General features: G+C 35.3%; 3 protein-coding genes and 1 non-coding gene across 9 annotated transcripts; all 4 read right to left on the reverse strand.

The window, feature by feature from the left end:
- Positions 1 to 7,941: 7,941 nt before the first annotated feature.
- Positions 7,942 to 8,048, reverse strand: LOC141710318 (small nucleolar RNA R71). The gene has a single exon (XR_012570844.1). It is a non-coding gene; the product is annotated as a small nucleolar RNA R71 (small nucleolar RNA).
- A 9,531-nt stretch (positions 8,049 to 17,579) lies between these two features.
- Positions 17,580 to 17,858, reverse strand: LOC141702209 (rapid alkalinization factor-like). Its single transcript, XM_074505900.1, has one exon. It carries the CDS (start codon positions 17,856 to 17,858, stop codon positions 17,580 to 17,582), a length of 279 nt encoding a protein of 92 aa, XP_074362001.1.
- LOC141708618 (protein LOW PSII ACCUMULATION 1, chloroplastic) lies at positions 17,729 to 26,927 on the reverse strand. 5 transcript variants are annotated; one of them, XM_074512331.1, is made up of 10 exons: positions 26,589 to 26,923; positions 23,684 to 23,787; positions 23,194 to 23,329; positions 22,501 to 22,732; positions 22,239 to 22,396; positions 20,806 to 20,991; positions 20,456 to 20,556; positions 20,231 to 20,327; positions 19,610 to 19,733; positions 17,729 to 17,961 (listed from the first exon to the last, which is right to left on the reverse strand). In XM_074512331.1, the coding sequence occupies exons 1-9, from the start codon at positions 26,835 to 26,837 to the stop codon at positions 19,659 to 19,661; spliced, it is 1,338 nt and encodes a 445-aa protein (XP_074368432.1). In that variant the 5' UTR covers positions 26,838 to 26,923; the 3' UTR covers positions 17,729 to 17,961; positions 19,610 to 19,658. The 5 variants fall into 5 exon arrangements, 4 of the variants coding, with proteins under 4 accessions (XP_074368432.1, XP_074368434.1, XP_074368433.1 ...); XM_074512333.1 differs by lacking the exon at positions 17,729 to 17,961 and adding an exon at positions 18,385 to 18,653 and having other exon boundaries at positions 26,589 to 26,924; XM_074512332.1 differs by lacking the exon at positions 17,729 to 17,961 and adding an exon at positions 18,385 to 18,656 and having other exon boundaries at positions 26,589 to 26,924.
- A 315-nt stretch (positions 26,928 to 27,242) lies between these two features.
- LOC141708617 (gamma-tubulin complex component 4 homolog) lies at positions 27,243 to 39,245 on the reverse strand. 2 transcript variants are annotated; one of them, XM_074512327.1, is made up of 15 exons: positions 38,960 to 39,245; positions 38,091 to 38,382; positions 37,221 to 37,357; positions 36,029 to 36,127; positions 35,058 to 35,178; positions 34,484 to 34,726; positions 34,283 to 34,363; positions 34,093 to 34,176; positions 33,708 to 33,794; positions 29,924 to 29,979; positions 29,585 to 29,779; positions 29,138 to 29,468; positions 28,611 to 28,699; positions 27,785 to 28,061; positions 27,243 to 27,620 (listed from the first exon to the last, which is right to left on the reverse strand). In XM_074512327.1, exons 1-15 carry the CDS (start codon positions 39,133 to 39,135, stop codon positions 27,561 to 27,563), a joined length of 2,328 nt encoding a protein of 775 aa, XP_074368428.1. In that variant the 5' UTR covers positions 39,136 to 39,245; the 3' UTR covers positions 27,243 to 27,560. The 2 variants fall into 2 exon arrangements, with proteins under 2 accessions (XP_074368428.1, XP_074368429.1); XM_074512328.1 differs by having other exon boundaries at positions 29,138 to 29,363; positions 38,960 to 39,243.
- Between the last annotated feature and the right edge of the window lie 32,844 nt (positions 39,246 to 72,089).

Here is a 72,089-nt window from a genome sequence, read left to right on the forward strand (position 1 = left end):
TGAAAATAATACATTTAAGTAAATATTTTTAGAAAATTAACAAGAATCGATATAACACTTAATAATTAGCATATTATCATTTAATAACACAAATTCGTCAAACAAGAATAAAATATTCACCATTTTATTCCTTCTAAATTAAAAAAAATCACATAAACATATTAAAATAATAAGAATAATAATTCTGATAAATACGGAATATTATAATTTAGATATCTCCCCCTCAGGAGTACTACCCTCAGAACTTACAGTCTGTGAAGACTGATTTGCACATGAAGGTGTATTTAGTATCTTCATGGGGTCTGCAGTAAATACTGATGAATCCCCCATGGTTTTGATGGTGTTATCAAGGTCTACCCCAGCTAATAACCACTCACCATCTAATTGAAGTGCTAGGGTGGTGAGCAAGGTTTCTTGAACCAAGTCACTTGAGTAGCTTGCACTTGAGAATTGGATTCAAGTGCTGTTGGTAGAGAAAAAATTTAAGATATGAGAAATTGTTGTTCAGATGTGAGTGTTGGCAGCTCCCCCAAAATGGATGAGGGAGTTTCAAAAGATGTGCCTTCACCATGTGTGCCATCCTTATTCCTCCTACCATACACTTGAATTGCTTCAGGTGCAGGCTGTGCAGACTCTGTACAATGTGCATTGGGGTGAAAGCTCTTTTCAATAGACACACCCTGTTGAGAGGATGTATTTAGAGTCTGTTTAGTCCCTATTTTTATAACTGCATCCTGCTGGGAGGATACAGAGGTGGCTTAAGTGGTCAGCTCAGATTTCTTACTCTTCTTTGATCTCTTGACCAAGGGTGACTCAACTTCAGTTTGATCCTCACCACTCTCAGTTATAACTGCTAAGGTTACCCCCTTTCTCTTCTTTTTACTCACCTCATCCTTTTCAGAAGATAAGGTGGTTGGTTTCCTAGCTTCAACAGATTTTAAAAAAATGGTTTCAACTTGGGAAGATCCCTGTGGGTGTTCCTGTGTTTGTACTTCCATAGATTCAGGGATCATAGCTGTGCTAGATTGTACATTTGACCTCATATCAGGCATTGGGTAATGGTAAGTCATAAACCTCTCCAACATGAATTGAGTGATTTTCAGACTTACATTTACCTTATTCTTTATATTAAGTGAACCAAATATTATTTTGGACACTTGCTTACAATTGCCTATTTTTGTGCTATCTATACCACTTAATAAATGTATGTCTTCTACTTTATGATTTAAAGTGGACATAATAAATCTATGAAAGAAAATTTTCTTACCTCTAGCTGACAGGGGCATTGTTAGCCTGGTTGCAAGTTCTTCCAGGATCAATAGACCAACATTCAAGTGTCTGTTGTGGGCTATTGAGTACACCAGCTTCTACACCACACTTGAAATATTGTCATATTCTTTCTTCCTGCATGTGAAGTCCCTCACCACAGAATCAAAGACAAAAGACCGCTCCTTCCTTAGATTGGTCCTGTTCAAGCATGACAAGTTGATTCTTCCACTATAATTGATGAAGTCCAGAAACTCAGTCAGCTCATCAGAAGTTGGCATCTCTACCAGATTTGCAGTTGGCAACCCCAAAGCTCTATTCATATCTTGTTCATTAAACTCAATTTGTTGGCCTCCAACTAAGCAAGTTACCACTAGAGACACAGAGTTGTCATTCATAACAGTCCTTACCACAGTTGTAGTCCAAAACTCATGCAGCACATCCAAGTACAACACTGGTTAGCAGTCAAGGCTCCTGCAAGATTAGATTCAGACAAAAATTTTACAAACCCCTTGAAACTATCAGGGGCTTGGTTAGCATCAGTAAAATCCAGGTAGTTTGTTCCTTTATCTGGAATAGAGGCTCTTGCAACATTGAGTGCCATTGGTGATTGATGAGAGTGAATGAGTAAGAAACTTTTTTGAGAAAGGAGTGAAAACGAGAGAGAAATCGGTTTTTGCTTGAAAGGCTAGATCACTTGAGATCTCAAAAATTGTAAGTATGTATATGTGTCGATATGTTTGGGTATTTATAGTTAAAGCAAATGACTTGTCGAGAACTCAAAAATAGACGTTTGGAATTAGTCTATCGAGAAGTCATTTTAAGAAATGAAAAATATATCGAGAAGTCATTTTAAATTACTCTTATAGAGAACTAAAAATTGACTTATCGAAATGTTATATAAATACCCAATTTGTCCAAAAATGGACTAAATTAATTCCAACTTTTATTTGAATAAATTCAAAATAAAATTATAATAAATTTGCCAAAAGTATATTACCAAAATAATTTATTAAGTAAATTATTTCAGTTCTGAGTTATTGAGAAGTCTAAAAAATTATACTTGTAGAGAACTGTGTAAATTAATAATACTAGAGAACTCTACAAGGACTTATCGATAAGTCATAATAAAGCTTATCGAGAAGTCACTCAAGAAGTCAGTGAATTGACTTGTCGAGAACTCACTCGAAAATCTTAAAATGACTTATCGACAAGTCGGTTAGACTTATCGATAACTCAGTTCTCTATATACTTTTGAACAACTTAATTATGCCTTGTGTTAATTTTACATATTAAGGATGTGAATTAACAACTGAGCGGTTTACTTAGAATTTGAAAAATTCCAAGCTAAAATTTTGGTTTTGAAAAAAAATATGCAGAGATTTCTGAAATATTTATAATTCATATTTCAGATAATTTCCAGTTAAATCAAATTAATTTTGTTTTAATAGAAATTAATCTGCTGCAAAACATTAGTTGAGTTCTTGCCTTATGATGAAGAATTAAGCATTCCAATTTCACCTACAAGTCTAGTGAAAGTTGCTTCATCCAAAGGTTTAGTAAAAATATCAGCTAATTGTTTTTCTGTTGGAACAAAAATGAGCTCAATGGTACCATTTGTAGCATGTTCTCTAATAAAATGGTACCTTACATCAATGTGCTTTGTCCTAAAATGATTAACTGGATTAGCCACTATAGATATAGCACTAGTATTGTCACACATGATAGGAATTTTGTGTAATACTAGGCCATAATCCATTAGCTGATTTCTAATCCAAAGCACTTGAGCACAACAACTTCCTGCAGCTATGTATTCAGCCTCTGCTGTAGAAGTTGATACAGATTGTTGTTTCTTGCTATACCAGGATATAAGTCATTGACCAAGAAATTGATAGCTCCCACTAGTACTCTTTCTGTCAACCCTGCATCCAGCAAAATCTGCATATGTGTAGCCAACAGCTTCAAAACCAGTTCCCCTTGGATATGATAATCCCAAGTTTGGAGTCCCCTTCAAATATTTGAAAATCTTCTTTACAGCCATCAAATGTGATTCTTTTGGATTGGCTTAAAATCTTGCACATAGACATGTTGCAAACATTATGTCCGATCTATTTGTAGTTAAGTAAAGCAATGATCCAATCATTCCTCTATAGCTTGAAATATCTAAACTCTTGCTTTTTCTATCTTCATCCAACTTTGTTGCTGTGGACATAGGTGTAGAAGCAGGTGAACAATCAACCATACCAAAGTTTTTCAATAAGTCCTTGACATACTTAGTTTGGATGATGAAGATCCCGTCACTTCTTTGACTGACTTGTAGTCCAAGAAAGTAACTTAATTCCCCCATCATACTCATTTCATATTCACTCTGCATAAGCTTAGAAAATCTTTGGCAAAGCTTTTTATTAGTAGAACCAAAGATGATATCATCCACATAGATCTGAACTAGGATCATATCTTCACCATGTTTCTTGTAGAAGAGAGTCTTGTCTATAATACCTCTAGTAAAACCATATTTCAGTAGGAATTCTGACAATGTATCATACCAGAATCTAGGTGCCTGCTTTAGTCCATATAGAACCTTGAGTAATTTATACACAAAATTTGGAAATTTTGGATCTTCAAAGTCAGGTGGATATTGCACATAAACTTCTTCTTCTAACTCACCATTTAGGAAGGCAATATTGACATCCATTTGATACACTTTAAAATTTGAATGTGTAGCAAATGCTAGAAAAATCCTTATTGCTTCAAGTCTTGCAACTGGAACAAAAGTTTCATCATAATCAATTCCTTCTTCTTGTGAGTAGCCTTTTGCAACCAACCTTGCTTTGTTTCTGGTAACTATACCATTTTCATCCATCTTCTTCCTGAACACCCATTTTGTTCCAATACTGCTTCTATTCTTTGTTGCAGGAACTAACTCCCAAACTTTGTTCCTTTCAAACTGATTTAGCTCTTCTTGCATTGCAGATATCCAATCAGGATCCATTAGAGCTTCTTTAGTTTTTTTGGGTTCTATTTGAGACCAAAAGCATGCATGTAGGCACTCATTAGCAGTTTCATTTCTAGTCCTCACACCAACAGTAGGATCACCAATAATTGCTTCTCTAGTGTGACTCCTATCCCACTTCCTTGTATGAGTTTGTTGACTTGTGCCTTCATCATTTTCTTCATTATTGGTATGACTGCTAGATCCTTCTTCTCTTTCTCCCCTTGAGTTTATGCTATCATCTGTTGTGCATCAACTTCCTCTTCTTCATCAGAATCACTATCAATATTGAGGTTTTCAAATGCAAGGGCTTCAGCTTCATTTTCATTAAGGCATTCCAATCCTGGACACTTGTCATCATCAAAAGTCACATATGCGCTTTCCATAATCTTCTTTTGATCTATCACATAGACCTTGTAGGCAGTTCTCTCCAATGAATATCCCAGAAAAATTACTTCAAAAACTTTTGAGTCAAATTTTCCCATATATTCAGAGTTATCTTTCAAAATATAGCACTTTCTTCCAAACACATGAAGATGTTTTACAGTAGGCTTTCTCTTAGACATGATTGAGTATGGTGATTTGCCATGTGCCTTGTTAATGAGATATCTTTTTTGAGTGTAACATGCAGTGTTAACAGCCTCTTCCTAGAAACTTGGTAATAACTTGGAATCTTGCAGCATTGTCCTAGTAGCTTCAACTAATGTTTTGTTCTTCCTTTCAACTACTTCATTTTGTTGAGGTGTTCTAGCTGCTGAAAATTCTTGAACAATGCCTTTGGTTTTGCAGAATTCATCTAATGTTGCATTTCTGAATTCTGTTCCATTGTCACTTCTCAATCTTTTTACACAATTATGATCTTCAGCCTGTTTTTCTATTTTCTTGATGTGCTCAATTATAATGTGTGGAGTCTCATCCTTAGAGTTCATGAACTCTACCCAAGTGTATCTTGAGAAATCGTCCACCATCATAAGTGCATATTTGTTCTTGAAATAGATAAGACATTTACTGGTCCAAACAAGTCCATGTGAATAAGTTGCAGTGGTGCACTTATGGAATTCACAGTTTTTGACTTGTGACTTGATCTTTTCATTTTTCCTTTCTGACAAGCTTCACAAACTTCAACTTGAGAAAACTTCAGTCAAGGCATGTCTCTTACTAACTCCTTTTTAACCAAGGTGTTAATTGCCTTGAAATTCAAGTGAGACAACTTCTTATGCCATAGCTTGCTTTGTTCTTCTGATGCCTTGGTGTAGAAGCAAAAAATTCCATCCTTATTTGTTGAGTCCAAGTCTGCAACAAACAAGTTTCCTTTCCTTGCTCCTTTCAGAGCAATTTTACCGGTTTTCTTGCTGATAAAAGTGCATTCTTCTTTGTTAAATAAGACTTCAAAACCTTTGTCTGTAAATTGGCTAACACTGAGAAGATTCACGTCAAGACCAGGTACCAGTGCTACATCATTAATGATAATATTTTCAGAAATAATCTTGCCATATCCCATTGTGAATCATTTGCTGTTGTCTCCAAAGGTCACCAAAGGGTCAGCCTTCTCCTCAAACTGTGATAGCAGGGCCTTATCATCTTTCATATGTCTGGAACACCCACTATCAATGATCCATATGACCTTCTTCACTTTGCCCTGCACACAATGAGTTTTACGTGTGTTTAGCAACCCAAGCAGTGTTCTTCTTGTTAACTGATTTATGTTGAGTAGCATTTATGACACTTTATAACGCTCAATTAAGCTTTGAATTGGTGTGTTTGTACTCAAGTTGTTGGTGTTTTAATGTGTTTTGTAATGTTTTTACATTTCAGGCATTAATCCTGAATTCAGGTGAATTAGCATTGATTTGATGCTAATATGATGTTAGGATGGTGTCCAAGAAATAAAGGCTCGTGAAGACCAACTCATTGCAGCAAGAAAAGAAGACAAGAGAAGTTATTCCTGAAGACCGGCGCGCCCGCACTGTGATAGCACGCGGCCGCGCCCGAGGAACAGAAACACAGCGCGCCCGCGCTAGTTTAGTGTGCGGCCGTGCCAGGACGGGAATTAAAATCCTGATTCTTGTGGACTTTTGATTGGATGGACTTCTACTATGCATGGGCTGCTATATATACATAAATAAAGGCGTTTTTCGTAAGGAGAATTACCAGAGCTAAGGAGAAGGCGTAAGAAGACCGTAGAGCACAATTCAACTAAGGCGAAGAAGATCTAGTTTATTCTTGTGATTTTTTGTTTTAAGTTGTAATTTTGGATGCTAGTTTTCTTATTCTTGAACCTTTACTTTTGTTTCGTACTTGGTTTTATTATTTATTAAGTATAAAGACTACGTTTATTCTACCATGCTTTTATCGAAACCTACGTTGATGATGAGTCCGATTATAGGCTAATCGTTATCGTGGGGTTCGAACAGATTTATTTATGGATTTCTTTAGTTAAATTTTTTCGATGCCTTAGTGTGTGGTGATTGTATGATACCCTAGTTTTGGTTGCGCATATTCGTCTTGTGAGTGTCACGAACTCATAAGATAATGTGTTAATCTTTAATGAAGCGAAAGTGAATTTAAGGGTTTAGAACTGGCCATGCTAGCATAGGTTCATGTATTTGATATGCATGATCTATAGGTAACTTTAACCACCTTACTTGCCCTATGTAATCATGATATATAACTTGTACATTAAACCGGTATGTTGTCAAATTCTATAGATATATAGGGTCTCAATATAATTGGTGTCTATTCAGCTTCTATCTCTTTTTTTGATGTTTGGTAGTATGGTATTCGTACAACGAAAGTTGGCGTTTATTAGTTTCGTGTTATCTGATTAGTGTCATCACCATTAAACTAAGGTTAAGAATGAAAAGGCTATTGAATGAAGTATTTAATGAAGTTAGAATCCCATGTTTGTGTCATATATCATTCAAATCTCTTTAATCTCTTAATTTATGTTCTTTAGTATAATCTCTTAGTCAATCTTAGTATAAAAATATAAATTTGTTAATCGTCTTAGCATTGAATAATAACCATACTAGTGTTGCATAAATACATTGATTGAAATTAACCTAAACCTATTCTTGTGGGAATGAACTAGAATTTATTCTATATTACTTGCGATCGCGTATATTTGCGTGAATTTTAGCGCGTGTTTCCGCCCTAACAAGTTTTTGGCGCCGCTGTCGAGGATTTCGGTGTTAAATTTTTAGTTTATGTGTTTGTCATCATTAGTCGTTAAAGTTCAGTGACTCGGACATAGTTACTTACTTAATTCCTTGTCGTGTTTCAGGTACTCTAGCGAGCGTGTATGCATACGCGTTCTCAATCTCGTAAGAAGACACTGGATCAAGCCGAGGAATGATATTCAGTCTAGCATTGTTCGGCCAGCGATCTCGGCTAATACCTTTGAGATCAAGTCGAGCACGATTCAGATGATATAGAACTCAGTTCAGTTTGGGGGTTCTCTGACAGAAGACTCCAACATGCACATCAGAGATTTCATCGAGATTTCCAACACTTTCAAGTTCAATGGAGTTTCTAAAGATGCTATTAAGTTGAGGCTTTTCCCATTCTCTCTGCGGGATAAAGCTAAGTGTTGGTTACATTCTCTACCACCAGGGTCTATCACCAAATGGGAGGATCTTGCTCAGAAGTTCTTAACCAAATTCTTTCCTATGGCGAAGACTACTGCAGTCAGAAACACACTTACTCAATTTGCTCAGCAATCTGGAGAATCTTTATGCGAGGCTTGGGATCGATATAAGGAGATGCTTAAGAAGTGTCCTCATCATGGGATGCCTGACTGGATGATCATTAAATGTTTCTATAATGGTTTGGGTGCTACTTCTCGACCCATGCTTGATGCAGCATCAGGAGGAGCCTTATGGGCTAAAATCTACGATGAAGCTTATGAATTGATTGAACTGATGGCTACTAATGAATACCAGAATCCTACTCAGCGACTATCTCAGGGTAAGGTAGCAGAAATTCTGGAGTTGGATGCAGCTACTGTTATAGCTGCTCAACTTAAGGCTTTGACGATGAAGGTGGATTCTCTGTCTAATTATGAAGTTAATCATATCACTGGTGTCTGTGAGCTTTGTGTTGGTGCCCATGAGACTGATCAGTATGCCATTTCTAGTAAATAGGCTCAGTTTATGAACAACTTTCAGAGGTCACAGAAACCTGTACCAGCCACCTATCTAACTAACAACCGTAATCATCCTAACTTTAGTTGGAGCAATACTCAGAATGCGGTTCAGCAGCCTTATCAGCAGTATCCAGAAAAGCTGTACAACCCCCCTAGTTTTCAGTAACCGCAATATGCACCAAGGCAATAACTCCAGCTGCAACAGCCGAATGAAATATCTGAATTGGAGTAGTTGAGGCTCATGTGCAAGAGCCAAGCGGTTTCTATCAAGACCTTGGAAAATCAAATTGGGAAAATTGCCAATCATTGTTAAATCGTCAATATGGTACACTTCCTAGTGACATCGAAGTACCTGGAAAGAGGGAAGCAAAGGAGCAGGTAAAGAAAATTACATTGAGGTCTGGGAAGGTTGTAAGCCCCGAACATTCTCATGGTTCGGATGAAGAAGTTATGGCTGAGGAAGAAGTATAGAAGGAAGCTGAAGTGGAACCAAGCCAGACTACTGTTGAACACACTCCTCCTGAGGATAATACAGGGGAGAAACAGATCTATCCTCCACCTCCCTTTTCTAAGAGGCTGCAGAAGAAAATACTGGATAAGCAGTTTGAGAAATTTCTGAAGGTGTTCAAGAAACTTCACATCAACATACCTTTCGCTGAAGCTCTTGAACAAATGCCTAGTTATTCGAAGTTTATGAAATGTATTCTCTCTAGAAAGGTGAAGCTTGATGACTTAGAGACAGTTGCTCTCATGGAGGAATGCAGTGTTGTGCTACAATAGAAGTTTCCTCCGAAGCTTAAAGATCCTGGAAGCTTCACTATTCCTTGCACCATTGGAAAAGTGTCATTTGACAAATGCTTATGTGACTTGGGAGCTAGCATCAATCTGATGCCTTTGTCAATCTTCAAGAAGTTGGACTTACCAGATCCGAAGCCTACTTATATGACTTTGCAGTTGGCCGATCGTTCTATTACTTATCCATGAGGCATTGTGGATGATATTTTGGTCAAGGTGGACAAACTCATCTTTCCTGCTGATTTTGTAATTCTTGATTTCGAGGAGGATAAGAAGATTCCCATAATCTTGGGAAGACCTTTCTTGGCGACTGGCCGAACCTTGATAGATGTGCAGAAAGGTGAGCTCACCATACGAGTGTTGGATCAGGATGTTACTTTTAATGTGTTCAATACTATGAAGTTCCCTACGGAAAATGAGGAGTGCTTAAAGGTGGAGTTGATCGATTTTGTGGTTACTTCAGAACTTAATCAATTGCTAAGGTCTGATGTCTTGACAAAGGCCTTATTGGGGAATTCTGATAGTGAAGATGATGAGCAGTTACAATATTTGAATGCTTCTCCCTGGAAGAGGAAGATGGATATGCCTTTTTAATCTCTTGGAATGGAGGAGCTGAACAAATTTCCTAAGCGCCTCAAGCCATCTATTGAGGAATGCATCTATGTTGCATGTTATTATTGCATCTGACCTTTCAGGTAGTGATGAGGAAAAACTCTTGAGAATTCTGAGAATCGGCGATTGGATGGACGATAGCAGATATTAAGGGAATCAGCCCTTCTTATTATATGCATAAAATTTTGCTAGAAGAAGGTAGCAAGCCTACTGTTGAGCAACAAAGAAGGCTTAACCCTATTATGAAGGAAGGTATGAAGAAGGAAATTCTTAAGTGGCTGGATGCAGGGATCATCTATCCCATTTCCGACAGTTCATGGGTGAATCTAGTTCAGTGTGTACCAAAGAAAGTAGGTATCACAGTTGTTGCTAATGATAAGAATGACCTCATTCCTACTTGAACAGTCACGGGGTGGATAGTTTGCATGGATTACAGGAAGCTAAACAAGGCCACGAGAAAAGATCACTTCCCTATGTCATTTATTTATCAGATGCTTGACAGATTGGTTGGGCATGAGTATTACTGTCTTCAGGATAGCTATTCGGGCTATAATCAAATCTACATTGCTCTGAAAGATCAGGAGAAGACTACTTTCACTTGTCCATTTGGTACTTTCGCCTTTAGAAGGATTTCTTTTGGTTTATGTGGGGCACCTGCCACATTTCAGAGATGTATGATGGCCATCTTCTCTGACATGATTGGTCAGAATATGGAGGTGTTCATCGATGATTTCTCTGTGTTTGGTGATTCATTTGATGAGTGCTTGCAAAATCTTGGTGACGTTCTTAAAAGGTGTGTTGAGACCAATCTGGTTCTCAACTGGGAGAAATGTCACTTTATGGTGCGACAGGGCATTATTCTTGGTCACAAGGTCTCTAGTAAGGGTCTTGAGGTGGATAAAGCCAAGGTGAGGGTCATTGAAAATCTTCCTCCACCAATTTCTGTTAAGGGAGTTCGCAGCTTTTTTGGTCATGCGGGTTTCTATAGGCGGTTCATCAAGGACTTCTCAAAAAATTCTAAGCCTTTGTGGAATATTCTGGAGAAGGATGTCCCGTTCAAGTTTGATGATGAGTGCCTAGCTGCTTTTGAGTTCTTGAAGAAGAGTTTAATCACGGCACCTGTCATAACTGCACCTGATTGGAATGAACTTTTTGAGATGATGTGCGATGCAAGTGACTATGCAGTTGGAGCAGCTCTTGGGCAGAGAAAGAACAACATATTTCATGTGGTCTACGATTGCTAGTAAGACCCTAAATGGTGCTCAACTGAATTATAATACTACTTAGAAAGAACTTTTGGCCATTGTCTACGATTTTGAAAAGTTTTGATCTTATCTACTTAGGACGAAGGTGACAGTTTTCACTAATCACACTATGATTTGATATCTCGTCTCGAAGAAGGACTCGAAGCCTAGATTGATCAGATGGGTTCCTTTGCTTCAGGAATTTGAGTTGGAGATCAAGGACAGAAAGGGTACTGAGAATCAAGTTGTTGATCATCTCTCTCTTTTGGAAGATCCAAGTGCAACTTCACTGGATAAGACATTGATAAATGAGTCTTTTCCCAATGAGCAGTTGTTTGGAGTGCAAGAGGAAGAACTATGGTTTGCAGACATTGTGAACTACCTTGTGAGTAATATCATGCCTCTCGACTTATCGTATGCTCAAAGGAAGAAGTTTCTTCATGAGGTGAAATGGTATATGTGGGATGAACCATATATGTTTAGACAAGGATCTGACCAAATCATCAGGAGATGTATTCCGTACAGCGAAACGTGGGGGATCTTGCAAGGCTGTCATTTAACTGTTTATGGAGGCCACTATGGTGGAGAGAAGACAACAGCTTGTGTCCTTCAATCGGGATTCTTTTGGCCTACATTGTTTAAGGATGCGCATCACTTTATTTTGAAGTGTGATCGATGCCAGCATTTAGGTAATATGTCCAAGAGGGATGAGATGCCTCTTAATGTGCTTCTCGAAGTTGAAGTCTTTGATGTGTGGGGAATAGACTTTATGGGGCCATTTTTCTCGTCTTGCAATAATCAGTATATCTTGTTGGTGGTCTATTATGTGTCGAAATGGGTGGAAGTCAAGGCTTCGCCGATAAATGATGCAAAGGTGGTGCTTAATTTTTTTCATAAGCAGATATTCACGAGATTTGGGACTCCGAGAGTCATAATCGGTGATGAGGGGTCGCATTTTTACAATCGCAAATTCACTGCTATGACGCAAAGGTATAATGTGAATCATTGCATTACTACAGCTTATCATCCTCAGACGAATGGTCAAGCTGAGGTATCTAACAGAGAGATCAAGCGCATTTTAGAGAAATTTGTGTGTCCATCGAGAAAAGATTACTCTTTGAAGCTTGATGAAACTGTCTGGGCGTATAAAATAACATACAAGACTCCATTGGGTATGTCACCATATCAGTTGGTTTATGGTAAGGGGTGTCATTTATTAGTGGAACTAGAGCATAAAGTGTATTGGGCTTTGAAGAAGGTGAACCTTGATTTGGATACAGCTGGTAAGAAGAGGATGCTTCAATTGAATGAACTCGGCGAGTTTCGACTTCAAGCATATGAAAACAACAAAATATATAAGGAGAAAGTCAAGAGGTGGCATGATAGGGTTCTAGTGCTCAAATCATTTGTGCCAGGGCAACAATTTCTTTTGTTTAACTCTCGTCTCCGTCTTTTTCCTGAAAAGTTGAAGTCGAGGTGGTCAGGGCCGTGTGTTGTCAAAACTGTGTTTCCACATGGAGCGGTGGAGATTTTTGAGAATGATCTGAGCCAAGCATTCAAGGTAAATGGTCAGAGGTTGAAGCATTACCATGGTGACACGGCAAACCGCGAGGTGGTTAGTGCCGTTTTATTGTCCGTTTGATCTCGTATTTCTACGTCAAGCTAACGACGTAAAGCAAGCGCTTCTTGGGAGACAACCCAAGTTTGTTTTACATTAATAAATAGATGAAGAAGAAAGAAAGGAGAGAAGCACAAAAAAATCAAAAAAATAAAAATTTTTAGGGCCAACTACAGTATCACGGCGCGCCTGCGCTGAGGAAGCGGGGAGGCCGCACCACTTTTCCAGAAACAGAGTGCGGCCGTACTGAGAAGGTAGAAGCACGGCGCGCCCGCGCTGAGGTAGCGCGCGCCCGCGCTGCCCCCTGAATCCAAAAAAATAAAAATAGCAGAAAAAGAAGAGAAAATCGGGGACTTTACTACAAAATCAATTTCTACCCGATTTTTACTCTTCCACATCCCAAATTTGTTAGGGTTTATACTGAAATATTCGTTTGAAGTATATACTTTAATAATAAATTATATGAGAATCTTGAATGCATGTTTTCACATAGTCTGTATATTAGATATTGTAGACAATCTAGTATCAAATGGGATAGCAAAAGATTAGATTGTCAAACTCCTTATATAATATAATAAAGGTTCACAGTCTAAGTGGTATTAGACAAACCACTGGAACGGCTGAAGTATTATTTAGAAATAGTTTATCTTGACTATTAAATAATACTTGTATACTTTGTGTATATTGAACGGGATCAAAATAGTAGAATAATTGTTTCTTTTATTCTGACAATAAAGAAGAACTAAGATTCTACGATATTATTATTGCTTAGGTTCTTAATCCGGATGTAATAATTGACATTTGTATTTAATGCACATGCCTTAATTCATACATTAAATAATTTATTTTAAATTACGAATTTATGTATTGGGCAATGACATTATATATAGAGTGGGATATTAACTATAAAAGGAAACTGTGTCCGAAAAATATATTCGGGTGATGATGTCCTCTTGAAAGCTCATAAAGATAATTATGCTTTTGTCCTGCAGGCAGATTTGTTTTTGCATCATTATAAGGTTGAGTTGATGATCAAGGATAAAAGATATTGATTAAATTAATTATCAGAAATTAATTTAATTAATGGACATGCGATATCTTAAACATGGGGAATTTATAAGCAATTAAAATGGGAGCCGAATTAAATAATTACATACGGAATTAGGAAAGGTAGTGCAAATATTAATTCTTTAGTGGATTGAACTAATATTTAATGACATTGGGCTTGGCACGGAATGTCATTAGAAGGTCTGGCCTAATGGTCCATGATCCCTACTGTAGCCTATAAATATTCTCATTCTCCTAAAGCTAGGGTTAACACACAAAAAAAAAAGAAATCACATCCTAGGGTTTGAGAGAGGCAGCCGTTTTTCTCAAGGAGCCAGCTAGGGTTTTGGAATTTCGGAGCTTTGGGAGAGGTACACCTTGGGAGATCGAAGCCCACACTTCATCCAAGGAGAATCAGGGAATACAGTAGAAGGCGTGGATTTGAATCGTTTGCGCCGTAGCGATTAAGGTTAATGTTCTATTCGTACTCTTTTAATTAATATCATAAAACGCAGGGCCAAGATTCGATAGATCCAACAACTGATATCAAGAGCCTGGTTCTAGGTTCTGCGTTTTATGATATGTTGTCCATGTCATGATTATATATGCATGTATATAGTGGTATGCTTGTATTGATTCTGTGATGCAGGTTATTATTCACTATTATGGCCATGTTTTAATTATGTGTTTGGATCCCATATGGTTTAATCATGGTTATTTTGTTATGATTGGATTCCACGTGGTTTATCACGGTGTTGTTGTAAATCACGAGGGTTGATCGTGAAAGTTTTGTTTTTTCCTATTCTAATCTTGTAATCTTGTAAATCAATTTGTAATTGTTTTAGATTATGATCTGATGTAATAGAATAGGCTAGTTCATCTATATTATTTTGTATGTAATTGTTTGATCAACGGAGCTGCAACGAAAGACATTTGACCTATTATTTCAAGGCGTTTTGAGGCTGTTTAGGCCTCCAATCGGGCTCTCAAAGATTTCCAGAATTTTTTGAAGGATGAATTCGAAGCTTATTTTCTAGGGCCATAATAGTGGATGTGTTTTATTATATTTTACATAATTTCTACTTCTCTTGATTATTTCTACTATGTGTTTCTTGTCTGTGTTGTTATTCCATGTGATACTAACCCTTAACATGCTAGAATAACATGGACATAGGGATGTTTTTATTAATGCTTTAATCATGATAGTATGCTGCTATGTTATGTGTTCTTTGTGTTGTTATAATACTTGTGGACTTCGAAGAAATAACATAGGACGATGCATCTGGATTAAAATCCTCAAAGTAAATACTAAGTGGGAGAGAGAATTAATATGAAATTAAATCTCATGGTCTCCAATATTGTTTGTATGTAATTTAACATAAAGACAAATATAAATTTTATATACGTCACCCATCGTGTCATGTAATTTTTTGGTGTCTAGAATGTTATAGAAATTACAAGAACAGACTTCTTAAATTAATAAGTTTTAAAAACAAGGAATAAATATGAATTTTCTTTATTTCTAATATGGGGCGATTTTGTCAAAAACGGGTTCATCGAACTTGTAAGGCTGTGGGTATTAAGTGAGACCGATGTGACTCCTCCACTACCTGGAAATCAAACCATTGATGAATATTGAATTGAAGTATTCTATTCAAAGAAAAATTACGAATATTGGAAGGTATACACGCCACCCATCGTGGCGTACCAAGTTCCATAGATTTCGAATAATTTAAGATTTGATGATAGTATACACTTAGCTATGAAAAATAATATAGACCACCCCCAACGTGGCATATTGTTTAGTAATAGGACCGAAGTAACATTTAAACAAATTTAGGTGGTATACATGTCACACATCGTGGCATACCAGAAACTTATGGTGTTTAGATGTTAGTGCATTTAATTTTAATAATTGTTAGAGGAATCAATAGGTCTGCTCTTTTACATTTTTACTGACTTTAAATGTTATAAGTACAAATATATACTAAGATTACAATACAACTTACTTAGGGTTGTCAATTTGACTTAGTCTTGTTAAAGTACAGGCATGTTTTGCACAACAATAGGGGATCTTACCTCAATAGGTAGCATAGCTTTTGTTCCTTAAATTTCATTATAATTTTGATACAGTTGACTTCCGAGATAAAAGTAAAATGTAACAATTAAAAAAGAGTATAATTGTAACAATTAAAAAGGAGGGGTATACAAGTTTAAGACAAACTTTTCAAAGTTTAGCGTAAAAAAGAATCTATTAGAATATTTAATTTAAGATAAAAAGATTGTCTTATTAATTTAATATTTAATGATAAAAAGATGGGAAAAAATGACCAAAATACCTCTTTTTACATGTCATTTTCCCCAAAATACTCATTCCAAAATAAGGTACCCTAAATACCCACCAGATACTCCATTAGTGGAGTATCAAGATGATACACCGCTTTTAGTGGAGTGGAGTATCATGATGATACGCCACTTTTAGTGGAGTATCAGGGTGATACAGTGGAGTATCAGTCCTAATACTCCTTTCCAGGTGGAGTATCAGGCATCCATCGTCATTGGAGCATTGTATTTTTTTTGAAAAAATTAAATATTTATTCAATATTTTATTATTTAAAGATGTACCATATTTTAAATTTTTAATATTTTATGGTTTAGCAATTTCCCATCTGGGGTTTAGAAATATTTAAAAAATGAATAAAGGTAAAATTTAATAATTTTAAAACTTTAGATGATACTCCACTGACAAAAGAGTAAGTCACATATTACTCCAGTGACAAAGAAGTATATGGGTCGATACTCCATTGACAAAGGAGGAGTACCGAGAAAGGAGTATCATCCTGATACACCTATGTTAGTGGAGTATCAAGCAATTACTCCACTGAAAATGGAATATCTGATAGGTATTTTAGACAATTTAAAATTTTGATGGGTACTTTAAATGGGGCGTGGGCCCCAAATGTCACTTTTTTTATTCAAATGGCCTTCATTGTCACTTTCTGAATAATTGGCCCCAAATGTCACTCCAAAACGGAGTTTCGGGTGGAGTTTTTGTTACTAATGAAAAACGCGATTTCGTGTTCTGTTTTGATTTTTTTTTTCAAAAAAAAAATAACTTCAATTCGTGTTTATGGGGGCAAAACGCAATCTCAGGATGAGTTTTTCATATTAACTCATTTTGGATCTGCGTTTTGATTTATTTTTTTTTTGCATCCTGAGAAAAACTCGGTTTGAAACTGTGTTTTTACGAAAAACTCATTTTGAAACGCCGTTTTTATATCCATAAACTCAAGACGAGACTGCGTTTTTTACCGAAACAATTTCTGAAATTGCGTTTTCAGTAAAAACTCGGTTTGAAACCACATTTTTCAAGAAAAACACGAAACGAAACTGCGTTTTCCTTTTATTTGAAAAAAAATTGTTATGGAAAAACTCAACACAAGACTGCGTTTTTCGTCTATTTTTAAAAACTTCACCCGAAACGCCGTTTTCAAGTGACATTTGCGGCCAAAAATTCAAAAAGTGAGCCTTTTGACTCAAGAAAGTAACATTTGGGGCCTTAATTCCTTTAAATGATTGTTATTTAAAAATTGTTATTTAGGTATTTCACCCGGGTCTATTGGGAAAGAAAAATCATCCATCAATTTCCATAATTGATACAGTGATCGACATCATACTAAAAGATAATTAATCAAGTAAGGCATACACAAGCTCAATCACAGACCAGCAAAACAAGGTGTTTGCTAATCATCCAAAATAAACATGACCAACAGGACAGCAAATAAGATAATAATTATTACAAAATTCTTGAATTTGTTAATCATACATGCAATAATTATAAACTAGAAAAACAGTGAAAATTTAACTCCGACAACGTGTAATAGCGCTGCAGCCACGGTTGTAAGGGTTAGCTTCAGCACCTTGTTTGCAGTTATAGTATGATGCACCTCTCTTTGAACAAGGAACATTGTTCTTCTGCAGAGCTGAATAGCTTATGTAGTTGCTGGTGGCTAGTATTCGCCTGTTGCTTTCAGAATCCATTTCGAATTCTTCTCCCACGCCCATGCACTCAGCTATGGAGCCTTTGCACCCCTGTTTCAAGTCCATCCAGTCGTAGCCATTAGCGGAGGATGAAACCATTGTCGAGACACATAGAGTACATAGGATGATCAGAAGTAAGCTGGAAGAATTTGCCATTTTTTTGTTCAAGAACGAGATGTCTTTCTGTTTGCCTTCTCTAGCTCTGAAAATCAAATGCTTTGTTATTTAATATTTGACACCATAAATTGATAACTTGCTGGCACAAGGCCTTTTAAAGTAGTAGTAGTAGTCAGAAAATTTTGGTAGGGGTCTTGTGGGGGTTATATTTACCAAATTGCCACGCCAACTAGACATTATTTTTTCGCACAATATGTGGTCTGTTATTTTTAGGTGTATGATAAATGGAGTCAATGAACCTTTAATCATTTTTTTGGTATGAATAAACTCTAATCATTAGGCATGTCTGATGGCGGATATTCGAATTATACAAAATTTAAACTTTTTATATGTTCATAGTTCCGATTTCTTTTCCTGTCAAGAATGAGATAAATCAAGGTTAGGTTCCTGTATGTTATAGCTTTATAAATTAGTAATGTCGGTACCAGGATTCTATAGACAGTTAAAGTTAAATATAAATTTATCATATTTATTAGAATTTGATGTGAAAGTAAACGAAATAATCATCCAATAATATATCAAAAAAAATAAAAAAGAAGAAAAGAGGACAAATAGAAATGATAACAACACCTAACACAGAGACTAAATAAAAAAAGAAATACAAGTGCGTTAAGCAGGCAGCATTATATTCAAAGAAGGTTCTTATTGTTCTACTGAATTTTGTGAGTTCTCATTTCCCAATTCCACATAATTTGGTTGCAGCGACTCTTTCAAAACCTACTAAAGAGAGGGATATGTTAAAGAAAACAAATAATAACAAAAGTATTATCATATCATCCCAAGACTAGTTCAAATTCATGTCAATTGTATGGGTCACGCGTTCCCTCTTACCAAACATCATCTCATCTTTCCATCACCAATATTATAATAGCATATTAGTAATACAGATATACTTTAATTGGATTTATACAAGCACAAGGATATCTACAAACTTTCATTGAACAGCTTTCGTGAATTCATTTGATTTCAATATATACATGATTACTATTTAATTGAAGACCATATTTGCGGAAAATATGCTTTGCTCTGTCCAACTGTATTTATATATATTTCTTCAGTCTTATGGAAGAAAAATCACAGTCTCCAAGTTGCTGATATAAAATGGTACCAGTTTAAACGTTTTATTGGATTACTAATGCACCTTAGTCAGGTTAGATTAAGCTAATCCAATTATTTAATCGCATAACATAATTTATCAATCAAGATCCTTCTTTTTCATACGGGGCAAGGGAAACAATTGCTCCGTGTTCATACAGGAAACAATACCAAACCCTACTACATGTCGGAGAGAAGGCAACATTTAGCTCAGCTTCTAGTCTACAATATCTTCATGTATTAACTACAAAAAATATATAAGCTGACCCTTGACGGATTGCCAAGGGTTTAAATTTCAAGAGAAAACTTAATTGCAAGGTGATTAGATATAGAGCATTTTAGGTTTAACTATTTTGCTCATGTGCTCATTTCACTGTTTCCGTAATTTGGAGTGTTTTGACAAATGTACGATTTAAAACTACATACATGTATTATATACATGTTTACAGAAAAATGGTGAACTTGGTAATAGTGTGCTTGAAAGTTGAAAACTTATATTTATCCTTCTATTACACAAAGCATTAGTCAATGGCAACTGAAGACAGATGTGTGGAGAAAAGACAGAAGGGAAAACTCACACGTCTGTCCCAGCTCACGATGATGTTTAAGTCCTAGGTCACATTGACCTCATCTTTCAAGTTTGCTCAGCAATGCATCCATTGGCGGCAATTCCTCAACAATTTGTTGCCAGTCAGGCATACCCTGCAAAAACGGAGAACAAATGAACAAGAATTAGGCCGCATAGACGGAGAGAACCAGGGAACATGGAGATGAGTGATGTTTTCTCTCAAGGATTCGTCTATGCTACATCATCTCCTTTATGTCTTGGTTATGATGTAAACTTACACATTAAAGATGCAAAGAGAAAAACTATGGAAACTGTTTGCTTAATAATCAAGCGATGCCCATTCCTCAAACGAGTTTAACTGTGAGGTTACAGTTCAAATCACAGATTATGCCTATTTAAACTTGTTCAATCCCATAATTATATGTTTACACACATAAATATGCAAAACATGTAGCTGACTTGAGGTCTCGTGTTTGTATTATCTGTACCAAGACAAGTTTCCAGAATGCCATATTCCGCCAAATTAAATACTAATTGATTTCAAGCTGAACTAGTAAATCACTAACAGCTACGAAAGGCAGACTAAAAAGGAGAAACATGTCGCGAAAACGTTCCTATATGAAGCACTTACCCTTCCAGATCTTCGAACACGGCCATCTAAGCGCAGTAAAATGTACACATCCTCGCCAGGAGTAACTCCCTCAGACATTTGTTGCTCTCTTATCCACCTGATTATATCTGGACAATTTTACTTATACATACTAAAATAAACTTGAAAGTTGAAACAATATTATACAAAAGCTAGTTGACTTCAAGCTTCAAAAGAGTGCTGCTGATGAGACGGACTAAGACTGACCTTTCCCACTCGAAGGGTGATACCACCTCAGCCTTAAAACGAATTTCAGCTTTCAATTTTGATTTTGTAGTAATAGACTGAGCTCGCTTTTCAAAATCTTCCTACCATAATGTCAATAAACGAGTAAAGTATCAGAGAGGTCTAATATGTGAACAAATTTAGAAAATAAGTGTCACTTTATACATGTGATCCTCCATGTAAGAATTTTTACTGCTGGCAGCATGCACTTACGAAAGCATGTGTCCTTTTGTATCAATGAAACTCTTGCTTAACCTTACAATGGTTCAAGTCAAACCCAGCTGACACACATAGAAAATGTTACTACTACAATGGGAGTTCTGTAGTCTTACCCCTATAGAAGGAAGAGAGGCAGGTGCTTTCTTGATACCAAAACCTTTCTTTTCCAATATCGGTGCACTACTTTCACCCCAAATCACAGGAACCAGAAGAACACCTCGTCTAAGGAGCTCAGTTCGGTACCTTTCAGCCTTCCGGATTGCAGTAGACACAACTTCTTTCTTTCCAGCCAATATAACCTATATGTATACCACTTAGACCATTACAACTTGATAAAACGAGTTTAAGCAAAATCATATAATGTAGCTTCAAGATTAAAAACATGTATCACAGAAAAGTAGGCTGCGTCTAGTAAATTAGTTGCTCTAATCAGAGATTCAAACGTCAACTTCCGCAAAAAAATAGGGCATGTCTTTGCACGACAGCTACATAAGTAAAACAAGATTCGAATTGCAATGAAATTTCAAAATGATTTTGTTTTGGGTAAAAGTCATTTACAGAAATTTAAAAAACATGCAAACATACGCTATAAACACACACACACATGCCCTCACTGGGGTTCAAACTCTTAACCTTTCATTATCAGCAAGGGTAGAAGTATCTGCTAGGTTAAGCCTTGCAGACAAAAGTCTGCAAACTTACAAAACTCTATTGAACCTAATAGAATTGTGGCTTGTAGGTATAACCAATCCCACTGTCCCACTACCAAATTGGACCGATCGATAATAAACAAGACAAGGAGTCACACAGAAAGCAGATTGTAGGAATGAATTCAGAGAAATCTTCTATTGAGCAAAATCTACTAAACCTATGGAGTTGTAGACCTTACACTGTAGGCTGTGTTGGAACTTGAAAGGGAACAGAGTTTGAAGTCAAATTTGCTAAAGAATAATGATTGTACGACTATGCATATAATTAGTCCCAGTACCGCACTAAAATGATCTACAGTAGGTTGTGACTGGTGAAGAGAACAAGACAGGGAGAGATATCAAGAGGAGAAGGGTGGTTTAAGTGAGTAATTTTGGTGCTATAAGTAGTAAACTAATATAAGGCCTGTATGAAAAATGAGGAAAGAAAGCATAGACATGAGCATAACTAGGGCACATGAAGATGCAGCATTATATAATAGCACCCCTACCTGAGCTTTAACCTATCATCATCTCTTAAAAGTTCCTAAGAACAGAAAATATGCAGAGATTAGGACTTTTGTGGCTTTGTGGTTCAGAAGAGAATTCTTAAGAATATTAGAGTTAAAGACAAATATGTGGTTCAACTTCTTCTATTTTTTTGCTTTAAATTATAGCTGATTCTATAAAACAATCGTGTCAATAGACAATGTTAGCATTAAATAGCGGCTAAAATTATGGGTTGCTGATGAATGGGGGATGTATAAATTTCCAAAAAAAAAAAGAGTAAGCAATTTCAGTGTCTAAGATCACAAGAACTAAAAAGCCCAAATAAGTAATGGAAGAGTGTTGGTACTAACAGGCCTGGTAGTGTCTCGTAATTGAACGAGTTCGACAACTCGACTAGTAGAAAGGCGCAAAGGCAACCTTGACAAAGTTTCATTTCTTGATATTTGTGTAAGCTGTTCCTCCTCTTTTTTGTTTTCCCACAAAATCAATGCTACAAAGACCACAATACCTGCAATTTGGCTGGTTTAAGATATTAGTCATTCTGAAAAACAAATCGTCGTGTAATGTTTGGGTAAGATTACAGGTAAATTGCAAAAAAGTGGAACAGTCTACCTCCAACATTAATTGCAGCATTTCCAGCAGTTGGCAAGATATCAGGAGCTCCATCGCCACCTTTAAATGCAAGAACAAGCCTGGGTATAGTCAAGAAGAGAGAGATTCCTGCAGCTGCAGTGAATGCCACATAGAAGAATCTTCTAACACCCCGGAATGGAGCTTGGACTTCACTTATGAGTTTCAGATCTCTTCGAAAACTGTTACCTATATCTTCCCCACCCAGCATAGCCTGCACATAAACATTTAGTATTAGGATATATATACTACCTCCGGTCCCTCTAGGTTCTTCATATTGGGGGACGGGGGCTCGACACGGATTTTAAGGCTCCGTTTAAGTATAGTTCCCTAACTTTTTTTAAATATTTTTTTCATCTAAATAAAAATATGATTTTAAAATTTTTATATAAAAAAGAAAATTTCAAAGATAAATTATGTAACTATATTTTATAGTAGCCTTAAAATGCGTACCAAACATGAGAAAAAAACTGTAAAGAAATGAGTGGGACGGAGGGAGTACTTTTTAGTAAGGCCCAAAATTGACAAACTTTCTAAACTTTCAGTATCCTTTATTAATACTCTGTTTAGTGGGATTGGAAAATACCTGATAACCCACTTAATAATTAGTTCATAGTTTTGCACAATCTTCAGCCTAAAAAAGAATAATGGAATGTATTTAGGGATTCTACAAACCTCTTCTTGCAATTCTTTGAATTCAGGTAAAGCTCTGAAGGAGGCTAAATCTGGATCATTGAGAATAGTTCCAAACTTGAGGTCAAAATCTTTTAAAGCAGTTCGGAGACACTCAGCTGCTTTCTTCCCTTCCCCTCTTCATCAGAATTATTGTAACAATAACGATTGTGTAAATTTATATGCATATTGTCCAAAAGAACACTTTATGGTAATTTCAGACAGAAAACTACACAAATGAAAGATGCGGAAACTGTAAATAGCTCCGAATTTTACGAGGACAAAATTATACAGGAAACAAACATTTGTACATAAATGTTATAATATGATATTGTATATTTTGAAGGCCAGAAATTCCCTCTCTTGTATGATTCTTACAACGTCATATATAGTCTCATAGGGATACGGTGGAGTACTGGATTAATTTTTGTCTTAGTGAAGGATTTAATATTCACAAGTACGAAATATAAAGCTGCAACATAAAAGAATCTACCTGTAGGCATGACAACAGGCTTTGTTATAAAGTGCAGCTTGAGCCTCCACAGAATTTGGATTTAAAGTGAGTGCTGTTTCAAACTGACTGAGGGCATCATTAACCTGGAAAATACAAAAATTTGACATGAAAACAGCTCTCTGTTCTGATAACACATATCAAATCTGCAACACTTGTCAGTTCGGCTTATCCAAATTTATTAATAAGCTATGTTCACCAAACTGATTTTTCTTAACAATATTTGCCTATTCAAGTTTTATACCAAAGTTGGGTACTATAACCTCAGTCAATTATAATTACTTTTACACTATCAGGTAGCCTACCTCATATCCCTGACTAAATTTACACTCTTGCACCTTGTTTATCATTCTCAAATTATAGTTTCATTACCAACTCATTCAATTCTTTTACAGCCTAGGCGCTATTTCTAGCTAAGTATTTGAGGGGGGGGGGGAGATAGTGTCAACTGTCAAGGCAATTTATAAGAAATTTTAGGATTTTAAATCACTGAAGAATAATAGAGTAATATTAGAACTTTTCTAGTGAGGAACATACTTAGAACATGTTCATAATAAATATCAATGTCCACAATTTCAATTATACTAAATACATTTTGCATAATTACGAATATGGTCCAGAACTCAAAATATCTAAATTTGTACACATAATCAGAACCAGAAAATTCCCTGGCAGTAGTGTGGATTTTTATTATTTAATTATCGTAAAATCCGAAGAAAATAACTTATACATATTAGTTTACATGACTAATTTGTAATTCTAATATTTGATTACGACTAGGAATTTCAAAGGTCAGAGGACTAGGAAGACAGTGCAAGTCAAAGTCGAAGAACAACGAGATACGAAAACAGTGGAAGAAAGATGGAATACACCTAAAATAAGTTGATTTCCAACTCTCTCCATTCCACAAACCCCTCTAAATTCCCTCCTCAAACCTAAAAACCTAACTGTCAGATTTACTTTCTCTCATTTAAATATCAAACAGTATTTAGCAAAAAAAAAATATCAAACAGTTTCGCCTATTTCAGTCTTACCCGCCAAAAATTGAAGCTTTGGCTTCATGTGTTAATTTAAATAAAAAAGTATCACTTCACTTAAGAACCTACTTAAGATGACCCAAAATCAAACGCATTCACGTTCAGACCAACTTATTTCCATTCAGTCTCCTAGCGATTCCCGTCCTTTGATGTTTACCCACCACAATTTTGAAGCTTGTGATTCACGTTCTAAACTAATTAAAGACGGTTTCTCGCCTCAAAAACCCATTCCCATTGTGCGCGAACAAACCAAAAATTCAAAAATTAGTTCCGGGACTTTTTGAAAATGAACCAGTGCTATTCTTATCTCTTGATTGCTACTCTTATGAACAACGTTGTACACCAAAACTTTGAACATATAATGCCCGAAAGTTATTATCTGGTCGGAAGTTCACTGGAGTTTATCCATGACATGTGATAGTAATGTTCAAAGCTTCACAAATTCTGCTGCTGTGTATCTATCTCAGCGCTGCAGAATATGGGTTGCTGGCTATTAGATAATTTTTGCCTCTTCCATGAATATCGATGGCATTTCTTTACCGCCAAGTGTTAATGCAAATGTTTCTAAATTCTAACTATAAATCTGCTCCTTATCATGCTTTAAAACTCAAAGTTATTGTTACTTATGGCTTCTTTACGAGTGTATGGGGTTTGTGGCATGGACTAGAAATTCAACTAGAATGATTTACTTACTATTTTTTGCTTTGCACGTTAGTCTATTGCGGAAACTCTCATGTGGAATTAGTACAGCAATCTATTCTGGTTGGTGCAAGGTTCTTGCCTCAGATTTGCTACTGGCAAGTCATTGTGTTTGCTTTGCACTAGGATGCAGTGCAGGCCCAATGGTTTATGGGTTTGAGGATTTTTCATTGGGCTCTTACATCATGACTTTGGCTGCTACAAGCACAGAAGTCATGCTAAATCTGTCACATGTACCGGCCTGCATTGCACTGGGTTTGCAGGTTGTTTTCTCATGATTGAGCGCAGCCTAGGAAGTTATCGTGGAATATCTTTTCAGGCTATTTCAACACATGCTTTGTATTTGTTTTAACATATTATAAATTATATTTATGAACTTTATGTTAGTTTTTCCCAGCTTCTTAATTGTTAAATTTGGTGGGTTGTTTTGCTCATATCAACGTTTTATATGTTTGAATTAAGCTATTTTGCTCCAGTGGGCTTGGTTTGGGTTGTCTTGGCCAGATTCCTATGATTTGAACTCCCATGCCCCTGTGTGAGTATGTCTCTTTACTTGCTTAATACCTTTAGAACCTCGATATTTGTATCCTCGTCATAATACCAAACCTCCTTAGGTCTCTAGTTTTTATGTTTTTTAAAGATTTTAGGCAGACAGCACCTAGGGTGTGCCAGCTACTACATCAACTGAGGGGAGATAGAATTAGTAGTCTCGTTCCTAGCAGTTCTAGCTCTTATTCCCTCTCATAGGTGCTTAAGGGCTTCTTAATTAGCGCAAAAAAAAAGGATGACAATATAGGAAACGGATAGTTAACAAGCATCTAACATTATGCAGAATAATTTTCCTATGACAAACAAAGCTACTCAAATTGGTATCAGAAATTCCAACATTTAGTAATAACTGAAAATTCAAAGGGATTTTTATGCCACTAAATATACAACCACATAAACCACAAAATCTCTAAATAAAAATTCAATGTACAAATACAGCAAGACCTCTCTTAAAATTAATAGCCTCAGAACAGAAAATTTCCTTATCATCTTATCACTCAAAAAGCAAAAACCATTTGTCATAGAGAGAGAGAGGGGGAAGGGATCAGAGAGAGAGAGAGATCAGGGAGAGAGAGAGAGGGAGAGAGAGAGAGAGAGAGTACCCGTCCAGAAGAGAAAAGAGAGAGGCCCAAATTGACACAAGATTCTGCCGTGTCGGAACTAACTTCCGGTGACGAAGAAGGCGAGGAGGAGGAGGAGCAAGTAAAAAGAGACCTCTTTAATGACAAATTACAAATTGGGTTTTTACAAGAAACCCCAACTGTACTAGCTGTTATTAGTGAAGAATTGAATGGGCATGTAATGAAGCTGTAATGGTTGTGCAATGGAGAAGGGCTAACTGTCAAGGCCATTGCCCCCTCTAATACTTCTCTGATCCTGCTTTTTTTGTTTATCCTTTCACCCTCAACTTTTTTTGTTTGGAACTCAAACTGACCCCCTTTATCCAAAACCCAACTCCACTTGTCTTTTGTGACTACAATTTACTTTCTATTTTACTAAAAAAGAAATTGAAAAATTATAGAATTTGTAATACAATTTCAACATGAGTATGTTATAGAATATGTCTGCCAAATGAGAACCAAAGTTTCTATCAATAGTTTCCCCCCATACTGTCATGAACAAATCAGATCAGCCCATTTGCTTGCTCATGAGTGCATAGATTGGAAAATTCAGAACGCAACACAGAAAATTTTGAAGTGGCGTTGTATAGTGGTAACTAAGATTTCATACTCCACACTTTACTCTCCCAGTGAATATCAATGGCAAACGAAGTCTGAGCACATTGCTCTCATCACATTCCTACTTTTGAGCCGAAAACAAATTACCAAGTTTGGCTTGTTACGAATTACAATGCATTAAAATATCCTACCCTACACAAGTTCAAGAATCAGCCAAGTATGTGCTCTGCAAATAGTTCAACTAGAAAGTCATCTGATATTGAAGTTGCAATACACACTGGTACAAATATCGACGCGTTTCTTGAACAATGACAATATTTACATCAGTTTGGCAATGGAACTGGCAGCTGTGGAAACCTTACAAAGACTTCAGTGGAGAGTGAAGGCAGTGCATCTCTACAGAACAGGGAGCGTTGGTCGTGGTCTAACAACATTCATCACACCTTTAGCGGTTGTCTGTTCACAAAAAATTAAGAAACTTTATCTTATCGACTATAAACATGCTAGAAAGGTATTCTTTACAGGAGGTTCAGGCATTCAAACCTTGTCAAAGGCAAAGTGGATAGGTGTGTGCGCAATTAGGGGAAAAAGACATGATAGCAAGGAGCGTGTAGATTTACCTCAAAGAATGAATTGAAGTTTAGGCGTAACAGGAATCGCCTAAGAAATGGGGCTCTCTGACTCCCAGCAAGCCTGCTACTCCGCAATATTGTGTATAGTGAATTAGATTTCTTATTAAATTCCTCAGTTATGTGGTCCAGTTCTACTGTATTTGTACTGTTCTCCTGATTCTCTATCTTCCAACAGAACTGCAAACAGAGCTTCATGATGCCATCCAATATTCTGGAGACAGATCCAATGTCCAGGAAAGATTGCGAAATTAAGGCCGACAAGTACCTGCAGGAAATAATATCAATATAAATTACTAAAAAACAAGCTTCGGCAATCAGAATGCTAGTTCTCAGCTATCAATCAGAACTAACAACTTCACTTCTAACTTGTGATCATATATGTTCATGATGAACCACTAACTTTGTGATATCCTAATCCACTTTTTCAATTCGATTACATCATACAAACTATTTTTTGCAAGTAGCAAGGTGTAGACTATTTACACAAAACAAGCACTCACAACTAGTTTACACAATTAGATCTTCGCCTGAAGTGATTGCATCTAATTAAATTTTGTTGTATGCAAGGGTCTCAAGATACACGAATATCCATACAGGCATGCTGATGTTTAACCTAAATAATTTTCTATCCTTTGAATCTAATAGCAGTATTAAATGACATGAACTATATTAAAAGTATTATTGCAGCATAAAAATTGAGTGACATGTGTTCTTAAAATGACAATCAATTCCTAAGATGGAGTAATAATCATGAGCATGCAGTTGTATACACATATGAACCAGATGTAAAAATCAACTTTCTTCTTTTACTTACTCTTGATGAAAGGTTACCAATTCAGTGAAATCATGAGAGTCCTGAATACGAGCTTGCAATATATTCCACTGAGATTCTATCACATCCACCTGCAAAGAAAATGAAAATTAAAAATACAAGACACACAAGTGCATAACTATCATAACAGCAGAACAATCACAAGCGATTTTTTGCTATCTAATAATGCTTGGGAGATGAGAATTGAGAACCACACACGAACCACTAAACGAGTCTTTTATATGCACCAGTACGATCTGGGTTGGAAAGGGAAAACTGCACGATTGAGGATTTCAAAATAAATGCTTATCAGAATAGACTGACGTATCTTACCGGGTTAAGAATCGAAAAGAAGCATCAGGCTACAGTTTCCAAGTTTTAAGATAAATTAAAGTTTCTACATTCTTCAGGTAAGAAGCATTAACATAGCTAATTCTTATTAATCATTAAAGTCAAGTTTTGCAAACTGACTTCAGTTCAGGAAATTGGTAGATAATAACTCGTGTGAAGAGAATTCTAGGACTACTCACCTGAATGTAAAATTGAAGATTTCTTATTAGAAAGGCCATGTGTTCCCTAACACGCCACATTGGTCTAAACCGCTGTCTCCTTTGCTGAGAAATTGAGCAGTTCAAGCGGTCATTACGACGTTTGGCAAAATCTGTGTGATCTTGATGCATCACAGAAGCCCAAGATTTTTCTAATTCCATTTGAGTTCTTTTAAGGCGAAGTAGATACTGAAATATCTTCCCATACCTGGTAAAACATTTGATTAGATATACAAGAACGGATAGCAATTCTGCAACTGTAAACTTCAGATGATATATCAAAGGAAACAAACGAGCCAATAGTGTGCATTTCCTACAAAGCAATGTTGAAAATTTCAAGTTAACAAGGTCTTGTCGTTCTTTTTTAGCAGAACAGCAAATTACCAGCTAGCAACTGAGAATATCATTACAAATTACTTAAAAGTTCACCTAGAAAGCACTTCTTGTGTAAAGAAAAGCTGCAAGGGCCAATCAATAAAATATTGAAGAGCAATGCCATCCCATCCATCAAGTGACATCTCCGAAGAAGAATCCAACAGCACAGTAAGGTCACCCTCAGTATATGATTTTGCTTTTGGCAAGTCAACTTGGGAAGGTTTAACTGTGACTCCAAACGAAGGCATCCTAGAAGTGGTGGAAAAAAGGAATAATTTCATATTAGCTATCTTTATGTAACATAAATAGATTTAACTGAAATTATAGAAGCAATAACCAAAGACACCAAGAAAATTGAAATAGTCAATAATTCATATCACCGTGGGTCCTCACCGTAAAGACACTCTTGAAAAATATTGGTCTTCATCTCCAATGGTCTTTATAGCTGCCTGCGATGCAAAAATGACTTGTTACTTCTTCAAAAGAAGCAAAATTGACCCAGTACCAACATCATTAACATGATGTACCTTGGCAACAGGTTAGGCATGACAACATTCAACTTTAGGATACCAGAGAACAAGTTGCATAAGGGTTTACTACCAGGACTTAAGACTGTGTCAATATGTTGTTACATTACATGTGGTTACGCAGACCTGGAACATGTCCCCTACCTTCAGTAGCGCACTAGAAAGAACTGTACAGTAAACTGTAGTGGTACCATAAACCTAGAAAAGATTTGTTTAATCTTCGAATATAATCGTATGTTATCACTGTGACTTTGCTGATAGAAACTAGACAGTTGCCTATTGCGCCAAACACGACCATCAACAAGATATCTCCTTTAGTGGTACAGTACTACTGTAATACAGTTGAAAGGGAAAATTAAAAAAAACACGAAGAGGAAAAACCCAAAAAGGGGAGTGGGCAGAGAGAAAAAGAAATGATGATTGTTTTGTTGTTTTGTTTATTAGTAGGAGCTTCGCCATGTTCGTCTGGTAGCAGATTACACTCAAGTATGAGTTTAGGTTCGACTGTTCTATGGCATATGCTGTCACCTGTTGAAAGTATGTGTACATATATGGATGGTGGATTGCGAAGTAAAATTTCACAAGCATATACTGAAGAAAGAGATCGTCAAAGAATTTTAAAAGGCATGCGACCAACTATGTGAGAAAATCACATAATCAGCTGCGTAATAAAATTCATATAGATAGAGTTTAGTTTAGAGGTACTGGCGTACTGCAGCCACTGGCCATAGCTATACCAAAATAGTAAGACTACTCCTGAACGATTAATTGTACATAACAACAATATATATACCAGTTTATTAATTTACTGTGTGATAGATGGTGAATTCAATGTCTCGGATTATATGAGAATACTAAGAATATATAAAAGGGATCATGTTAGAGAGGAGAGGAAGAGAGAGGCAGAGAACTGAAATGTATATATATTAGATGTTCTACTGCATATTACAAAGGAGGCAAAAGCCTCAATATATAAAAAGGGAAACTTGGTGGCTACTCTTGCTACGGTAACCAAGTACTTTATGATGTCATCTTGATGACCTAAGCATGCTTATGTCATCATTATTGTTGATATTAAACACACCCCCTCACTCGAAATCCCATTTGGGATGAAAGACCTAACTTGGGATTGAAGAGTGGAACGCTAGGAGCCCTTAAGCATAACCTTAGCGTCCAACCAGACCCATCTTGAGATTGATTCGTCTTGGGATTGACCTATATTAGGATAATTATCTGAGAATTTTGGGTATACTGGGACTCGACTTCATGATCACACAGACTGTACATTTTAGGCTATGTCAAAAACAGAAGTGCTCTTGTCAGCACCACGGTGGATGTCCACCTATCAATTTTTGAACTGATAATTGTTGAAGATACTGAGACTCGGTTTTGTGATCAGTCGGTTTCATGAGCCTATGTCTGAACATCAGAGGAGCTGCAGTCGGCATTTGATGAATGTGAATTTGAATGAAGAACAACTGGAAAGGTAAGTTTCGTAGACTGCATCCCTTAAAGATCGTCCGCGAATTGGTCCTGCTTCTTCGAGACCGAATTCAAGATAAAATAGTGAACTGTGTGTATGTACATACCACTACTTTTGCTGCTTTGATTTTGTGACAGTGAACTGTGTGTATATATCTGTATAGTATATATACTACTACTTCTGCTGCTCCTTTATATGCATCTTGAGGATGAACTCGCTTTGACAAGTATCATCAATTATTAACTTCGTCAAATTTTAGCCCTCATAATAAAGTGGTGAGGTACCGTAAATTCACCCATTTATTGCTGCACGATTAAATCTTTAACCGGGCCAAAATCTCAAACTAAAATGATATGCTTGTACTAAAGATCCCAACAAAATTATCCCATAAGAAAATAACTGTCCAATAATTTTGGCAGATCTAAATTTAAATATACATTTTATTTAAGAAAATAGTAAGTATAGGTCTAGCTAAAAATTCTGATAAAGAAATTAACTTCCTTTAGTTTCTTTGATCGTTAGAACAGCCTAGACCATTTAACTCAGGCTTACCAACTCTCCCTTTATGACCAGATCAGACCCAACAATAGTCTTCCCAACTAAACACAGACAAAAGAAAAGCAAGGCCTGCAAGTTTTTTTTTCAACCCCCTCAGCTGCTCTTTTTTCTCCATCATGTATCTCATCCTCTTCTTACAGTACAGATGTGTATTTATATATGTATGATAAAAATCGCTATTTATATCTCTATCCCCTGGAGTGAACTGTATATGAATATACGTAAACATATTACTTCTGCCACTACTAGGGGTAAGAAATGAACTCACTGAAATTTTAAGGTCGTATGATTGAATCGGTTGGAGTAGATGAATCAGCCTTCCCTCAAGAAAACTGATTGGAATCTGCCTTGAAAGGTTTCCGCGCGCCGCACGTGGACCAGAGTCGGAGATATAGCCTACAGGTTTAGTTTGACAGCATGTATGATGGTGGTTACAATCCGGAATTCAACCAGTGAATCGCCCCTTAAAGCTCTACACTAGTACGTGTTCGCATCTTGGTTTGGGTTATGGTTTCTGGGGCTATCTGTTGAAATTATAAATCTGGGTATGGGTAGCTTATGTTTTCCTTTAAAAACAACAAGCGTGAACTGAAAATCTCCTCCCCCCTACTCCCGCTCTAATACCATCTCAGATTATATAAGAATACTAAGAATATATAAAAGGGATCATAGTAGAGAGCAGAGAAAGAGAGAGGCAAAGAACTGAAATGTGTATATATTAGATGTTCTACTGCATATTACAAAGGAGGCAAAAACCTCAATATGTAGAAAAGGGAAACTTGGTGGCTACTTTTGCTACAGTAACCAAGGACTTTATGATGTCATCTTGATGACCTGAGCATGCTTATGTCATCATTATTGTTGATATTTAACACAATGTTTACAAGATACCAACATGGCAACACAACTACAATAAAAGTCAATTATTCTCTAAAAAGATCGATAACAGACTGCAATTCAAAAGGAAGCTACTCCTAGGTTCAAAAGCAGTTTCGCAACATAGAGGGAGTCACAGAACTCTACTACGTACTTCTGCTAAGATAATCCATTCATGGTATATTATATAACTGAGTTTTAACTTTGAAGAACACAATGCACTACAATCAATCATGGGAATCTAGTCAATCTACACATGGAACCCTAAATGGGATTATGGCATATTTCAAAAAGGGACTATGAGAAAGTCAAAATGTTGCTGAATTTTGAGGTTAAATTACTATTCACTTCCTGCCAACAATAGTGATAAAATATTAATAGGTGCTTTGGGTTCAAATATGTAAATTTAGACCAAAGCACATACATGACGAGTAGTCTTAGCATCAGCTATGTGCAATATTGACACATTCTGACATTCATACTAAAAAAGGGTCTGATAAAGTTAGAGGTGACTTTAACCGTTCCTAACTATCAATATCAGCAAGGACCAATATGACATTTTTTAACACCATGTAGCAACCAGAAAATGGTATGTAACTCGCTATTCCATCATAAATCCATGGCAGGACAATCGCAGTCATATATAATAACTGCTTTTCAAGTGCAAGTAAATTGGAAGCACACATGGTTAGATAACCATTATTCATCTCTTAAATGTTCCATATGAACTTACCAGTTGAAAGGGAACCATGAGATCAGCTTCTGCAGTTGACTGGCGAGGCGGTAGGCGCATTAATTGGCGACTCTCCTCAAGAAAACTCTTTCAATATAAAAAAAAAACTCTTGTCAACAACAAAATGGCTGACGGAAAATGCAGATATAATACAAGTCGAATATGGTCTAAACAGTTTATCTTTTCGACATCATCTCAGATAAACTCGAGTGTTATCTTTCATAATTTTTATAGTAATATAGTGAAGCCAAGTAACAAATTCTAATCTATTTACTTAATTTACCTAGATTGACGCTTTCAAAATACATTTAGATTGACCACAAAGCAAGACTATAGTAGAAGGAACTCCTCATTGTATGAAAAGTGAAGTTTTTTCATTCTCTACCTGGAAAAGGTCACCTTTTGCTAAAAGAAAGTAATCCTTAAGTGCCTTCAAGTGGCCATCTAAGTTCGCACGTACTACCACAAGCTGCAAATAGAGAAAAACATGAAATGTGTCCAGAGGGCAGGAGGGGTGCGCAATTATGTTTAGACTCTCCCAAAAACTAGAAGGTTAAATTTTACTCATCAGTCACCTGCCAAAGATGACTAGCTGCAATAGCCCTAATGGTGTCAACAGAGCTCTCGAAAGATCTTTTGTGGAACTCAGATGATTCCTACATATGGTATAACCAACGCCAATCTGAACATAAGAATGGAACTACAAAACAAGATATTTTTCACAACAATAATAACAAAAAGGTGACTCCGTAATAATTAGAAGCTCGGAAAAAGACCTTCAAGTCTTGAAGCATAGATTCAATTTTATCAGCTTCCACCTGTGGAAGTAACTTCTCTCCGATTGATTTGGTATCCAACAAGGATTCCTTTTGACTTTTCAAGCCCATACTATTTTGTGATCCTTTTAGTATATCTTGGAAGCAGAAAGTTGGACTTGGATTTCGAAGAACCCTGACTGCTTTTCCAGCAAAAAGAATAGACTCAGCTACTCTCATAGAAATATATTCAGGCAGCATATCCTGCAGATACACCAGTGTCCAACATAAGCGAATTATATGATCCATTGAGCAATACAAAATCAGTGTTACAATAAGTGGCAAGCATGGAAAACAACGTGCACAACACTGATTGACAAAAGCAGGAATTTGCTATGTTCTGAGGGGAAATATACATACTCTATAACGTTAATGCTTAGGTATATGTAGTTGCCACTGGATATAGAATACAAGAAAAATGCTATAATTTGCACTATACAGTTGCTGGCATATGTCTACGATCCAAAAGAGTTACAGTCACCACAAATATTGATTCAAGTAGAAAAAGCATTTTATAGAACACAGATTTATATACCAAAGTTATGTGGAAACCAAGGTGCCAGTCTGCAAGAGATGCATCATTAATTGACATTCGTGACAGCTTCTCAAGCATGTCTACATTAGAAGATTCATGTTCGCTATCCCTGTCCTCCTGCCTGGATATAAGAAAAAACAATATTTCCATTTTGACTTTTGAGGAAGCTCGTATGTTTTATCTAAATATAATTTTTTTTAATTGATGATAAGTACACTTTTATCAACAAAGAAAAAGAGAAGTTAATGCAGTCACACACTAAAACATGAAGATTTCGAGGATATATAGGTCGAGTAGTATATGATTTCATAAGGTTTCTTTTGCAGTCTGTCATATTCATATACGAGCTAGAGGCAACTTAACGTCAAACAAAACTATTATTTACAATAGAAGAATATGTATGGTGTAATGGTGTTTTGCTCCTACAATGTACGCAGAAAGATGCCCAAGTGTTGGTGTTGCTCCGTATTTATTCAACTTCTTCCTTATCACCCTTGCTTCTCAAATTTTCCCCCCTTCTGCTATAAAAAGAAGCAAAGCCTGTGTTTGGGATCATACTAAAGCAAAGCCTATGTTTGGGATCATACTAACTGTTACATTTTTGTATAGTAGCCAACTATAGTATCTATCCCCCATATTACATCATTTCTGTTATCTCGAGGACTATTTGCTGACTTTCTGGTAGTTGTAAGGTTCTTCTACGATGTTATTTATTCCTTAAACATAACAAACTATCAATTAAGACTGTTGAGAACTTAATCATGAACAGAACGAAATTGGCATGATTCAAATCTTGCAGAGGTACTCCGATAGCCCATCCCTATGACAATAAATAACTAAATGACAATTAAAATTTATTAATAGAACTGTGAAAATTCTTCATTTCATTATCAATGGCAATAAATAGTTCAATGCATCTAAAAATGCAACGACAATAATCAGGCAGAAATACCCGAAGTTTTTTAATATACCTGCTAATAAAAAATTCCCCATACTGATCATGAAGAATGCCGTATACCATCCAAGCAGTTAGTTGATTATACATGACCTGATGACCGTGCCAAAGAAGTCTAAGCTTCAACGAAAAAAATGAAATTTTAGTTTTCAAGCAAATAAAGGTACAATAAGCAGAGCAAAAACATACTGCAGATGAGCGCACTTGTGTGTATTTATATACAAGTTTAAGATTGCTTTGCCAAATAGCAAATATTAAAAGATAAAAATTGCGGTTTGAAGACTCAAACCTAGCTGAATTAAACCTTAGCTGACAAAATTAAAGGGATCATATACTATAAATGTTAATATAAATAACATATATATATAATATTACTTTTGAGTTCATGAAAGCGAAAGTGGTAACCATCGGAAGGCATTTTCTTTTCACATATCCTTATCTTTCCTATCGGATTTCCAAAGTGATACTGGACGAAAAGAAAGAAATTGTACCGACACCTGGCTCCAATCCAAGCAAAAAACATAAAGCTAAAGAGAAAATATTCTCTACTTTTATTAATAATAATAAGATATAGTCAGTTAACAGGACTTGATATGCACACACTAAATGACGATTAAATAATTGACAATCTATGAGGAGTCTGAAGTCAAGATTGTGTAAGTGCTTAAGCTCAACCGCATTAACCATAGCCCAAGTTGGCTAAGAGCTCCTCAACAAATTAATGAAGCCAAGTCGAATAACAAAGTACTTAATAAAGTCAAAAGACCAGTCCAACTCCATTTGTTCAAAAAAAATACACTTGGTGCAAGACAAAGTCCCAGTTTACTTAGCTCCTCTATAGCCCTTTTTTACCAATCAAGCCTGCTGGAAAGTGGAAATTTTCACCCTCTAAGAGCTTTTTTTCTGACTAATATTCAAAATTAAGGAATATAACTTCATATGACATGTCGAAATACTGAGGTAAATGGAAGGACATTGGAAGCACCCAAATTGTAGGACACTTGTATATTAATTATTAAGGAATATAGCTTCATGGAATTGTTACAAAAAAATTTCTTCTGCATTTATATAGTGGTGACCAAGAAAAGGGTTTTTCTTTTAAATATCCTAACTTTTCCTACCTGATTTCCAAAGTGATAATGGAAAACAAAAAAGAAATTGTACTAAAACATAATTAAAGAGGTATGGAAGAGTAACAAAGTCCATACCTCTGGATACAAGTTTGCAGTTCAGGCACCCCACAGTGGCTTCGTTTGTGCAATAGGTTGAGAAGCTGCCCTCCGCATATATCATCACGCTCGATCTCTAGAATTAGCTCATAGAGAGGTGGCAGAAGAACAAAAAACTAGAATAGCATTCCACCAATAATGTGAAAAAGAAAAAGTTAAAATTTAAACATAATAGATTGCAAATGCTTGATTTATATTTCAGAAGTTTAAGGTAAAATACCAACATAGATTGAGAATATACCAGGTTGAAATTGATTAGATTATGAGTTGATGACTGACATGGGCTAATTTTACAAAACTACTTTAGAACATAAAAATAGTGCAATTACATGCAAGGTTAAATGATCACCATAACTATCATAGTTTGCAATTTGCATACAAAAACAAAGAGCTTTAAAGTTTGCTAGCAAATTATTACAAAATACATAAACAAGACTTATATTTGCTTTTTGTCAAATAGTAGTTATGGCAATTATAAAGTTTCGATACGCGGGCACTGCATAATTCATTAATTTAGAAGTATATTAAATATAAATTTGTGAAAAAAATATAACAATAAAACTCTCATTCTTTTTTGGCATTTTTCTTTATTTTCCAATATAAACTCATCTCAATATGGATTTTAGCTTAGGTGTTTACATTTTAGTCGAAGGATCTCATACAATACAAGTCATATCCGATGCCCAACACGGGAAAACCACACCTGGACGAAACGGGACAGTCCAAGTAACATAAGCTAAACACTTTTGCATGATTATAAAAGGTTTCTTATAATCATTTCAGTCCTTAACTACGACAAGCATGAAAATTTCTGATATCGACCTTATTAAGAAAAACCAAACAATGTACCTTATTGAGGCCTTGAGTAACGGCAGCCAAAATAGGCAAAGTATCGGACAACAATTTCTGCTCAATATGCAAAACAGCCGACTTATAAATAGACAAAACCTCCATAACACCATTAGCAATAGCTCTCCTATACACACTCTGTTTCTCACTTTTAGGATTTCCCAATACCGATGCCAAAGCCAACGGAGACTGATTCGTGGAACGTATCCAACTCAAATTCCTTGATTTAGTGGCAAATCGATTAAGCTCTCGGTAATAAAAACCTAATGTAACAATCCTCTCAATAACATCCCTGCAAACACAAATTAAATACATACACATATATACATCACAACTGAAGCATCAACTAACATAACAGATAAGTGTATTATTAACCTCATGAAATTAATATATAAATTTTCTCGGTGCCAAACATAATAGAGAGAGTGTTTTAATAATCTCGATGAATATATAATTTCGATAAATGAATAATAAAAACCTATTGTAACAATCCTCTCAATAACATCCCTACAAACACAAATTACAGACAAATATACATACATTGCAAAAAAAACATCAATTAACATAACAGATAACTGTATTTTAAACCTCATTACATTAATATATAAATTTTCTCGGTGTCAAACATAATAGGGACAATGTATTTTTAATCTCGATTAATGAATAATAAAAACCTAATGGAACAATCCTCTCAATAACATCCCTGCAAACACAAATTACATACACACATATATATACACATTACAACTGAAGCATCAATTAACATAACAGGGAAGTGTATTACTAACCACATTAAATCAATATATAAACTTTTTCGGTGTCAAACATAACAGAGACAATATATTTTTAATCTCGATAAATTAGGATACCTTTCGCTAGGTTGAAGGAAGGAGAGATCGGAGGCGAGTTTAAAAGTAGGTTTAGTTTGGGAAATAGGAGCGTGAGGAGATAAATGAGAAATGCCGAGCGAGCTGCGGTGTTCTCTTTCGTCGATGATGAGATCGCCTGTGTAACCTAATAGTGAGAGCAACAGTTCGTGAAGCATGATGATGAATTGATGATTTTAACTATTAGGGGGTTATGGGGATTTAAGAAGAAATGAAATTTTCAAATTGAGACTTTGAGACAGAGATGCACACATGGAAGACAGATTTTTTTGAGGGTAATCCCGGGAACAGATAAGTGCACAAAAAGTACGGCCCGAAAATCTGGTCCGGCCTGATCCGGTCAGTGCTGGCCCGGCCGGTCTCGGACCGGGCTTTGGGCCTCGATGGACCCTATATTTTTAGGTAAAGGTCGGCCCGGCCCGGCCCGGTTAAAAGTCTGGGCTTCGGCTCGGCACGGCCCGATTAAAAGCCCGAAAAAGCCCGGTTATAATATGATTATTCTAATATATTTTCTTATATATTTATAAATTCACATTTACTATAAATATAAATAATACTTTAAACACATATATATTTACATATTTGTGATTAATAATATTATTTATATACTTCGTTGCATAAATAATGAAAGAAAATATAATAAATAACTATATATATTTGGATATCATTGTTATCATAACAATGATAAAACATATTATTCTATAAACATGTTTATTTTTTGCCGAACTTAAATGTTTTCAACGAAGTAATGTTTTCATAAAATATTTCATGTAAACTAATACATTTTTATGATGATCTAGTTGCTAACACATGTATTTTTCGGAATCTCAAATAATACTCGATCCGATTTAAATTAGAAAAAAGCCAGGCTCGATCCGATCCGGCTGAAAAAAGCCCGGTTAGGCCCGCCTCGAGGGCCCAAACGGGCTCTGACATTTTCGAAAAACCCGGCCCGGCCCGGTCAAAGTCAAAGCCCGAAAAGTCCGGCCCGGTCAAAGCCCGAGCTTTTTAAGGCCCGGTCAAAACCCGGCCCGGTGGGCCTTTTGTGCATCTCTATAGTGAGATGGTCTCAGAAATTTTAGTCAAGTGAGCGACCCAATGCTTGCTTTTCCTTCTTTTTATCCCTTCTATGTGAAAAAAGGCCCCAAATGTCATTATTTGGGGTTAAATGACCCTCATATCACATTTTAAATTGTGGGCCCCAAATATCACTTTAAAACAGGGATACGTGCGCAATTGCGTCATCTGTTTAACATTTTTTTAATTTAAAAAGGGAAAACGCAAATTGAAGTTGTGTTATTTCTTTACATTTAAAAAAAAAAACAAAACGCAACTTAGGATCTTGTTTTGACGTGCTAAACGTAAGTTGAAGTTCCGTTTTTTTCCCAAAAACTAAAAACGCTATTTAAGATTATGTTTTGGCAAAAAAAACACAAAAAATACAAAAACAAAAAAGACAAAAAAATGCAACAAAAACTAACTTTCAGGTTGCGTTTTGCCATATCTTAACATTAATTGAAGTTGAGTTTTCAGTTTTTTTAAATAAAAAAAATCAAAACGGAACACGCAATTCCGTTTTTCATTAAAAAAGAAAAACATGACACGAAACTCCGTTTAGGAGTGACATTTGGGTCCATATTTTGGTAAATTGACATTGAGGGTATTTTACCTCAAATAGTAATATTTGGGGCCAACACCCTCTTATGTTCGCTAATCACTATTTTACTTTTTCATTTTTCCTTTTATTAAAAAAAGTTTTTGGTATATTTTAATTTTTTAATAATTTTCTTTTCATTTTTCCCCTTTTTTCCTAAACTCTGGATTTACTTTTTCTTCTTTTTTAACTACGCAAATGGTTTATTAGCATAACATATAGAAAAATGCTAAAATTCCCGAATTTGTAATCAAAATCGTTTCAAAAGTCTAAGTTTTTTCAATTTTATTAATCATTTTTCAATTAATGAGGTGAATCGAGCGTATATATATATATATATGAATTTATGATATAAAAACACGTCATCATTTGTTATTTGGCAATATTTTTTAGATATATTTAAGGATATATGGCTCTACCTATATTTATGTACTTGTCAAAACGCATAAATAATAACAATATGTATATTTGGAATCGTATTGGAATCATATTAATGTTATATAAATTAGTGCAATTCTACTCGGGTTACTTTTCTGACCCCATGAAATATAGTAAAAGAGAAATGTTAAAATCATCCAAACGGTTTTCAAAATCATTCACGAATAATAAGTTATCAAAGTGCCACTAGATATTCATTAATAAATAAAATAACTTCTCGTGTGTTAATATAAATCCTACGAATTAAAATATGGCATGTGTCATTTTGAAAAAAAAAATTGAATATGTAACATTGCTCATAGAAAACAATGATTACCTAAAATCTAAGAAATTAAAAAAAATTACTTCAACATTATATTTTATTAATATTTTGAATTAATATTTTGTCGGGCATTTTGAATAAGTAAAAATGGAGAAAAAAGGGAAAAAAAGTATTGAAATAGATAAAATATGATTTAAAGTCTTTGAAATATGAGTGAGAGGTAACACGAAAGATGTTGGGAACTGAATTTTGATAAAAGGGAATGGGAGCTGTTTGTAGGAAAACACACGCGAAAATACACGCAAACGTACGCGATCACAAGTAGTATAAGATTTAAGTCGAGTTCATTCCCACATAGACTGGTTTAGGTTAAGTTCAGATTATGCACTTATTCAACAATGTATGATTACCGTTCACAGCTAAGACAAATAAAAAATTTGAGTTGATTAACTACTTAAGAGATTCTACTAGCATGCATTAACTAAGAGATTAAAAGTGAATTACTAATATGAGAATAAAACATGGGATTCTAACTTCATTAAATACTTCATTCAAAACTAGTTAGATAACACGAAATTAGCATACGCTATCTTTCGGTATACGTATACCCTACTACTAAGCATCCACAATCAAGATAGAAGCCAAATAGACACCAATTATGCTTAGACCCTATATGTCTATAAGATTTGAAAATATAACGGTTTAAGAATAAATAATCTATTGTGATTACATAGGGCATGTAAGATGGTTAAAATTACTCCACGAATTATGCATGACAAACATACATAAACCTATGCTAGCATGGTAAGTTCTAAACCTCAATATTCGTTGTCGCTTCAACAGAAATTAACAAACAATCTTAGATGTTAGCTACGCATCAAAAACAAATAAGCACAACCAAATTAGGAAATCATAAATCACCACACACTAAAGATTTAGAACAATCAACAATGGAAATCCATAGATAAATCCGCTAGAACCCCATGACAACGATTAGTTCATGATCGAACACATCGTCACCATGGGTTCCAATGAAAACATGATAAATAATAAGTTTAGAATACTACGATAGAATATAGAAGTACTAAGGTTTAGAACAATTCAAAAAAAAACAAGCATCCAAAAGTATTGCCTAAATCGAAGAATACAAAAGTATGAAACTAAATCTTCTTCTCCTTAGTCGTCTCGTGTGCTCTAGGTCTTCTTAATGTTCTCCCTGGCTTCCTTGTTCTAAAAAATGTCTTCTTTTCTTTATTTATAGGCCCCTGGTTGACCTGGACTCTTCAAATCATCAAATTAGAGTAGAAACAGGATTCTGCAGCTTTTGTCAGGCGCGGGCGCGCTCCTTCCTAGCGCGGGTGCGCTTCTTCTCTGGACACATGGGCGCGGGCGCACTCCTTCAGGTGCGGGCGTTCCTGCTCTCTGGACACATGGGCGCGGGCGCACTCCTTCAGGTGCGGGCGTGCCTGCTCTCTGGAATTTTCTGCAGCTCCATTCTTCGTGCGATCTTCCGCAACTCCATTCCTGACCTCTTATTAGCATAAAATCATTATAAAGCTCATTTCCTCCTCCGGCTAATGCCCTGTAATAACTAAACACAAAACACATCAAAAATACCAAATACTTGAGTTCAAAACACCAATTTAAGCCGATATGAAGCATTCCAAGTGGATATAAATTCCACTTATCACACCCCTAAACTTAAATCGATGTTTGTCCTCAAGCATAAACAGACTCAACACTAAAAACACAACTAATGCATGAATGCAACTAATATGAATATGCAACGATCACTTGGAATAAGCATAACCAATCAACAAGCAAATGTCGCTAAGAATACAATTACTCGAAACAGAGTTCAACTAAATCCCATAAACCAACTTACAAACCAGAAACGTGCATGTGTGCGATGCTTAACAGATATATTATCCACACTAATTCAATAATCATATCCTATTTTTCGCCAAGACAATCACAAGTTTATAAATAGAATAGACGTTAAACACATAATGACTCACAACACCTCAATTTTACTAGAGCTATACAAGGATCATGCTATAATACTGAAACACATCAAACACAAATGCTTATTTGAACGTACAATGAATGAGGTCCCAAAATACTTATACAATAATATTCATGTAGCGAGCGTTAGGTTAGCGGATCACAGACTATACAAGCCTTAGGTCACTAGGCACAAAATTCCCTAGAACTTAATTGCTCGAGTATTAAAGAGCTCACCCTTGGTCAATTATGCATAAACATATAACAAAAATATTTTTTTTCTTTTTTTTCTATTTTTTTTTCCTTTTTTTTCAATGATTCTGAATGAGTGCGTTTCGCTCCATCTCATTCAACCCTAGACTACTCATAAAATATGAGCCGGCTAATAGCCATTTGACGCCTAGCTTTACTCGCAACAAGCAATGATATCCGTGTTTTTCCGTAGTTTAAAATTCAGTGTTCCTACATTATTACGAGAATAGCAAAAATTCTAAATATAACCAAGTGATTGAATTCCAACAAACAAACAAGTATGATCATGATCTAGTTCAAAAGCAACCTATAAGACTTGTAAAAAAAACTTTATTTCTGGACATGCAAATCAATTCATTATGACTTAATCATCCCTCTATTCGACATCACTACACTCAAATCAACATCAACCTACCAATCAAAAATAGCTCATCCTACGGGATCATGTTATATGCATGCAAATGCAACTATATGGACTCACATAATAACATTAACATATATGCAAACAAATATGACCTACATGAACAATCCTGCAAAAATATGAATGAACTACACTAAACATGCAATATGAATCTATATGGACACAACACACACTACTAATCCTTAAATTATCACCCCCAAACTTAAAATTTTTAATGTCCCCATTGAAGGTAATAATAAGGATACAAGGCATACCTAGTCGTTAATAGGATCACCCTCTGCGGGTGGAGAATCAAGAACATTACTCACAAGATAGTTCACAATATCTGCAAACCATGGTTCTTCTTCTTGCACCCCAAAGAGTTGCTCGTCAGGAAAAGATTCATTGATCAACGTCTTATCCCGTGAAGCTTTGTCGTGATCTTCCAAACGAGAGAGATGATCTGCTACCTAATTTTTTGTACCTTTCTTGTCTTTGATTTCTAGATCGAACTCCTGAAGCAATAGAATCCATCGAATCAATCGAGGTTTAGAATCTTTCTTCAAGACGAGGTATCGAATAGCAGCATGATCAGTAAAAATTGTTACTTTTGTCCCAAGTAAATAAGATCCAAATTTCTCGAAACCGTAGACAATCGCCAAAAGCTCCTTCTCTGTAGTAGTGTAATTCAGTTGAGCACCATTAAGGGTTTTATGAGCGTAGTAAACCACATGGAATATGTTCTTCTTTCTCTGGCCAAGAACAACTCCAACTGTAAAATCACTAGCATCACACATCATCTCGAAGGTCTCATTCCAATCAGGTACAGTAATAACAGGTGTTGTAGTCAAACTCTTTTTCAAACTTTTGAATGCAGCTAAACATTCTTCATCAAACTTAAAAGGGGACATCCTTCTCTAACAGATTGCACAAGGGTTTAGAGATTTTTTAGAAGTCTTTGATGAATCGCCGATAAAAACCCGCATGACCAAGAAAACTGCGGATTCCTTTAACTAAGATTGGTGGAGGAAAATTTTCAATAACCCCCACCTTGGCCTTATCCAATTCAAGACCCTTTCTAGATACCTTGTGCCCAAGAATGATACCCTGTTGCACCATCAAGTGATATTTTTCCCAATTGAGCACCAGATTGGTCTCAACCCATCTTTTCAGCACCAAACCAAGATTGTGCAAGCACTCGTCATACGAAGTCCCGAACACAGAGAAGTCGTCCTTGAACACCTTGTTGGGTTTCGAGCACATAAATGCAACGGAAACAGTAATTAAAAAAATGGAAAATTAGAATTTTCGAAACCCACCGCAGGATCTTTGCGAAAAATAGATATTTAATTCGTAGATCAGATTGTTTACTTTAAGAAGCTTTACGATTATGGTTGTCAAAAGGAGATCTTAGCTTTAAACGAACACCACGTATCCCGCCTTAACGATCCGCGTAGTACAGGTATCCACACGAAAGCTAGTACGGAGGAGGCGTATACCTAGCACCAAGAACGGACCTGTTTTCCCCTCTCTCACTCTCTCGCCTTTAGCTGCTAAGGTTTTATGTTTTTATCTAATAAAAATGTAACCCTAATTTTAGCCTTAAGGATGTTTATATAGAGAGGCCAAAAAATAGTCCTAACCCTAATCCAAGTTTGAGTTTATTAAAATCTGAAATTCTATTTATTTAATAATTAAGTTTAACTCAATTACTAAATAACAACTGAACTTCAGATTTAATAATATAAATATTCGAAATTCATTTATCTCATTAATTAAGTCCAACTTAATTAATAATAAATAATTCAAATTTCCTTTTTTAATTCAAATCCGAGTTTGAATTAAATATTCCTCCAAGCTTTCTTTGTGCGACCCTATAGGTTATTATTACGTTGGCAAAAATTTAAATATCTCATATTTAAATTATAAACAATGAGTGGCATCTAGTAATACGTCATTGCTACCCAAGTAATAATAATTAAATCGGTGATCGATTAAACCTTTCGTGAATAATGTACAATGTAATATAATCCCTTTAACCAAATATTATAGATTAAATAAGAGGCATGTAATGTGTCATCCTCATCATAGTTTAATCCAAGTTTCCTTGATCAATGAGTAGACTATCATATCAAATCAATATTTGAGTGTGGCTACGCATTTCATAGTCTAGCTCACACAAGAGGCCAATAATTTCACTCCTAAAATAGGAGGGTTAAATCCCATCTAGATCATTCATATTTCTTATACGATTCATAACATACCTAATGTCCACTTTTATCATTACTCGGTCAAGGATAACTTTTAATGGAATCAATGTATATTAATTCTCGTATAAAAATATAGTGACTTCAGGTCTAAGGACCATTACATCATTATCACTGTGAGAATTACTTATGACACAACAGACATGTAGAATCTCACATTGGGTCTGTCCAGTACCATGTACATATACATCTGCCTGTGTTTTTAACTTTAGTATCACTATACCTATGATCAGTGAGATGTGATCATCAGTCAACCAACACACCAATATTAATACATTATTATTGTCCCTTAATAATAATACTCGACTATGGACCTTTAGGAATATTGATACTATTCTCATAATCTCATTTCTAAGTCACATACTTAGAGATATAGAATTGTATATCATATTCTAAGGACATTTATCAATCTAACATTTATATCGCAGTAAATTAAGAATTAATAAACTATAAAGGGAATAATCGATAGAACATAAACATTAATAATCCTAATGTCTTAAACTAAAACATCATAGTGTTGTCTCTAGGGTACAAACACTAACAATCTCTCACTTGCACTAGAGCCAATCACCCATGTATCTAATACTCATGGAACTAGTATGACCATCGTGTTTATGCTGCAACAAAGCCTTAGTCAGTGGGTCTGTAACACTATCATTACTATGCACTTTACATTTATATCTTCTCGATCATTAATCTCATTAATAAGGTGATATCGCTTAAGGACATGCCTAAACAGTCTCCTTGGCTGTTTTGAAAACATCAATATATTCGGCTTCCATAGAAATCAATGTTCTTGTTGTGAACTATTTAAGATAACATCAATTATATTTAGACAAAACATAAACCAGGCATAGACACATAATTATCCTTATCTATCCATAAATTAGGTTAAGAAACTAGTATTAGTGTAACCCTTTATAACTAGTTCCCTATCTTCTCCTTACACCAAAAATAAATCTTTAGTCCTCTTTAAGTACTTAAAAAATATTCTTGATAACTATCCAGTGACCCTTACCTGGATTAGATTATATGTTCGTCATGCTCAAAGCATACGAAATATCAGGACAAGTACATATCACTGCATACATTATAGATCCAATTGCTGAAGCATATGGAGCTTTTCTAAGATGGCCCTTATCATCTAATGATTTAGGGCAGTTATCCTATGAGATCACTATATCATGAGACATCGAAACATATGATTTTTTTGTCTCTTACATCATAAAATACTTTATCAATGTATGTACTTCGACTAGGTTGATTAATCTCTTCAATCTATCTTTATAGATCTTGATCCCTAATATATAGGTAGCATCGCCTAAGTTTTTGATCAAGAAACTATTTCTCAACCAAGTATTAACAACCTATAGAGGAGGTATGTCATTCCATATCTGTCATATGTCATCTACATAGGAATGTCATATGGCTCCCACTAACCTTCTTACAAACACATCCTTTTTCTAAATCTCATAGTCAAAGTAAGCAACTATTGCTAACAAAATCCTGATGGACTTGACCATAGCAACTGGTGAAAAAGTCTCATCATAGTCTATAACATGAATTTGTTTGAAACCTTTTGCCACTAGTCGCACCTTATAGGTTTGTACTTTACCATCCATGTCAGTTTTCTTCTTGGAAACCCACTTGCACCCTATAGGTTTTACCCCTTCGAGTGGATCAACTAAAGTCAATACTTTATATTGATACATGGATTCCATCTCAGATTTCTTGGCCTCAAACCATCTCTCGGAGTTTGGACTATTCATAGCATCTTGGTAGGTGAGAGGCTTATCATTATCCGTAAGCATCACATCACCATTTTGATTCACAAGAAATCCATAATTTCTCCCGGACTCATGGTGAATCCTACTAGATCTACGAATAACCTGTGTTTCTTGGACATGATTACTTTGAACATTTTGATATACATCCTAATCTTATTCCAACTCTGGTTCAATGTTATCATGTGGTTTTCGATCTTCATCGAGATGTATTATCCTCCCACTGATTTTCTTAGAAAGTAGTTCTCCCGCAAGAAATACAGCAGCCCGAGCAACAAACACTTTATTCTCGGAAGGATTATAAAAACTATACCCTAGTCTCACTTAGGTATCCCACAAAATAGCATCTATCTAATTTTGGTCCAAGCTTGTCAGAGGCTAAACGTTTTACAAACGCTTCACATCCCCAAATTTTCATAAATGACATGCTATGACATTTATCACTATAAATCTCATAAGGAGTATTTTGAACCGCTTTAGTCGGAACTTGGTTAAGTGTATATGCAGCCCTTTCTAGAGCATAACCCTAGAAACTGAACGGAAGATCCGCTTGACTCGTCATCGATCGCACTATGTCCAACAAGGTACGATTTCTCCTCTCAGAATCTCTATTCCATTGAGGTGTTCCAGAAGGAGTAAGTTATGTTACACTATCACACTCCTTCAAGAAACTCTTGAAATTGAGGTTTAAGTATTCTCCTCCACGATCTAATCGTAAAACTTTTATACTTTTCCCTTGTTTGTTGTCCTACTTCGGCCTTATATTCTTTGAATATTTCAAAAGAATCAGATTTATTCTTCATAAGAACCACATATCAATATCTACTGAAATTATCAGTAAATGTTATGAAGTAGTATAAGCCACCCCTTGCCATCATACGCATTCGACCACATGCATCATTATGTATAAGTCATAATCGTTCGGTGGCCCTTTCACCTGATTAGGTAAATGAAGCTTTAGTAATTTTGCCAATGAGACAAAGTTCACATCTTCCGTGTGATTCAAAATCAAACTTATCCAAGTATTCATCTATATGTAACTCAAAAATGTGTTTCTCATTAATATGGCTTAACGACAATATTAGAGGTAATGTTTGATTTAAGTCAACTTAGAACATATAAATTGTTAACTAATTGTGCAACATTATAAGTCTTATCATTTAAATAGAATAAAAAAATATTATTTATTTAATTAAAATGAAAACCTTTCTTGTCCTGACAAGAAATTGACTTAATTTATCCGCTTAAGGCAGGCATGTACTAACAATTTATCAAGTTCTCAATCTCGCCTTTTGGGCAAAATTAGGTATCGAGTTCCTTCAACTAGAGCAATAACTTTTGCTCCAATTCTAACCCTATACCTGAAGCTTGACCATTGCTAGTCTTCTTCTTTAGATCTTCCAAACAAGCTCGACAATTTAACTTCCAATCATCCAGTTACTTTCACAGAAATGACAATCATCTCCTTTAGCAGCACCACTATCAGGCTTCAAAAGCCCTTTGGGATTGCACTTTGGTTTGGCACCGAATAAGATCAAATATTCACCTTGTCTGTCCACTTTCCTTTCCCATTTGCATTCTATGCGTACATCATCAATATGGACGTAATTCATGCCTTTACCGTGTTATTTTCAGCAGTTCTAAACATGTTTAACAACTCAATGAGTGTTCAGTCTATCTCATTCCTTTTGTTCTTAACAAACTAAGAATATAAGTTGTTCAAAGATTGTTTGATCAAATCAAGCTGAGTCTCTAGACTATTCTTGAAACCAAAAATATCAAGGTACATATACCTATCATCTTTAGAACATGTGGTCCAACCAGATATCTGTAATAACCCCAATTTTTGGAAATTTTTGAAACCCTTATGAATAGTGTTTTTGCTGAATGAGAAAACTTTTCATGCCACACTATGTAGGGGTTCTGATATGGATATTCTGAGATTTTATTAGTACTTTATATGGGATATAAGTGTATGTAAAGATCGTCAGAATCCAAATCCGAACACTTTGATTTTTCCCGGAAATCCACTAGATACGGAGAGAATTGAGTATAAGGTAACAGGATAAAAAGGATTTAAATTAAAGGATTATAGGAGAGGATCATAAAAGGAATATAATATATTGAGAAAGGTTAAGGGAACCTAAGTAATAAGATCCCGGGTATGATCCCTCAAACGATAAACGAAAACGAAAGTTAAGCGAACCGTATAACAGATCAGCGGTCATTAGGCAAACAATTAGGAAGTTAAGCAAAGGGATTAGAGGAAGTGATGTCACCCAACCAATGAGAAGAGGACAAGGAAGGGAGGATGACATAGCAATGTGATGTAAGCATGACATAGGGAAGGAGGAGGTGTGGTTGGTTTATAACCACACAAATATAAGGTTATTAAGGTAATTAACCAAAAACAAAACAAAAAACAACCAAGCTAAGCCAAACAAATCAAAAAACACAAAATCATTTCATTCTCATCATCTTGCTCTCGGCTTTTCATCTTTTTCAAGGGCAAGAATTTCAAAAATCAAGTTCCAAGCATTGTTAAATCACAAGGTAATTATCTAAGCTTCCTTGTACATAAATATGGATATGCTATAAGTTTAAGCTCCTAATTCCTTCACAATCTCTTCCAATAAATCAAGGAAGAAGATGGTGAATAGTAACCTTCAAGAAATAACTTTAGTTTTCTCGAAATTTTATGAAAGATTAAGGTTATACAAGCAAGGATCAAGGTTCTTTTAGGCATTCAAAGCTCTTGGGTTGTGTTAGGAAGCTTCAAGGAGGTATAAACAACTTTCACCTTTAACTTATAGTTTGAACTTTGAGTTTTGATGAGTTTATGGATGGATTAATGTATATATAGAAATATCCATGTATGTATAGCAAGATCCATGTATGTTAGATAGTTTGGTTGGATTTGTGGTGATTTTGGATATGAATCTTGGTTAATGGTTAATGAATCTTAAGTTATGGTTAGTAGATCATGTTTGTGGTTGAATAAGTTGGAAAACCTTGAGATTATGGACTGACTTTGCCTTGATATAAGTTGTGTTTGAGGTATTGGTGATGGTTGAGTGGTTTGTAGTGAATTGGTAAAGAATTGGAGTGGTATAAATATTGGTAATCGCGTAAACATAGCCGTCGTAACGTTCGATTTTCTTTAGACTGTTTTGTGCATAACATTAGGACCCGAGGACCCCCTGCTAGATTGTGACCACTGCCATGTTTAGGTAGCTCATGTTACGAGCTTCGTTTTGATATGTAGTTCGTTCGATTCCGATGCACGGTTTAGGAGAAACGACCGTTTCAAGTAACGGCGTTTCGCGAACGAAACTTTTCCCCTCACCTTACTTTGAAACATAGGTTAAATACCAAAAAGGGTTAATTAATGTATGAAACATTTATGGTAAGTGTGTTAGGCAGTTGGTAAGACACTCGCGAAGGAATCGCCTTAAAACTCGTAAAGGTTAAATTATTAAAAATGGTGGAGCCGAGGGTACCCGAGTGACTTAAGCGAATCAGTAAGCACAAAATAAGCGTTAGAGTCTAAGTTAGTTAAAGAATAGATTTACAAGTGACTTTGGTTTAATTCCAACTTACTTGTTGTTTATAGGTTACCAGACTCGTCCCGAGCCATTCGTAACCCCCAGTCGCTCAGGCAAGTTTTCTACCCGTTATACTGTTGTTGTGATGTAAATATATGTATATGCATTATCTTGTGATATTGCATGATTGTTATTAGCAAATTTTGCGATATATTGGAGCATGCTAATATGGTATATATGCATGTCTGTTTCGTAATCTGGTTATCTATCTGTTGATTTCAATGCTTATAGTTGCATAATACCTATGCTAGAAATAAGCAAGTAGTTGCGTATACCCTTAGTATAGGGGATAAAAGGTGAACATATTTCTAAACCGGGAGTCGATGTTCCCGAGTATATATATATATATATATATTTATTTATTTATTTATATATATATATGGATATAGTTTTTAAAACTATTAATCGAATAAGGTTTATTCGATAACTTTAACTTTATTTTATTATTGAATATTATTTCGAATATTATTCGAAGGCGTATGACTCCTTTACATTATTTATTGAATATTATTTGAATATTCATTTGAGGATGTATGACTCCTTTATTTTATTTAATGAATATTATTTATAATATTCATTCGAGGGCTTATGACTCAGTTTATATTATTTATTGAATATTTTTGAATATTCATTTGAGGATCTATGACTCCGATTATTTGCTAAGATATATTCTTTATTTTATTAAAGAATAAGGTGTAAATAATCAAACTTATTTTCGATTATTCAAATAAAGATAGTACTTTTATATAAGTATATCTTTGGTTATTTAATATCCATTTCAAGTATAAGTTTTAATACTTCTACTTCGATTATTTTTATAAGGATTATCTTTATGGGAATATTATTTAAATAATAATATTCAGTCATTTTCTAAATATTATGGGGACTGATTTACTTCATTAAATCAGCTTTACTCCAAACACCCTTTAAAGTGTTTTCGAGTCTTCAAAATGATTTTTAAAAGTTAGAGCGGATCCCAAAACTCATTTTTTATATTTAAGATCTTCCTTTTTTTTAGGGGATTTAAATACTCGCTCAAAACCTGAGGGATCCGGCTCTGTGGTGTGTTTTATATTCGCAACAAGGTTGCTGTTTTGATAAATGAATTGATTACTTACCCAACACTCGGGAAGTAAAATTCTTGGAACAAGTTAATCCATTAACAGGCATCGCCTGGGAAATATCGGTGAGTTCTCCTTTCCAAATGGATACGACTTCTTGGTGGAGCCGTATCAACAAGTTTCTACTTGGGGAAAGTGGGGACGAGCTTTACGTTTCAGAGTCATGGATTTCATCTGAACTAGGAGTGGCGTAAGTGGCCGAGTAGCACCGGCCCAGCCTTATTATATTGGCCCAAATGGCCTGGAAGTTCCGCTAAGGCGGTCCATTCCTTAGGAGTTCAGTGTTCGGTTGACAAGTAAATCCGACAGGTTCTCCTCTACATGTAGAAAATGGTGGGGTTGTACTACTATGACTGATCATCGTAAGTGGTCTTCCTGGCGCGGCAAACTCCCGTAATGAGTTCATCATCCAATTGGATAATTTCTGCAACACTACCCAGAGCACTTCGATAGAAAGGCTACGGTTGGGCGATTGTTGAGTGTTGGCAGGGTCAAGTTTTCAAAATGATGTTTACATCAAATGAAGTATCTCGTAACTTCATTTTATTTTGATAATATTTTAAAGATTTAATCTATTCAAATCTTGCCTTAGTGTCTCATCTATGTGATGAACTTTTGAAGCTAATTATAACTTGAACGGTGGTAGTTCAAGTAGTATTTGGGAAAGATATAAGTATATTGGGGTATCTTGTAACTTCATCTTTTAAACTTATATCTAATTAATAATTGTCTTATGAATGACAAAGATTTTCAGAAAAACGTTGAGAGACAAGGTTAGATATATGAGATCACCTTGCAACGATATTTTTTTTATATACAGTTATACACTGGGACTTTGTGTATATTATGCATGGAAGAGGACTTCTAATATTTTGAAAAGTATATATGTATATATACTGAATATTTTGCGACTTCATCGCATTAAGATATCAAACTTGGTTCATTTCTTTTGACCAAGACTTTCATGAGTATTATGAGTAGGCTCATATATTGTAAATCATTATACATATTATTTTGGTGGGCTTGTTGCTCACCCTTGCTTTCTTCTTTCATCACACAACAACAGTTAGGAAATATGGCCAGACTCCAGCAGACCCAGCACAAGCGCGTGGGAAGCGTCCCGCGTCTTCCCGTTGATGTTGTAGCTGCTATAGCTGCAGAGGTAGATCTATTGTAGATCAGACCATCTACTTTTGAGAATCAATTATGTATAATTATAACTTGTGGCAGATAATGGCAATTAACTGTAAATTTATCAAGTAATCATTTTGGGTTGTAATAACTGTTAAATGATGGATTCAAAGACTTGTATTTATTTAAATTTCATCTCTGAGACTATAACGGGTTGTGGTGTGTGTTAGTGTGGGGTCACAGCATAAGATTATTATTATTAATTAAGTGAAGTGATATTGTGGAAAGAAAGACCGTGACGACCCGGATCCCCGACCCCGGATCTGGGGGTGTTACAATATCATTCTCCCATTAATGCAAAAGTATGGTGCCTTATTATTATCAAATCTTTCTGACGAGCCTATCATTCAAACATCCTTTGGAGGTGCTCAATCATATCATAAGAATCATTATGCTCTTGTTTCTTCTAAAGCTCAGCACTCATAATTACAAGCACGAGATATGAAACATCAGTTACATAATCAATTTACTTCTGGTAAGCATTTTGTTCAGCACATGTTTCATTCTTAGCTAGAAGAAATAAGGGAGGGGGTTTTGAGTGACATCCTTGAACATGAGGACAATCCTCAAGTTCCCATGTCAATTGAGAAAATTATTTCATGTCATCTTGTCCTTCTCAAGGACTATTACATAGAGAAGTTATTTGTGTTATTTGTTATTTGATATTTACAATATTAAAGTGCATAAAAATGACTTAGTCTACAGATGATCATTAAATTATGTTCAAGTGATTATTCATATATATATATACATAATATATATCTCCCACTATTTTTATCAAATCAATAGCCCTAACTATTAATTTGGAAAGAATATCTTCTATATCCTTTCTAGTGAGCCAAGATCCATATTTCACCATACGTTAGGTCAGCTTTGGCTTTTCTCCTAAAACATGATTATTTAGGTAGACAACATTTTTTAATTATATCAACTATATAACTCTTGGATAGCTTGGTGGAACAACATTTGTTCATGTTAATCTAATAAAATCTCGCCAAACTTCTAAGTTCACAATCCTATTGTGGTAACTTAGTTAAGTCAAACCCAATAGTCAAAAAATATTTATATACTTCAACACATCTCCCACGATATATAAGAGTACTTCACTTTGTCGAACCTACTCCTTTTTGATCTAGGGGTAACGCATTAGACTTATTGGAAGACATCCGATCAACTTAATATTAACTTTAGGGTTTTGTTAATTTTAAAACGATCATGATCACATCATAAAGAGATTCTCAATTTTTCCTTGAATAAAATACTTCAAATCAATATTCGTCAATGGTTTGATTTCTAGGTAGTAAGGAAGTCACAACGGTCTCACTTAAAACCCACAACCTTACAAGTTTAATGAACTCGCTTTTGACAAAATCGCCCCATGTCAGAAATAAAGAAAATTTATATTTTATTCTGTGTTTCATAAACACGAGAATCCCATAATCATTTGTTCATTATAAAAACTTGGGCCATTACATATTTTATCTTGTTTAACAAGCATGGCATGTGTGTCGTATCTAATACATACATCATTGATCTAATTAAGCATGCATCTTAATAAACTACTCTACACATATATTCATCATATGTGCATATATATGTAAAGTGCAATAAAAAATGTGGTTGGTTAGGCTTTATCCTATGTGATCTTCATCAAACTAATGACAAAGATCTAGGTCAATCTAAGGTGAAAAATAAATACAGGCTAACTATTACATGTCTTCTTTAAATCTCATGATTTTTTGCATATTATCAACGATCTTGCTTCCTTGGATGGCCTCCATGTGGGATTACCCTTGATCTTTAAATTTTCATGTCTTCATGTACATTACAAGAATGAAATATAAAAACTAATCCAATGAACTTACAAGAAGAACTCGAGTTACATTCGAGATTTAATAATTACAAGATTAAATGACATGCAAGCCGTATTTGAAAAACCAAAACCATTAACCTAAGGTCATAATCCATAACCATCCACCATGCTCAATTAACACAAAAGAACATGTTAAAATACATAATCTTATTTTAACCTATCATACCCATCATGATCTAATCATAAAAAACAAATATTGGAAAAAAATCAGAAAATTCGATATTAAATCTGAAAACATTAAATCGCATATTACAAGGCCTAAACGACGTCAGACGCTCGATTCCATATGAAATAGCGTATTAGTTTGCCAAAATCAGACACCATACACTGATTTCAGCAAATCCACTGCATTCCATTCAGAATCGTATCAAATATGATTCTTATAATAAGAACAAATACAAAATATGTATATATTAGTATATATATAGATTATATAATCATCATATGATTATACAACTCTCATGAATATCATATATTCAAAACATATATATAGACACACATATATAAACATAACAACATGTAAAACATACAAAATCGCATACATAACAGTCGTGGAGTATTGGATACATGTTATCATCATAAAACCAGTAAACACATAAATGAATTAAATACTTTTTGCAAGTAGCTCTGATGCCATTGTTGGGTTTCGAGCACATAAACGCAACGGAAACAGTAATTAAAAACGTGAAAATCAGAATTCTCGAAACCCACCGCAGGTTCCATGTGAAAAACAGATATTTAATTCATAGATCAGATTGTTTACCTTAAGAAACTTTACGGTTATGGTTGTCAAAAGGAGATCCTAGCTTTAAGAACACCACGTATCCCGCCTTAACGATCTACGCCGCACAGGTATCCACACGAAAGCTGGTACGGAGGAGGCGTGTACTAGCACCAAGAACGGGCCTGTTTTTCCCTCTCTCACTCTCTTACCTTTAGCTACTAGGGTTTTATGTTTTTATCTAATAAAGACGTAACCCTAATTTTAGCCTTAAGGATGTTTATATAGAGAGGCCAATAAACAGTCCTAACCCTAATCCAAGTTAGAGTTTATTAAAATCTGAAATTCTATTTATTTAATAATTAAGTTTAACTCAATTACTAAATAACAACTGAATTTTGGATTTAATAATATACAAATTCGAAATTCATTCATCCCATTAATTAAGTCCAACTTAATTAATAATAAATAATTCCAATTTCCTTTTTTAATTCAAATCCGAATTTGAATTAAATATTCCTCTATGCTTTCTTTGTGCGACCATATATGTTATTATCACATTGGCAATAATTTAAATATCTCATATTTAAATTATAAAAAATGAGTGGCATCTAGTAATACATCATTGCTACCCAAGTAATAATAATTAAATCGGTGATCGATTAAACCTTCCGTGAATAATGTACAATGTAATATAATCCCTTTAACCAAATATTATAGATTAAACTAGAGGCATGTAATGTGTCATCCTCATCATAGTTTAATCCAAGTTTCCTTGATCAATGAGTAGGCTATCATATCAAATCAACATTTGAGCGTTGTCACGCATTTCATAGTCTAGCTCACACAAGAGGCCAATAATTTCACTCCTAAAATAGGAGGGTTAAATCCCATCTAGATCATTCATATTTCTCATACGATTCATAATATACCCAATGTCCACTTTTATCATTACCCGGTCAAGGATAACTTTTAATGGAATCAATATATTAATTCTCGTATAGAAATATAATGACTTCAGGTCTAAGGACCATTATATAATTATCACTGTGAGAATTACTTATGACACAACAGACATGTAGAATCTCACATTGGGTCTGTCCAGTACCATGTATATATACATCTGCCTGTGTTTTTTACTTTAGTATCACTATACCTATGATCAATGAGATGTGATCATTATCAACAAACACACCAATCTTAATGCATTATTATTGTCCCTTAATAATAATTCTCGACTAGGGACTTTTAGGAATATTGATACTATTCTCATAATCTCATTTCCAAGCCACATACTTAGAGATATAAAATTGTATATCATATTCCAAGGACATTTATTAATCTAACATTTATATCGCAGTATATTAAGAATTAATAAACTATAAAGGGAATAATCGATAGAACATAAACATTAATAATTCTAATGTCTTAAACTAAAACATCATAGTGTTGTCTCTAGGGCACAAATACTAACACACCTCCACATTAGTGCCAATCATATAAGAGAATATGGCCATCATGCATCTCTGGAAAGTAGCAGGTGCACCACAAAGTCCGAAAGAAACTCGACGGAAAACGAAAGTGCCAAATGGAAAAGTTAAGGTGGCCTTCTCCTGATCTTCTGGGGCAATACAAATCTGATTATAGCCCGAGTACCCATCTAGAAGACAATAATACTCATGACTAGCCAACCTGTCAAGTATTTGATCAATGAATGGAAGCGGGAAGTGATCCTTCCTGGTGGCTTTATTCATCTTCCGATAGTCTATGCATACTCTCTACCCTGTGACTGTCCGAGTAGGAATGAGCTCGTTCTTTTCATTAGCAACAACTGTAATGCCTCCTTTCTTAGGCACACTGTTGGTGAGACTGCGTAGCCGTATGAACAGTTACGTGATAACTCAATACGATAACACAACTAGAATATGACAGGTTAATAATACTATGTCTACACAAGAAATCAGGAAGAATGAAGACAAGGCAAATACACAGAATCAGATGATTAGAAGAAGGGCTGAAGTCTTTTTACAGGTCACTAAAAGAAGTTCATTAATATGTTCATGCCTCAGTGAAGAATAAAGGTTAAAGACTTTCAGGGGTTCAGAAATGATGAAGATTTAGTGTATAAGTGCTACCAGAAGATTTCAGTGTATTGGCAATTATTGAAGATAGACAGTGTATGAAGCATAGGAATCTGAAGAATTGAAGGCATGGTATAGACAGAGGTTAAAGGAGACAGTTGGAGTCTTGAAGCTATACTCACTGACAGGAGTTCATTTGTATGTTCAAGCGTTGGTGAAGAATAGTGAATGAAGTATTCAAGATTGTAATAGCAATGAAGACGTTGTCTAAAGTACTAGAAAGGATTCCAGTGAAAGTACAGTTTATTTACAGTTAGTGTTCGAAGCGATAAAGTTGTTGCAAGCTTAACAATGTAATAAATTCTATAATACAAAGACCTGAATCAGAGCTAGTCGTCTTTGAACCAGACCAGTTGCACTAGGTGCAGCATTTCATGAAAGAAATCTGAGTTTTATCACTAGAAGGATTGTTAAGTGAGGATTCGTATCAAGGAATACAAGTTTTATGATTCAAAAGAAGACTTAAGAGAGAAGACTTGAAGATAGGAGAGCTCAGGGAATGCAATGCTCTAAAGAAACTAAGTCAAGATGATCACTACCTTATAGTAGGTGTCACCCTGATCAGTATATTGATCTTCAAAAGCAATATCCATTTAACTTCTCACCGGAGTAACGTTATAATGCCCGATTTAATTCTTGTATATTCATAGGTGCATTATAATTGTTACCCGACAATTAAATCCTTAGACAAACAAAAGTTAGATCATTGTATATGATTTGATTTATAAATCTTTATAGAAGCTAGGAACCTTGTTCTTAGATTGTACCTGATTAATTTATTTACCGGAGTGTAGCAACACCCCTCGCGGATTTATATATGAATATATACTTTCCCGAATATTTATGTTCCTCATTTTATATACCCGAACACTATTCTCCTCAAGAGCACAAAACCACTAACCGAACACTAAATCTATATCCGCTAAATATTCGATAGAATTTTTAATTTAGTGATTATCGTAATCAACCCCCCCTTCGACGATAATTTGGGACCTAACAATTGGTATCAGAGCTTGTTGATCGATATACAGATCAGATCCGATGTGTCATCCCAAACAGTCAAGTTCTCATAATTTCAGATTTTTTAATTTTCAAAAATTATAAACACTTGAAATTTTTGAATTTTAAATAATTTGGATTAGCCATAATTTTTATTTCTGATTTATTTATTTTCCATAAAATTTAAAATTCTTAAATTTAAATTTTTCTTTAATAATAATTTACATTTTATTTAATTTTTTAAAAAAATTGAAATTCTTGAAAATTAGATTTTATGTAAATATTTATTTTTGATTAATTTATTTTCTAAGAAAATTAAAAATATTGGAAATTTAAATTTCTCTTAAATATTAAATTAAGGGTACTCAAAGTATTGATAGACTCAAGATTCCTTCGAACTTTTAAAGTGGATTTTAATCTTTCGAAGAAAACGAAGACTAAGTGTTATTCAGACGGAAAATTCCCGAACACGAAAATTATAGGAAATGGTTTTCTTACTCCAATGGAACTGATTTTAAGACCTATAGATGAAAATTGTGGAACTTCCTCAAAGGCTTACTCCAAAGGATACCACTGGATTTTCAGACGCAGGAAATGAATGAAATTTCTACGGGTACAACTTTTCTCGGAGATTTTAAGACAACTCTATGATTCCAGATTATACAGTCACGCAGTGCTTTGTACCAATGCTATATTTATCTGGGAATTAATGAGATCATACAGGCAGGAATTGTGGAGGTCAGAGAGAATAGTAGGGACAAACAAACATCTCAGTCACAGGTAGTAAAGTTGGAACCTCTGGACAGAATGTAAGAGTTACTGATAGCTGAATCAGAAGAAGCTCAGATAGAAGTACTTGAGGAACTAGACGTCAAGGCAGTGTTTCACTTGTCAGGGAAGTTTAGTCGAATCAGATTCACAAGGAGTACTTATGCTATATCCAAGGATCAAGCCTATCTATTCTGAAGCAGAGATTCTTACAAATTCAGTTCAAGAGGTGACTACAAGACTGAGATTGGGACAAATACAAGATTTGATAGCTACAGTTATGACAAGACATATGTGTAAAGTAATTATAAGGGGTTTTGCTACAACAGAACAAGAAGCTTGACAAACAAGGATGATGAGGGATTCAGTTGAAGAGTTGAGACAAAGGTGGAATATTTTTTTAGGGGAGCATCCAGTCAAAACTTATAGTGCATGTGAAAGAGTTGGGATGTATCAGATGACGATAAGGAAAATCATGAATATCTTGCTTTCATAGCAATCTCTGAAGATGGTCCAACTCACATATCTCAGGTTTCAATTTCTTGAACCACTGTAATATTTTGCTCTCAATATTCAATGCATGATAAGATTATAGTGTTTCAATGTTTAACACTCGCATAAGCATGATAGCATCACACATAAATAATGCTGAACTAGTTCACTAGATTATTTTCCTGGTAACTAGGATTGATGTTTAACTTGTGCATGGTACATTAGATGATCTTAAATAATTGTTAGAATATTTGTTGAACATGATTAATTGTTTTAGTGAGGTATATGTGATCCATCATATAAGACCTTTATTTATGCTTATCTTATATATCCTATTACATTGTAATTTATTCATTTGATCTGAATTGTTTGTTAAGATGTATTACTTTATAATTGGATTGAGATAGCTAGATGAGATTTATCAACAGGATTGGACTAGATAGAATTAGTGGTTTTAATTGTTAATTCTATTTGTTCCAGATCATATTGCTTAATTCCTATGTGTCATATTTCTAAATGAATGCCATGTATTCCCAATACAATGCTTACTTATTCTTTATGCCATGAATGCATCTCCTAGTACTTGCATTAATTATAGAAAAAGCATGTTTAGGATTACAATAGGGCAAAGACTGCTAGTCCTCCTTATGTAAGGTTGGAACCATTTTCCCCTAGCATAGAGACAAATATGTCAAGGGTATTAAAATGGAGAAAATGGTCAGTCAAAGATAAGAAATAGCATGATAAGGTTGCAACTGTTATTATCTCTGTTTCTAATAATATCTCTAATCCATCTGGACCCAAACTGATAAGTTGGGTACCAAGAAATGTTAATCCATTGTGAGTGCAGGACATAACAGGTTTATTGATTCATATGTATTCTTAGTAATTTATACTCAAGGCATGTGATCAAAGAAAGAGCCTCACAATCAAATGTGATTGACCAAAGCTGTTCCGTCAATAATCTTTGGAGATGACAATAAAGGTTTTTATCAAGGGACAAGCTATACAGAAAAGGGATGTCATCATGAACCCAACATTGCTATCACTGATAATAACTAATTATTGGAGTCATTGATAATAATTGAAGCAACTTCCTTGCTGGAGAATCAAGGCATAAATCCTCTTATCAGACAGTTCCGCATCAAAGGACAAAATGTCAATTTAATGAAGGATTAATGTCTCATCTGAAGTAGGAAGGTTGAGAAGCTTGCTCTTCTTAGAGTAAGGAAAGGATATGCCCGTGGCTAGACTATCAGAAAAGGTGAAGTCAATGGTTTCTACTGTAAATCTTCATCTGACAAAAGTTTAGCTATGGCATTAGAAGCTCTCACCCTTGAACATCAACTCAAGGAACTCTTTTGTGAAAAGGGATTAGTGAGAGGACTACCTCATCTAGAATTCAGAAAGACTATAAATGTGAGGCATGTCAGAAAGAGGAGTCAAAGACAACATCACATCAAAGTGAAGATATACCTTAGTGATGGTGGTTGACTACTCTTATTAAACAAAGTTGTTGTTCGTGCGTTCTCAAGACAAGACATCACAGATGGTGATTGATAATATAAGGAGATCAAAATGGAAGCAACTGTAATAGAAATGATCTTGTGGTCAGATAATGGGACCGAATTCAAGAAGCAGTTCTGATTAATATCTATAATATCAAGAATATTTTGAGACATATTCAGCACTGGGAGCTCAGTATCAAAATGAAGTGGTATAAAGGAAGAACCAGAACTTGATTAAAGCTACAAGGGAAATATCAAGCTAATCAAGACTTTCTAAATACCAAAAGGCTGGAGCAGTCAAAAAAGTTTGTAATAAGTAAGATCAAGCCTTGATCGGGATGTATACATGAAAACCACTAATGAGTTAATGGCCTACAGAAGCAAACACTGGATAACCTGAAAGTGGTTGGAGAGAATGTTCTACAGAAGCAAACATGAAATGTTTTTAGTTGTTTGAAGATCTTGGCATTTGCAGCTAAGACTTGTTAGGATATTTTTCATGGCTACTCAGTGGAGTATACAACCTACAGGGCGTTTATGGTTGATCAACAGAAGATGGTTGAAAGTCTAAGTGCACAGTTCAACAACTCAATGCTCCAAGCTGTTAAAGGAGAAATTAATGGTACTGATGATTCATATCCAAGCAATGGAATGGCAGTGTATAACACAACTCATTATTTCAATGAATGCAGTCAGCAATGGTAAGGATTTTCAGGAAATATCAGTAACAGCTTAGGGGGAGCAATAGAAGGATCAACGAGTCAGACATGTAACACCCCTAAATCCGGGGTCGGGGATCCAGGTTGTCACGAGTTCCATTTCCCTTAATAACACCCAATCTTAATAAACAATCAACTACTCCATACTGTGACCCCACAATAAACACACACACCACAAGTTATAGTCTCAGAGATGAATATCCAAAAATAACACGAGTCATTTTATTCCACAATTATATGCCATTACACCTTAAAAGGGTTTCTGAATAAATTTACATTTCTTTGCCATTATTACAATTCATAAAGATACATAAGTCTGGTACATCAAAAGTTGAAATCCTAGCCTATTGGTAGTTCCTACCTCAGCTACAGCGACATCAACGCCTATAGGAAACTGCGGAACGTTTCCTATCCGCTCGTGAATTGGGAGCTTGGTCCTGTTCATCTTGTCTATCTGATGTTGTGTGATGAAAGAAGAAAGCAAGGGTGAGAAACAAACCCACCGAAATAATATGTATAATAATTAACAATATATGAGCATCCTCATAGTACTCATGAAAGTCTTGGTCAAGAAGAAATGAACCAAGTTTGATCTTTTAATGCGACCAAGTCGCAAAATATTTAGTATATATATATACTTTTCAGAATTTTTAAATCCTCTTCCATGTATAACATACACAGAGTTCCAGTTTATAACTGTATAAAAATATCGTTGCAAGGTGATCTCATATATCTAACCTTGTCTCAACATTTTTGTGAAAATCTTTGTCATGCATAAGATAATCATTAAGCAAATATAAGTTGAAAAGATGAAGTTACAAGATACTACAATATACTTATATCTTTTCCGAATACTACTTGAACTACCACCATTCAAGTTATAATTAGTTCATCCCATAGATGAAGCTACACGACAAAACTTATATAGAATTAATCTTTGAAATATCATCAAAATGAAATAAAGTTACGAGATACTTCATTTGATGAAAACATCATTTTGAAAACTCGACCCTGCCAACACTTAACAATCGCCCAGCCGTAGCCTTTCTATCGAAGTGCTCTGGGTAGTATTGTAGAAATATCCAATTGGATGATGAACTCATTACGGCAGTTTACCGCGCCAGGAAGACCACTTACGATGATCAGTCACAGTAGTGCAACCCCACCATTTTCTACATGTAGAGGAGAACCTGTCGGATTTACTTGTCAACCGAACACTGGACTCCTAAGGAATGGACCATCTTACCGGAACTTCCAGGCCATTTGGGCCAATATAATAAGGCTGGGCCGACGCCACTCGACCACTTACGCCACTCCTAGTTCAGATGAAATCCATGACTCTGAAACGTAAAGCTTATCCCCCCTTTCCCCAAGTAGAAACTTGTTGATACGGCTCCACCAAGAAGTCGTATCTAGTTGGAAAGGAAAACTCACCGATATTTCCCAGGCCGTGCCTGTTAATGGACTAACTTGTTTTAAGAATTTTACTTCCCGAGTGTTGGGTAAGTAATCAAAAACTCTTTTATCAAAACAGCAACCTTGTTGCGAATATAAAACACACCACAGAGCCGGATCCCTCAGATTTTGAGTGAGTATTTAAATCCCCTTCGAAAGGAGGATCTTAAATATAAAAATGAGTTTTGGGATCCGCCCTAACCTTTAAAAATCATTTTGAAGACTCGAAAACATTTTTAAGAATGTTTGGAGTAATGCTGATTTAATAAAATAAATCAGTCCCAATATATTAGAAAATATCTGAATATTATTATTTAAATAATATTTCATAAAGAATAATCTTTATAAAAATAATTGAAGTAGAAGTTTTAAAACTCATACTTGAAATGAATAATAAATAACCAAAGATATACTTATACGAAAGTACGGTCTTTATTTGAATAATCGAAAATAAGTTTGATTATCGAAACATTATTCTTTAATAAAATAAAGAATATTATTTAATGAAATAAGCGGAGTCATAAGTCCTCGAATGAATATTCAAAACAATATTCATTAAATAAAATAAGCGGAGTCATAAGTCCTCGAATGAATATTCAAAATAATATTCATTAAGTGAAATAAAGTTATCGAATAAACCTTATTCGAATAATAGTTTTGAAAATTATATATACATATATAAATATAAATATATATATATATATAATATACTCGGGAACATCGTCTCCCGGTTTAGAAAATATGTTCACCTTTGGGTCCCCTATACTAAGGGTATACGCAACTACTGCTTATCTCTAGCATAGGTATTATGTAACTTATAAGCAATTGAATCAATAATTAGATATCAAGATTATGAAACAGACATGCATATATACCATATCATCATGCTCCAATATATCACAAAATTTGCTAATAACAATCATACACTTATCACAAGATAATGCATATACATATATTTACATCACAACAACAATATAACGGGTAGAAAACTTACCTGAGCGACTGGGGGTGATAAAAGGCTTGGGACGAGTCTGGTAACGTATAAACAACATATAAGTTGGAATTAAACCAAAGTCGCTTATGAATCTATACTTTAACCAATTAGACCCTAACGTTCGCTTTTGCGCTTAACGATTCACTTAAGTCGCTCGAGTACCCTCGGCTCCACCATTTTTAATAAATTAACCATTAAGGGTTTTAAGGCGATTCTTTCGCGAGTCCCCTACCAACTTCCTAACCCACTTTAAATAATTGTTTCATACTCCAATTAGTCATTTATGGGCCTTAACCAAGGTTTTAAAGTAAGGCGAGGGGTAATGGTTCGTTCGCGAAATGCCGTTACTTAAAACGGTCGTTTCTCCTAAACCGTACATCGGATTCAAGCGAACCACATATCAAAACGAGCTCGTAACATGAACTATCTAAAAATGGCAAAGGTTAGAATCTTTCAGTGAGTTCACGGGTCCTAAAGTTAAGAACAGAACAGTTAAGGAAAATCGGGCATTACGACGTTTATGTTTACGCGATTTCCAATTTAATTAACACTCTAAATTATCATCAATTCACTCACAACCACCAATACAACAATATTCAACCATCATACTACAAACTCAGTCCCCAACTCCAAGTTTTACCAATTTATCCAACCAATCAAAGACCCAATATTCAAAACCAATACAAATCCACCAAAAATACTTATAATCAAAGATCAAGCCTTAATACTAACAATGCTTCAATAAAACTTAATGAAATCATAAAATCAAAGCTATGGTTTGAAGTTGATACCTTCCTTGGTAGGTGTTAAGTTGATAGGAAGCCTTAGGGAGCCTTAATCTAACCTCCTACAAGCTTGATCTTTCCAAAGAAATCAAGAACACAAAGTTAGGTTTTGAAGTTTCTAAAAGTCAGATTGAAAGAACTGTCAAAACGAGGGTCTTACCATGCTTATTTGGATGAGACTTCTGAACAAGAGTTGTAGGCCATATCAATACCTTTCAAAAGAGCTATAGAACATACTATTTGAGTGAGTATTGAAGAAGATATGGTAGTTTGAAGTTGCTGCTCTGGTTTTGGCCGAGAGCTTGCTTCTTTAAAATGAAAAGTCAAGTTTGTGTTATGATTTTTTTGTTTTGTTTCTTTGTTTATGGCTTGGCTAATTTTGAGGATTTACCATGGTAAAAAATGAATGGCTCACAATCAACCAACAACACACTTCTTTTTGTCATGCTTAGGTCATCATTCTTATGTCATCCAATTGCCACATGTCTCTTCCTTGTGGTTTGATGATGTCACAATCCTTGGCTTTTTGTACAAGCTTGTCTCTTGGTCGCTTATTTGTTTTACGGTTCGCTTAACTTTCGTTCTCGTTCGTTGTTTGAGAGATCATATACGGGATCTTATTACTTGGGTTCCCCTAAACCTTTCTCATTATTTTATATTCCTTTTTATGATCCCCTCTGAAAATCCTTGAATTTAAATCCTTTTTATCCTGTCACCTTATACTCAATTCTTTCGGGAAAAAATCAAAGTGTTCGGATTTGACGATCTTTACATACACTTATTTACTTTATGGAGTACTAATACGATCTTAGAATTTCCATAACAGTACTTCTATATAGCGTGGTCTGATAATTTTCCTTAATCATCATCATCAGCAAAAGTTACTATTCATCTGTGTTTCAAAATTTTCCAAAAATTGGGGTTATTACAGTCTCCACTCCTTAAAAGGATTCCGTCCCGGAATCGGATAGAAAATGAATAGGGATGCTCTCTTAGCATTGCCCTTTCTAAGTCTAAAGTAAATTTTCCCACATTGTGGTTCTACCACCAAACTCTGCCTAGTTTGATAACCCTTCTCCTAAGCACTTGTTCCTTTTCGATCTATAACCCTTTCTGGTTGCTCCATATAGGTTACGTCTGGTTGCATGCCTATGCGCTCATGTGCCCCTATTTGTCTGGCATCCAAATTATACTACCTTAACATTGATACGTGGAACACGTTATGAACTTGCTACAGGTTCAGGGGTAGGGCTAGATCATATGTTAACTTCCCAATACGTCTTAATATCTCTAAGGGTCCAACACTTCGTGGGCTTAGCTTTCCTTTCTTTCCGAACCACATCCATCTTTTCCAAGGGAATACTTATAACAACACTAGGTCCCCTACTTCCTATTTCTTGTCATTTCGTGTCAATTCAACATACTTCTTATGTCCGTCTTGGGCTACTACCAGCCGTCTTCTGATTAGATCTATTATATCCCTGGTCCTTTGGACCACTACTGGTCCGAGCATCTTGCGCTCTGCAACTTCATCCTAACATAAGGGAGATCGACATTGTCTTCCCTCAAGGATCTCATAAGGCGACATCTCGATAATGACATATGATCTATTGTCGTAAGAAAACTCAATCCGCGTTAAGTGATCATTCCAAATTCTTTCAAGTCTATTGTACAGACTCTCATCATAGCTTCTAGCATTATAGCTTTTGCTTCTAAATACTTCTTCTTTTCTGGTTCATAAGCGTTACTATCTTCCGTACAGAATACTATTCTAGATATACCTTTACTCGCTAGAGTTTTATAACCTTTTAATAACCACGTCAACCTTAGTATCACGAACGTGTTTCCATTCCGAATACCACCATAACTTTACTACTCCTTTTTCAGCTGTTTCTATTTTCCAAAGTTTGATCAATCATATAGAAGTAAAGGAATTTGTTGAGAGATCACTATGATCATGAACACTTGTTCTATTGCATAGTTAGTACAGAAGGTGGCCAGCCTTTAGTACTTGACAAGCAATTAAACAATAGATGGTATCCTACTAGGCTTCTATCACACAGATAGATAGTCATTCAGCAATACCCCCCCTTCTGGAAGGGTTGTTCTTCTCAGCTTATAAAAAATGAAAAGAAAAGAACGAATTGAAGAGAATTATATATATATAAAAAAAATACTGCCACAAAAGATCTGGCTTGGAATCTACCTCTGAACTATAGAGGTTTGTCACAAGAGAACAAAACATATATATCTATATCAATATCCATTATTATCGCATCGCATTTCACATGCTTAAATATTTTTGCTATTCCGTCCATCATTCTATGGACCCATGCTCTTCCTCGAGCTTATACTCAATCACCTTTGAAACTCCCTTGACAGCAAAAATCGAATCTCGGATTTCATTCTAGACATCATAATTACTAGAATCCATTGCTATTCCGTAACCTTCTTCGTATAGTAATACTACTCTTTATCGATAAGAAGGAATAAATATATCATAGGTAAATGATTGCCTTAGTTAGTCTACCGATGATTACTTATACATCATCACAACCCGATTAGTGGTACCCAATCTCAACATCCATTACACTACAACTCTCACAGTTGTAATCGGCTCATTATTCAAAGAATCGTTGCTGCATTACTATGGTCCACCACTGACCTACTGTCATCATTCATTTTCCTTGGAATCTTAATAGCTAACCATATAGAGTCCATACCTGTCGTATCAAATTCTTCTAAGGAGGTAACATGATCACCGCTCATGATTCATGAAGAACACTCCTGAACTTGACGCGTATATGACATGAAGCAGATAAAATTTCAGAAGATTTTTAATGAAAGCAACGATAGCAGATTAATACCATTCTTAATCATATGTCTTTATTAGGAGACATGAATCTCAAAGGTTATCTCAAGATAGTACCTTCTAAGATAGATAGCCCGCTCATGGCGATTACACGAATTAATCCTTTACCAAACTACTATTACAGTTGGGTATTGCACAGTCATCAAAAGGAATGTCAATCTTCCAAACCATAATACAACCTTTACTGCTTCAACCATCATCACTGTATTCCTCTGGCACAAGCGCCGATAATTGTCCTCTTACACTTAAAGTGTTGGCCACCTTTTTGGCCTTTCCTGATAGTAAAATTTCCTTACAATCAATGTCATTTTAACCACCTCCCACTAAATTTTCTACCTCATTTCAATCACTGCTTATGTGAAAATGCTTCTCTTAATTCCTTTTTTAGAAAAAAAAATCACCATTTTTTTCCATAAGTCATTGCCTTAGTCTTTAGATGTGAACATTGTCACGACTGACCCTCGATCATACTTAGGACGTCTCTTATCTTGGGTCCTTCTCGTTTTCACCAATCTCGACCTTCATTGGGTTGATCTATACTTTTTTATGGTTCAACACGTGCCCACCTGGCATTATTATAATTATGTCATATTTCCTTATCAAAATTTATATTCTTGAGAACTTTGAATATTACCTTTTTCCTTGTAAAACCTCTAAGGTTATCCTTAAATTCGTACTCCCTAGGTATAGGGCGTATCAAGATACCATTTACTACTACTAGAACCATTGTTTAAGTATTTCTGAAAAATTTCTCTACTGATCTTTAAAGGTTGTTGTTACCTTAGTCCTTCGTTCCATACTACCCAACTCATAATGTCCCTATTAAGGGTGAAATGCCAACCTTTATGCATTCCTCTATGGTTCATCTCCAGTTATCGAGGTTCCATCCTTAATTCCACTTTTTTTTTTAAAAAGGTACTTGCATCCTTCCATAGATAATTCAAGTCATGTATCCCTAATAAGGGTGTCTTATTCAATCATTCCCATCTCGATAGTATATGCCTAATTTCACAATAACATTTGTATTCAAAATGAGGTCAATCAATATGGCCTCCAAAAGATAACAACGGTTATCCGCTTTTCTTGCCTGATTTAGTAATGATAACAGGGATGTTCTAGAAGATATTGGTCGTGTTCAACGTGAACTTCTTCTTAATAAATCCTTATTTACTTTTGTTGTTTATCTCAACAGTCATCTCAATGTTGGGATATCTTTCATACCTGGCGTCTCCCTTTATGGGTATCAAGCCACCGGTCTTTCACTTCACATTTTTGAAGGTCACTTCCTTCAACATATTTTCCTAATTTCTTACTTTCTTGTCTCCTCAGTCTATCTGTGTCTCCTTGTTTATCCTTCAGACTATCTCAAGGTTTCCTCGAATCCTCCCAACTTAAAGGGGATAAAATATATGTATCTTTCATGCCTTCATCCATCAGCATTAACTCATGGTGAATCACTCTCATCCTGACGATTACATACTTTTCTATTTCTATTGCTACGAGTCTTTAGGGTTTCCTCGTATCTAACTCCCTTATCATTCCTCCAACTCTATTGCCTTTATATTCCTTTCCACTTCAGTTTCTTTTTTTTATCTACCTCTCTCTTGCAATCATTTCACGAACCCACTAATCATTGACTTCAAACATCATGTCGTTATGGGATTCTAGTCCTCAGAACAAATCTTGACAACTTTTACAATCTTAGATTCATAATTTATCATACTCGTCCGCCTTTATTTCGGCTCTAAAGCTTCTACACTATTTCCATAACCTTGGGGAGTACTTTCCCGAAACAATTGACTGAACTTTAATCAGTTTATTATAACCTCTGGCTCCGTGCCTTTCTTGGTCTTTCACCAGCGGGTGGCCTCTCTCTTAGGAGGGTAAATGACAAAAACAGACTTTTGTGATTCGTCCATCATTTAGAATCTCAAATGATTCCTATATTTCCTTTAGCCAGGCTCTCGCCTCTACTGGGCTTGCTTGTTCCTTGGAACTCTGAGAGCTTAGCGACTTAAAGGTCCTGAAAGAATTTCCCACCGCACTGTCTCCTCAGGGTGGTGGTTGGGGATAATAGTCTAAGTTCTTTTTAGACAGGTCCATAAATTGCCGTATAGGAGTATCGTATCGGGTCTCCTTTCCTTACTCAACTTTCTGTTTCCTTAGTATGAAATGTTTCATCCTTCTCCCATACTTGGGGTTATCTTATACGTTAAAAATCCTTGTTTTCCACTTCATTATGTTATGGGCTCCTTCTTTCTTAATGGCAACCTCCCTGACTATCACATTCGGGGTTTGCCCTAAATCTTATTCCTCGAGCTATGGATTTCATCTAAGATCCAGTCCTTACGCTCTTAAACGTTTGGAACCCGAATTCTGTAGGAATACCTCGTTATTCCCTTATCATCTTTCTTGGTATTAATCTCTTCTCCAGTCATTGACTCTCTGCCTTCATTCATCACTTTTTCTTGGCACAATATGATCTTTTTCAATAATTCGGGCTGTATTGCAATCTCAAACAACGTTTTGGTACCGGCACCGGTTACCTTCACTTCTATTTCCATTTTCTCAAAATCTCTTATCAACTCTCCCAAAGACATTTTCATCTTGAGTCTCTCCTTTATACTAAGGGCATTAGCCACCATTTTGGCTTTCCCTGGATGATAAAGAATCTCATAATCGTAATCCTTGATTAGCTCTAACTACCTCCTCTGGCGCATGTTGAGCTCTTTCTGCGTGGAAATATACTTAAGCTCTTATGGTTTGTGTAAATCTCGCACTCCTATCCATACGAGTAGTGCCTTCAA

The sequence above is a fragment of the Apium graveolens genome, chromosome 2 (assembly GCF_009905375.1).
Source record: "Apium graveolens cultivar Ventura chromosome 2, ASM990537v1, whole genome shotgun sequence".
NCBI classification, from domain to species: domain Eukaryota; kingdom Viridiplantae; phylum Streptophyta; class Magnoliopsida; order Apiales; family Apiaceae; genus Apium; species Apium graveolens.

Coding starts and splice junctions, on each gene's coding strand:
- LOC141708618 (XM_074512331.1), bottom strand. CDS start 26,837: ATGGCCTTGACAGTTAGCCCTTCTCCATTGCACAACCATTACAGCTTC. Junction 23,788..26,588: donor CTCTTTTCTCTTCTGGACGG/GTACTCTCTCTC, acceptor TGTATTTTCCAG/GTTAATGATGCCCTCAGTCA. Junction 22,397..22,500: donor TGCTGCAATTAATGTTGGAG/GTAGACTGTTCC, acceptor GCCAAATTGCAG/GTATTGTGGTCTTTGTAGCA.
- LOC141708617 (XM_074512327.1), bottom strand. CDS start 39,135: ATGCTTCACGAACTGTTGCTCTCACTATTAGGTTACACAGGCGATCTC. Junction 35,179..36,028: donor GGGGAATTTTTTATTAGCAG/GTATATTAAAAA, acceptor TCTTATATCCAG/GCAGGAGGACAGGGATAGCG. Junction 28,700..29,137: donor ATCTTCAATTTTACATTCAG/GTGAGTAGTCCT, acceptor TTTTCTTTGCAG/GTGGATGTGATAGAATCTCA.
- LOC141702209 (XM_074505900.1), bottom strand. CDS start 17,858: ATGGTTTCATCCTCCGCTAATGGCTACGACTGGATGGACTTGAAACAG.